Genomic DNA, 71,112 nt, shown 5'->3' on the forward strand with positions numbered 1-71,112 from the left:
CATTAGGCTGGAAGTCTCTAAAGGCACTGTCAAGCTTGTTAAGGTTCGTACCTGTTTGGGAGAAATACGTCGACGAGACCAGGCATGGTGAGCAGATATCTGGGGGCAGAGTTCCTCGAGACGGTGTGTTCCTTAAAAGCCTGATGTGCGGGGGAACAGGAGCAGAAATATCCTGCTCGTCCACGAGCACGTCATCCGCGAGGTCAATTTCCTGTAAGAGGCATAAGATCATTCCGGCTAGAGGTCGAGAAGCGAGGAGACCCGGTCGACGGCAGTTGGCAAGACATGCTCTCCAGCCCGAGAATCTAGGCACGACAGCCACGCTTTCCCTAGAACCGTGGCGTAACACGCAAGATCCCACGTTTTCCCATAACGCAGCAGTCAGAGTCCCGTTACACGCAAGATCTCACAGAATCACGACAACCACGCTTTCCCCAGAACCGTGGCGTAACACGCAAGATCCCACCTTCGCCCATAACGCAGCAGTCAGAGTCCCATACCGTCTGGCAAAAAGCGGAAAACGGGGATTCGGAGAAGCCTATAAAAAGGTAGCCAACGAAGGTAAAAAGGTTAGCATTTTTTAAGATAAAAGAAAAAACCACGAAAAAGCCATAAGACCTGTGGCAAGCGTTCCCCGAACCTTCATATCTGACTTGAGCGTCGGAGGGTTTGCGCCGGGAGAACAGCCGGCGTACTCTGACTTGTCTGTGTGTGCAGGGACATCTGGAGAAGAAGCATTACTAGGAGACCTCCTGGTCGTGGTAAAGTTGATCGAGCAGAGATCCTGGTCGCAAAACGAGGAGTTACGCCACGGTTCTGGGGAAAGCGTGGTTGTCGTGATTCTGTGAGATCTTGCGTGTAATGGGACTCTGACTGCTGCGTTATGGGAAAACGTGGGATCTTGCGTGTTACGCCACGGTTCTGGGGAAAGCGTGGCTGTCGTGCCTAGATTCTCGGGCTGGAGAGCATGTCTTGCCAACTGCCGTCGACCGGGTCTCCTCGCTTCTCGACCTCTAGCCGAAATGATCTTATGCCTCTTACAGGAAATTGACCTCGCGGATGACGTGCTCGTGGACGAGCAGGATATTTCTGCTCATGTTCCCCCGCACATCAGGTTTTTACGGAACACACCGTCTCGAGGAACTCTGCCCCCAGATATCTGCTCACCATGCCTGGTCTCGTCGACGTATTTCTCCCAAACACCGGTCCCTCAGTTTCTGGTGTTGGGTAATGTAGTGGACCAGCGGTAGAAACTCGATAGTACTCGCTCACGTGAGACTGGAAAAGTCTGCCAAGAGTCATGTCGCATTTAATTGCGGACGGGGTGACGTGGCGGAAATCCCCCCCTCCATTTGAATTTCAAACCGACGGTTATGAGGCCCTCGGGATTCGGCGCTGTTAAATGCTGGCAACCCAAGAGTCCGTCCCCATTAGAAAAGCCAAATCCTCTCGAACGGCATACTCATCATCCACTCCGTCTCCGTCTCTGTCTCTCCGGCAAAGAAGTTCCGGCGTGAAAGTCCTCCATCTCTGATTTTCACCGACTGAACCATTACTTCAGGTATTTCTTCTATCTCCTTGGCCTCGGATAGTTGTAGATAATTTCTCTTTTCTTCTGTTTGGGTAGTAGTTGGTGGTGTTGTGGTTAGAGTTTAGGGAATGTCGAAAGGCAAAGAGAAGGTCATTGAGGTTGATGACGACGAGTTGGACTTCCTGCCTAGTCTGCTCACCGATCCCGCCTTTGACCCCGAGGTCCCCTTAGAGCTTATTAGGTCTAGTGTCAGGACTAGTGCTAGGAGCATGTCTCCCCAAACGACCTCTACGAGCGGGAGTAATGGTGAGGATGGATCTTCTGACTCCGAGGATACTTTGAGTGAGGGTCGAGGAGATGATTCTGGTGAGGCGTCCCCATCGGGAGCGCCGCGACCAGAGGGGAGGAGTACAATAGGAGGTAGAGCCCTATCGCGGGATTATGCTATTGATTACATGACGTGCACGACCACGTTTGATGAGCTCGAGGACCTCCGGCTGAGGTATAGCATTCCTGGCGAGATACCTCTCAAGGTCCCGGGAAAGAAAGATGCCAGCCGGCCTCCTAGGGGATATGTTACCCTGTATCTGGACAGCTTTAAGTACGGGCTGAGGTGTCCCTTGCAACCTTACTTTGCCCGGATACTTAACGGGCTAAATCTAGCTCCTGGTCAGCTGAATCCCAATGGGTGGAGAGTGCTCTCTGGTCTGTTCATATTGTGGGACAGATGTTGCCAAAGCGAGCCCACGGTTGATGAGGTGAAGCACCTGTACCAGCTAAAGAGCAGCCCCAAAGATGCCGGCTGGTACTACTTCCAATCTAGCACCAAGAGCAGGAAACCTATAACCGACCTCCCTACTGGTGGTGGTGGGAATTGGAAGAGAAAGTTCTTTTTTGCTGGGGGTCCTTGGGGTCAGGTCGCACAAATGGACGGGAAGGATTATCGGGTCCCACCCCGTTTCACGGTCCCAGGTTGCCTGCTCGCTCCAGATGCCTTGTATCCATAATTGTTCTTGTTTCATTGGCTTGTTTCTAACCAAGTGTCTGTTTAAATTGTAGTTTCTTGGGGCGTTCATTTCCCACTCCGGCCCGGCCAGCTCAAACGGGTTGAAGCTGTGCTAGTCAATTCCTGCTCGAGCCGGGAACTGATATCCACGTACAACTTGCTCGAGTCTCGCTTGATACTTCCTGGCCATAGGATGGAGGACGCTGTGATTGGGGCTCTGACCCGAAAACGTTCTCGACCTCCAACCACGAAGAGGGACGAGAGTAAGGATGCCCCTACCGCAAAGCGGGCCAACATCGTGCAGCAGGCCCCACCCTTGAAGATTTTACCTCCGGATCCTGTAAAAGTCGGGGAAGCTAGTGGAGTAGCCACAGATCCTGCTACCTCTTCTCCTCCTGTTGGGCCTCGATCTCGCTTACCTGACAGCCGAGCAGAACATCTGGTCCCTTACCTCAATGAGTTAACTAAATCCGTGAGCAAGAGGGACCTGGAGGCCTTTGACGGCCGCACCTTGGGTGAGCTGGTGGGGGCCATGCAGCATAGCGCTTTCCACCTCAGCTGCATGACCACCTATTACAAGGCTAAGGTTGGCCGCTACGACCGGAAGATGAAGGAGGATATCCAATCGGCGACGAACAGAGCTGACGTTGCCGAGAAGAAAGCAGGGGAGCTGAATCTCGAGAATCTGAGGCTGATAGAGCAAGAATCACTTGCTCAAGCAAAAGCCATTACCCTCGAGGAGGAGTTTACCAAGGTCAAGGAGGATCTGCAAAGGCAGAAGGCTATGTATGAGGCTCAGCTCGAGTCTCTCCGTGACTCCCACCGAGCTCGGGTCGAGAACTTGGAGAGGGAGGCCGACAACCAGTACGACCAGGGACTTCGGCATTCCTATCGTTGCATCATGGCCGTCCTCGGGAAGCAACACCCTGACCTGAAGATGGATGACCTTGCAGCTGGCGTTGCTCGGCATATGGATGAGGAGGCGGCCAAGGAAGATGCCGAGGGGGTGGAGCCGATCGTGATTGAGGAGGAAAACTCTCCTCCTCGTGCAGTCCCTGCTGAAGTTGGCGAGGCGAGCACCCCCCCGAACGCAACTGGCGATACCCCCCCCGCACCTGAGGAGGTCCAGCCAACCGATGCTGCTCGGCTCACTGATCCGCCGTCTTTTTGATATATTTCTTTTGTTGTAATGGACAATGTTCATGAAGATTATCCCCTCTGTTAATCATTAACCAATTAATAAAGATATTTTTTTGATTACTTTCTTGTGTTGTAATTATGAGTTAATTTTCGTTTGAGAATCTGCTTGTCTTTGTCTAGACGAGCAGGTTCCGGCCTGGCTCATGGTTTTGCCGCATGCCTTTTAAGATCTTTCAATGCCTGGGATTCGGTTTGCCTTTGTGCGGTCGAGCAGATCCTGGCATGCTTGGCTTTGGTCTCGCCATAAGACAGGCTTTGAGACTTGGCGAGCCTTTGCATGCCTTGGATAATCTCTTCAAACGTTTTGGAGTCTGCTCGCCTTCTCGTGGTCGAGCAGATCCTGGCATGCTTGGCTTCTGTCTCGCCATAAGACAGGCTTTGAGACTTGACGAGCCTTTGCGTGCCTTGGATAATTCCTTCAAACGTTTTGGAGTCTGCTCGCCTTCTCGTGGTCGAGCAGATCCTGGCATGCTTGGCTTCTGTCTCGCCATAAGACAGGCTTTGAGACTTGGCGAGCCTTTGCATGCCTTGGATTCTTCAAAGGTTGGGATTCTGCTGCCTTCTCGTGGCCGAGCAGATCGTGGCATGCTTGGCTTCTGTCTCGCCATAAGACAGGCTTTGAGACTTGGCGAGCCTTTGCATGCCTTGGATAATTCCTTCAAACGTTTTGGAGTCTGCTCGCCTTCTCGTGGTCGAGCAGATCCTGGCATGCTTGGCTTCTGTCTCGCCATAAGACAGGCTTTGAGACTTGGCGAGCCTTTGCATGCCTTGGATTCTTCAAAGGTTGGGATTCTGCTGCCTTCTCGTGGCCGAGCAGATCCTGGCATGCTTGGCTTCTGTCTCGCCATAAGACAGGCTTTGAGACTTGGCGAGCCTTTGCATGCCTTGGATTCTTCAAAGGTTGGGATTCTGCTGCCTTCTCGTGGCCGAGCAGATCCTGGCATGCTTGGCTTCTGTCTTGCCATAAGACAGGCTTTGAGACTTGGCGAGCCTTTGCATGCCTTGGATTCTTCAAAGGTTGGGATTCTGCTGCCTTCTCGTGGCCGAGCAGATCCTGGCATGCTTGGCTTCTGTCTCGCCATAAGACAGGCTTTGAGACTTGGCGAGCCTTTGCATGCCTTGGATAATTTCTTGGTTTCAAGCGTAAAATTGCTTCATTAATGGCAGGATTCGACTTACATAAAATTGTTTGGGACATAAAGCGTAAAAGAGAAGCCATAATGAGCATGAGCAGAAATAGCTCTCAAATGTGAACAAATCTTACTGGAAGTATTTTCGGAGGTGTGCTGCGTTCCATGGGCGTTTCACCTCGTGGCCGTCCGCGCGAACCAGCCTGTAAGCTCCGGGTCCCGCTATCTGCTTGACTCTATATGGCCCTTCCCAATTCGGTCCCAGCACTCCTTGAGTCGAATCTTTGGTGCTCTGATTCACTCTTCTCAGTACCCAGTCTCCGACCCTGAATTGCCGTATGCTCACCTTCTGGTTATAGTACCGAGCAACCCTCTGTTGGTAAGTGACTGATCGCTCGGCTGCTTGCTCCCTCCTTTCCGTCAGCAGATCAAGATTCAAACATATCTGCTCGTCGTTCTCCTGCTCATTGAAATGATCTGTCCGGTGTGTGGTCGTTCCTATCTCAGCCGGCACGACCGCTTCGTGTCCGAAAGCCAAAGCGAACGGTGTCTCCCCCGTTGCGGTTTTGTGGGTTGTTCTGTATGCCCATAGCACACCTGACAGCTCGTCAACCCACGCACCCTTTTTTGCACCAAGCCTGGTTTTCAGAAGCCTCTTGATGGTCTTGTTGGCGGCTTCTACTTGTCCATTCGATTGAGGGTGAGCAGGCGAGCAATACTTCAGCTCTATCCTGAGGTTCTGGCAGAAATCCCTGAAGCTGTGATTATCGAACTGCCTGCCATTATCCGTTACCAAGGCATAAGGGATCCCGTATCGACAGACCAGGTTTCTCCACACGAAGTCTGTTGTTTTCTTCTCCGTGATCCTGGTAAGGGCTTCCACCTCTATCCACTTCGTGAAGTAATCTATAGCAACTATTGCATGTGTTGCTGCTCCTCGTCCTTTTGGCAATGGGCCGATCAGATCAATTCCCCATTGAGCAAATGGCCAAGGGGAGGCCATAGAGGTGAGCTTCTCTGGTGGTTGGTTGGAGAAACTTGCAAAACTCTGGCAGCTTGCACAACCCCTGGTCTTCTTTTGCGCATCCTGGTGCATTGTCGGCCAGAAATATCCCTGCCTTAGGACCTTGTGGGCCAGGGACCTCCCGCCAGAATGATTTCCACAAATTCCTTCATGTACTTCTCTCAGCACGTAATCCGCGTCGTCGTCATCCAAACACCGAAGGAACGGTAATGTGTATCCTCGCCGATACAGTACCCCATCGATCATCGTGTATCTCGAGGCCTGAGCTCTAATCTTCCGAGCTCGCAGCTTATCTGGTGGTAATACCCCGTCTCTAAGGTATGAAACTATCGGGTCCCTCCATGAGCATTTTTGTTCTATCCGCAACACCCCCAAATTCTGCTCGATACTTGGGCTGGACTTCACTTCTAGAGGGACCGACTTTGGCATTTTTGGGTCGGCTACTGCTGCCATCCTAGCCAAAATGTCTGCTCGACTATTCTGCTCCCTGGGGATTTGTATCACCTCCACTGCTTCGAACTTCCCCATCATCTGCCTGACTATCTTCAGGTACTGTTCCATCTTCTCCTCTCTTGGTTGGAATCTTTCACTGACATGATTCGCAACCAGCTGGGAATCAGTTCTGATCTTAACTCTGTCTGCTTTCACGGCCCTAGCCAATTCTAGGCCTGCTATCAAGGCTTCGTACTCTGCCTGGTTATTTGTGGCTGCAAATTCCAACTTTACAGCATAAGAGATCTCCTCCCCCTCTGGGCCTTCCAGGACAATCCCTGCTCCTGAACCCCGCTCCCCTGATGACCCATCTACAGACATCTGCCATACTTGAGTTTCGTCATTACCTATAACTGCATCTTGTTGACCTAAGCATGTTTCGGGCTCTGTGAATTCAGCTACGAAATCGGCCATTGCCTGGGCCTTTATCGCTGCGCGGGGTTTATAGTCTATGTCGAACTCGCTCAGCTCCACAGCCCACTTGACGAGCCGCCCAGAGGCATCTGGCTTGTGCAGAGTCTGACGCAATGGCTGATCTGTTATTACCGAGATCGGGAAGGCTTGAAAATATGGCCTCAACTTCCGAGCAGCAACCACAAGGGCAAGCGCCCATTTCTCCAACGGTGGGTATCTGGTCTCAGCGTCGAGCAGGGCTTTGCTGGTGTAGTATATCGGATACTGAACTCCTTCTTCCTCTCTCACCAGAACAGAACTGGCGGCCCGATCCGATACCGCCAAATACAGATACAACTTGTCCCCATTCCTCGGTGTGGACAGCAGCGGAGCTTGCTGCAAGTATTGCTTCAAGTTCCGGAAGGCTTCCTCGCATTCTGGGGTCCATTCTGTTTTCTTTCCCCTCCTTATCACTTGAAAGAATGGCTGACACTTATCTGTAGCTTTGGATATGAATCTGCTCAACGCCGCCAACCTCCCCGTGAGGCCCTGCGTCTCCTTCAGGTTACGAGGAGACGTCATTTGCACAATCGCCTGGATTTTCTCGGGATTTGCTTCAATCCCCCTATGGCTCACCATGAATCCCAGGAATTTCCCCGACTCGACCCCAAAAGCACACTTCTCCGGATTGAGCTTCATCTTATACTTCCTCAAAAGCTCGAATGTCTCCTCGAGGTGTCTGACATGTTCCTTCGGGATCTTGGACTTGGTGATCATGTCATCCACGTACACCTCCATGGTTTTCCCGATCAACGGCTTAAAGACTTTGTTCACCAGCCTTTGATAGGTGGCCCCAGCATTCTTGAGACCGAATGGCATCACCCTGTAACAGAACAAACCTTGGTTAGTGATGAAAGCCGTGCTCTCCTCATCCTGCTCGTACATGGGGATCTGGTTGTATCCCGAGAATGCGTCCATGAAGCTAAGCAGACCATGTCCAGCTGTTGAATCTACTAGCTGATCGATCCTTGGTAAAGGGAAGCTGTCTTTTGGGCACGCCTTGTTGAGGTCTGTGAAATCCACACACATCCTCCACTTGCCGTTTGCCTTCTTTACCAACACCACATTTGATATCCACTCCGGGTAACTGACTTCCCGAATGAACCCTGCTCTCAGGAGCTTCTCCACCTCGTCATTTACAGCCTCATACCTCTCCTGGTTGAAGCACCTCCTCTTCTGCCTTACTGCCCGAGCACCTTTCTTTATTGCCAGCTTATGACACGCTACCTCAGGGTCAATCCCTGGCATGTCTTCATGTGTCCAGGCAAACACATCAGCATGAGCCTGTAAGCATTTCACCAACTCCTGCTTTTGCTCTCCCTTCAGTCTCGACCCGATTCTGATCGTCTTTCCCGGGTTCCCTGGTCCCATGCTTACCGTTTCCAGATCCTCTACAGGTTCTTGCCTGCCAGTCTTGTTTTCCACTCGGGTATCGAGGGATGTTATCTGCATTGCCTCCCTTGCTGCCGAGGAGTAGCAGCTTCTTGCGATCCTCTGGTCTCCTCGTACCACTCCTACTACCCCATTCACCCGGTACTTCAGAGCCAGATAATGGTTGGACAACACCGCTTTGCTCATCCTAAAAAACGACCGACCTAGGATCATCTGGTAAGGACCTTCTTCCTCCACTACGACAAAGTCCAGTATCATTGCTCTTTCTGTCGGGGAGCTCCCAATTGTGATAGGTAGTTCGACCATGCCCAGAGGAACCAGCTTCCCTCCTCCGAACCCCTTCAAGGAGGTGTTGGTGTGTTCCAATTTCCGGTCGGCTATTCCCATCTCTTCCAGGGTTGACTTAAATAACACATCAACTGAGCTCCCTGTATCAACCAGTATCCGGTTAAACTTCTTGCTAGCGACCGTAGCCTTGATGACTAAGGCATCCTCGTGGGGGTATAAGATCCCTTCCTCATCCTCATCCGTCCACATGATTGGCACTTGCCTGACCCTTGCCCGTTTGGCTGCTGGGGTGTTGAGGAGTACCTCTTTACTGGTCATGGCGTACCTAGCATAATTTTTTCTCGATCTGTTTGAATCTCCGGCCAACGTTGGGCCCCCCGCTATCACCCTTACTGCGGGCTGCTCGTGCCTCAAGATTCTATCACTCTGCTCCCCTTCATCTGTTGTGGCCACCATCGGGAAAGTCCCATCCATAAACTCGCCCAGGTACCGATTTCTCACCAGATCTTCGACTTGGGTCTTGAGATCTCTACACTCTGCTGTGGTATGGCCATGGGTGCCATGGAACTTACAATAACGTCCTCTATCCCTCCTGTTGGGTAGCTTTGTTATTGGTGTAGGGAGGTGCAGCAGCCCTCGATCCTTTATGGCCTCGTACACCTCATCCAGGGACATCTTCAAGGAAGTGTACCGCCCATAGTCCGGGTTCTGGTCGATCAGGTGCACTGCTCTTTCTCTGTTTGCCCCGCTCTGAGTTGGGGGCGGTGGAAGTACTTCTGGTCTGCTCGCTCTGCTACCGTGGGGGTGCTGATGAAGATCACCAGATGCCAACTCATGCCTTCTCCAAGGCTCCCTAGCTGGGGAACGAGGAGGTTGCGCCCTGCTGCGCTGATACTGTGGTGGCCTTTGATGAGGCTGGTAAGCGGTGACCCTGCCTCCTACCCCACTACCGGAGGCCTGGTGGTCCCTCCTCCTGATCGGCCCGTTCCCTGGTAATGCTTTCATCTCTCTCCTCCCCAACCCTTCTAACTGGTCTGTCTTGATCCGTGCAGCCTTCTCCTCTTCAATCTCGATGTCTCTTTTAGCCTATTCGTATGCGGCCGCATACGTTTGAATAGCTGGGCTTCTCAAATTGTACCACAGCCTTCCTATCTTCACCCCTTCTTTCAATCCCCTTAACGCCTGAGGGTGGTTGAAGGCTCCCAAGTCGAGGACAGCCCGATGAAACCTCTTGATAAATTCTCGAAGGGTTTCTTGCTCCCCCTGTTTCATGCTTTTCAGCTCCATCATGTCATCTTCCGGTGACATCGCCCCACTGAACTGCTCCGCGAATTCCTGGCACATCTGCTCGAAGGTTTTAATGCTGCCCCGAGGAAGTTTCCTGTACCATTCTCGTGCACGTCCCTCAAGGGATAGCGGGAACACCCTGCACCTTTGGGATTGAGATAATCCTTGTACCCCAGTCATGTCGTTGAAGCGCTCTATGTGCATCAGCGGGTCAGTTCTTCCCGCGTATCTGAGGTCGGGGAGGCGGAAATCTCTCGGAATAACTGCCCTCATGATCTCTGCTGCGAGCGGTGATTCTCCGTCCAGCATTATCCTCCAACCAGGGGCTCTGTTCCTCCCTTGCATATCGTCAATTATCTGCGCTAGTCTGCGCACTTCCTCCTCCAGCTGCCCTGCACGACCAGGGTCACGTGCTGCAACTTGATCCCGCTCTTGCTCTACATCTTGCAAGTGTTGCCTCAACTCGGTTTCCTCTGCATTCACCACCCCGTCGTCCGCGTCACAAGTCTGTCTTGCCGGGGACCGCTCTCTTTCTCTGTGAAATTCTCCCCGTAAAGGTGCGTTACCCCTCTCACCACCAAATCTCCCTGTGGTTTGACTTCTCCCCGCACTATCGGGACCTGGTGCCACTTCGCCGCCTCTCACCCTTCCCTCTTGGGTTACCCTTCGCTCGCTCCGTAGCTCATGCAGAATGATTGTCAAGGTCTCCATCTGCTTTTCCATACGTTCCATCCGGTCGAACATGACTTTTTCCCGTGCTTCACTGACTATCTCCTGTTTGGGAGAAATACGTCGACGAGACCAGGCATGGTGAGCAGATATCTGGGGGCAGAGTTCCTCGAGACAGTGTGTTCCGTAAAAGCCTGATGTGCGGGGGAACAGGAGCAGAAATATCCTGCTCGTCCATGAGCACGTCATCCGCGAGGTCAATTTCCTGTAAGAGGCATAAGATCATTCCGGCTAGAGGTCGAGAAGCGAGGAGACCCGGTCGACGGCAGTTGGCAAGACATGCTCTCCAGCCCGAGAATCTAGGCACGACAGCCACGCTTTCCCCAGAACCGTGGCGTAACACGCAAGATCCCACGTTTTCCCATAACGCAGCAGTCAGAGTCCCGTTACACGCAAGATCTCACAGAATCACGACAACCACGCTTTCCCCAGAACCGTGGCGTAACACGCAAGATCCCACCTTCGCCCATAACGCAGCAGTCAGAGTCCCATACCGTCTGGCAAAAAGCGGAAAACGGGGATTCGGAGAAGCCTATAAAAAGGTAGCCAACGAAGGTAAAAAGGTTAGCATTTTTTAAGATAAAAGAAAAAACCACGAAAAAGCCATAAGACCTGTGGCAAGCGTTCCCCGAACCTTCATATCTGACTTGAGCGTCGGAGGATTTGCGCCGGGAGAACAGCCGGCGTACTCTGACTTGTCTGTGTGTGCAGGGACATCCGGAGAAGAAGCATTACTAGGAGACCTCTTGGTCGTGGTAAAGTTGATCGAGCAGAGATCCTGGTCGCAAAACGAGGAGAACCGGAATCTCGCATCAACATTTTGGCGCCGTCTGTGGGGATTGGAGCAAAAAGCTTCTGCTGATAGCAAGAAGAGAGGTGGAGTAAGCGAAAAGCAATGGAGACAGGAGGAAGTAGTGCACAAGGGGGTGATATGAGGCTTAACGATTCCGTGACGCTGAGGGAGATAGTCAGTGAAGCACGGGAAAAAGTCATGTTCGACCGGATGGAACGTATGGAAAAGCAGATGGAGACCTTGACAATCATTCTGCATGAGCTACGGAGCGAGCGAAGGGTAACCCAAGAGGGAAGGGTGAGAGGCGGCGAAGTGGCACCAGGTCCCGATAGTGCGGGGAGAAGTCAAACCACAGGGAGATTTGGTGGTGAGAGGGGTAACGCACCTCTACGGGGAGAATTTCACAGAGAAAGAGAGCGGTCCCCGGCAAGACAGACTTGTGACGCGGACGACGGGGTGGTGAATGCAGAGGAAACCGAGTTGAGGCAACACTTGCAAGATGTAGAGCAAGAGCGGGATCAAGTTGCAGCACGTGACCCTGGTCGTGCAGGGCAGCTGGAGGAGGAAGTGCGCAGACTAGCGCAGATAATTGACGATATGCAAGGGAGGAACAGAGCCCCTGGTTGGAGGATAATGCTGGACGGAGAATCACCGCTCGCAGCAGAGATCATGAGGGCAGTTATTCCGAGAGATTTCCGCCTCCCCGACCTCAGATACGCGGGAAGAACTGACCCGCTGATGCACATAGAGCGCTTCAACGACATGACTGGGGTACAAGGATTATCTCAATCCCAAAGGTGCAGGGTGTTCCCGCTATCCCTTGAGGGACGTGCACGAGAATGGTACAGGAAACTTCCTCGGGGCAGCATTAAAACCTTCGAGCAGATGTGCCAGGAATTCGCGGAGCAGTTCAGTGGGGCGATGTCACCGGAAGATGACATGATGGAGCTGAAAAGCATGAAACAGGGGGAGCAAGAAACCCTTCGAGAATTTATCAAGAGGTTTCATCGGGCTGTCCTCGACTTGGGAGCCTTCAACCACCCTCAGGCGTTAAGGGGATTGAAAGAAGGGGTGAAGATAGGAAGGCTGTGGTACAATTTGAGAAGCCCAGCTATTCAAACGTATGCGGCCGCATACGAACAGGCTAAAAGAGACATCGAGATTGAAGAGGAGAAGGCTGCACGGATCAAGACAGACCAGTTAGAAGGGTTGGGGAGGAGAGAGATGAAAGCATTACCAGGGAACGGGCCGATCAGGAGGAGGGACCACCAGGCCTCCGGTAGTGGGGCAGGAGGCAGGGTCACCGCTTACCAGCCTCATCAAAGGCCACCACAGTATCAGCGCAGCAGGGCGCAACCTCCTCGTTCCCCAGCTAGGGAGCCTTGGAGAAGGCATGAGTTGGCATCTGGTGATCTTCATCAGCACCCCCACGGTAGCAGAGCGAGCAGACCAGAAGTACTTCCACCGCCCCCAACTCAGAGCGGGGCAAACAGAGAAAGAGCAGTGCACCTGATCGACCAGAACCCGGACTATGGGCGGTACACTTCCTTGAAGATGTCCCTGGATGAGGTGTACGAGGCCATAAAGGATCGAGGGCTGCTGCACCTCCCTACACCAATAACAAAGCTACCCAACAGGAGGGATAGAGGACGTTATTGTAAGTTCCATGGCACCCATGGCCATACCACAGCAGAGTGTAGAGATCTCAAGACCCAAGTCGAAGATCTGGTGAGAAATCGGTACCTGGACGAGTTTATGGATGGGACTTTCCCGATGGTGGCCACAACAGATGAAGGGGAGCAGAGTGATAGAATCTTGAGGCACGAGCAGCCCGCAGTAAGGGTGATAGCGGGGGGCCCAACGTTGGCCGGAGATTCAAACAGATCGAGAAAAAATTATGCTAGGTACGCCATGACCAGTAAAGAGGTACTCCTCAACACCCCAGCAGCCAAACGGGCAAGGGTCAGGCAAGTGCCAATCATGTGGACGGATGAGGATGAGGAAGGGATCTTATACCCCTACGAGGATGCCTTAGTCATCAAGGCTACGGTCGCTAGCAAAAAGTTTGACCGGATACTGGTTGATACAGGGAGCTCAGTTGATGTGTTATTTAAGTCAACCCTGGAAGAGATGGGAATAGCCGACCGGAAGTTGGAACACACCAACACCTCCTTGAAGGGGTTCGGAGGAGGGAAGCTGGTTCCTCTGGGCATGGTCGAACTACCTATCACAATTGGGAGCTCCCCGACAGAAAGAACAATGATACTGGACTTTGTCGTAGTGGAGGAAGAAGGTCCTTACCAGATGATCCTAGGTCGGCCGTTTTTGAGGATGAGCAAAGCGGTGTTGTCCAACCATTATCTGGCTCTGAAGTACCGGGTGAATGGGGTAGTAGGAGTGGTACGAGGAGACCAGAGGATCGCAAGAAGCTGCTACTCCTCGGCAGCAAGGGAGGCAATGCAGATAACATCCCTCGATACCCGAGTGGAAAACAAGACTGGCAGGCAAGAACCTGTAGAGGATCTGGAAACGGTAAGCATGGGACCAGGGAACCCGGGAAAGACGATCAGAATCGGGTCGAGACTGAAGGGATAGCAAAAGCAGGAGTTGGTGAAATGCTTACAGGCTCATGCTGATGTGTTTGCCTGGACACATGAAGACATGCCAGGGATTGACCCTGAGGTAGCGTGTCATAAGCTGGCAATAAAGAAAGGTGCTCGGGCAGTAAGGCAGAAGAGGAGGTGCTTCAACCAGGAGAGGTATGAGGCTGTAAATGACGAGGTGGAGAAGCTCCTGAGAGCAAGGTTCATTCGGGAAGTCAGTTACCCGGAGTGGATATCAAATGTGATGTTGGTAAAGAAGGCAAACGGCAAGTGGAGGATGTGTGTGGATTTCACAGACCTCAACCAGGCGTGCCCAAAAGACAGCTTCCCTTTACCAAGGATCGATCAGCTAGTAGATTCAACAGCTGGACATGGTCTGCTTAGCTTCATGGACGCATTCTCGGGATACAACCAGATCCCCATGTACGAGCAGGATGAGGAGAGCACGGCTTTCATCACTAACCAAGGTTTGTTCTGTTACAGGGTGATGCCATTCGGTCTCAAGAATGCTGGGGCCACCTATCAAAGGCTGGTGAACAAAGTCTTTAAGCCGTTGATCGGGAAAACCATGGAGGTGTACGTGGATGACATGATCACCAAGTCCAAGATCCCGAAGGAACATGTCAGACACCTCGAGGAGACATTCGAGCTTTTGAGGAAGTATAAGATGAAGCTCAATCCGGAGAAGTGTGCTTTTGGGGTCGAGTCGGGGAAATTCCTAGGATTCATGGTGAGCCATAGGGGGATTGAAGCAAATCCCGAGAAAATCCAGGCGATTGTGCAAATGACGTCTCCTCGTAACCTGAAGGAGACGCAGGGCCTCACGGGGAGGTTGGCGGCGTTGAGCAGATTCATATCCAAAGCTACAGATAAGTGTCAGCCATTCTTTCAAGTGATAAGGAGGGGAAAGAAAACAGAATGGACCCCAGAATGCGAGGAAGCCTTCCGGAACTTGAAGCAATACTTGCAGCAAGCTCCGCTGCTGTCCACACCGAGGAATGGGGACAAGTTGTATCTGTATTTGGCGGTATCGGATCGGGCCGCCAGTTCTGTTCTGGTGAGAGAGGAAGAAGGAGTTCAGTATCCGATATACTACACCAGCAAAGCCCTGCTCGACGCTGAGACCAGATACCCACCGTTGGAGAAATGGGCGCTTGCCCTTGTGGTTGCTGCTCGGAAGTTGAGGCCATATTTTCAAGCCTTCCCGATCTCGGTAATAACAGATCAGCCATTGCGTCAGACTCTGCACAAGCCAGATGCCTCTGGGCGGCTCGTCAAGTGGGCTGTGGAGCTGAGCGAGTTCGACATAGACTATAAACCCCGCGCAGCGATAAAGGCCCAGGCAATGGCCGATTTCGTAGCTGAATTCACAGAGCCCGAAACATGCTTAGGTCAACAAGATGCAGTTATAGGTAATGACGAAACTCAAGTATGGCAGATGTCTGTAGATGGGTCATCAGGGGAGCGGGGTTCAGGAGCAGGGATTGTCCTGGAAGGCCCAGAGGGGGAGGAGATCTCTTATGCTGTAAAGTTGGAATTTGCAGCCACAAATAACCAGGCAGAGTACGAAGCCTTGATAGCAGGCCTAGAATTGGCTAGGGCCGTGAAAGCAGACAGAGTTAAGATCAGAACTGATTCCCAGCTGGTTGCGAATCATGTCAGTGAAAGATTCCAACCAAGAGAGGAGAAGATGGAACAGTACCTGAAGATAGTCAGGCAGATGATGGGGAAGTTCGAAGCAGTGGAGGTGATACAAATCCCCAGGGAGCAGAATAGTCGAGCAGACATTTTGGCTAGGATGGCAGCAGTAGCCGACCCAAAAATGCCAAAGTCGGTCCCTCTAGAAGTGAAGTCCAGCCCAAGTATCGAGCAGAATTTGGGGGTGTTGCGGATAGAACAAAAATGCTCATGGAGGGACCCGATAGTTTCATACCTTAGAGACGGGGTATTACCACCAGATAAGCTGCGAGCTCGGAAGATTAGAGCTCAGGCCTCGAGATACACGATGATCGATGGGGTACTGTATCGGCGAGGATACACATTACCGTTCCTTCGGTGTTTGGATGACGACGACGCGGATTACGTGCTGAGAGAAGTACATGAAGGAATTTGTGGAAATCATTCTGGCGGGAGGTCCCTGGCCCACAAGGTCCTAAGGCAGGGATATTTCTGGCCGACAATGCACCAGGATGCGCAAAAGAAGACCAGGGGTTGTGCAAGCTGCCAGAGTTTTGCAAGTTTCTCCAACCAACCACCAGAGAAGCTCACCTCTATGGCCTCCCCTTGGCCATTTGCTCAATGGGGAATTGATCTGATCGGCCCATTGCCAAAAGGACGAGGAGCAGCAACACATGCAATAGTTGCTATAGATTACTTCACGAAGTGGATAGAGGTGGAAGCCCTTACCAGGATCACGGAGAAGAAAACAACAGACTTCGTGTGGAGAAACCTGGTCTGTCGATACGGGATCCCTTATGCCTTGGTAACGGATAATGGCAGGCAGTTCGATAATCACAGCTTCAGGGATTTCTGCCAGAACCTCAGGATAGAGCTGAAGTATTGCTCGCCTGCTCACCCTCAATCGAATGGACAAGTAGAAGCCGCCAACAAGACCATCAAGAGGCTTCTGAAAACCAGGCTTGGTGCAAAAAAGGGTGCGTGGGTTGACGAGCTGTCAGGTGTGCTATGGGCATACAGAACAACCCACAAAACCGCAACGGGGGAGACACCGTTCGCTTTGGCTTTCGGACACGAAGCGGTCGTGCCGGCTGAGATAGGAACGACCACACACCGGACAGATCATTTCAATGAGCAGGAGAACGACGAGCAGATATGTTTGAATCTTGATCTGCTGACGGAAAGGAGGGAGCAAGCAGCCGAGCGATCAGTCACTTACCAACAGAGGGTTGCTCGGTACTATAACCAGAAGGTGAGCATACGGCAATTCAGGGTCGGAGACTGGGTACTGAGAAGAGTGAATCAGAGCACCAAAGATTCGACTCAAGGAGTGCTGGGACCGAATTGGGAAGGGCCATATAGAGTCAAGCAGATAGCGGGACCCGGAGCTTACAGGCTGGTTCGCGCGGACGGCCACGAGGTGAAACGCCCATGGAACGCAGCACACCTCCGAAAATACTTCCAGTAAGATTTGTTCACATTTGAGAGCTATTTCTGCTCATGCTCATTATGGCTTCTCTTTTACGCTTTATGTCCCAAACAATTTTATGTAAGTCGAATCCTGCCATTAATGAAGCAATTTTACGCTTGAAACCAAGAAATTATCCAAGGCATGCAAAGGCTCGCCAAGTCTCAAAGCCTGTCTTATGGCGAGACAGAAGCCAAGCATGCCAGGATCTGCTCGGCCACGAGAAGGCAGCAGAATCCCAACCTTTGAAGAATCCAAGGCATGCAAAGGCTCGCCAAGTCTCAAAGCCTGTCTTATGGCGAGACAGAAGCCAAGCATGCCAGGATCTGCTCGGCCACGAGAAGGCAGCAGAATCCCAACCTTTGAAGAATCCAAGGCATGCAAAGGCTCGCCAAGTCTCAAAGCCTGTCTTATGGCGAGACAGAAGCCAAGCATGCCAGGATCTGCTCGACCACGAGAAGGCGAGCAGACTCCAAAACGTTTGAAGGAATTATCCAAGGCATGCAAAGGCTCGCCAAGTCTCAAAGCCTGTCTTATGGCGAGACAGAAGCCAAGCATGCCAGGATCTGCTCGGCCACGAGAAGGCAGCAGAATCCCAACCTTTGAAGAATCCAAGGCATGCAAAGGCTCGCCAAGTCTCAAAGCCTGTCTTATGGCGAGACAGAAGCCAAGCATGCCAGGATCTGCTCGACCACGAGAAGGCGAGCAGACTCCAAAACGTTTGAAGGAATTATCCAAGGCACGCAAAGGCTCGTCAAGTCTCAAAGCCTGTCTTATGGCGAGACAGAAGCCAAGCATGCCAGGATCTGCTCGACCACGAGAAGGCGAGCAGACTCCAAAACGTTTGAAGAGATTATCCAAGGCATGCAAAGGCTCGCCAAGTCTCAAAGCCTGTCTTATGGCGAGACCAAAGCCAAGCATGCCAGGATCTGCTCGACCGCACAAAGGCAAACCGAATCCCAGGCATTGAAAGATCTTAAAAGGCATGCGGCAAAACCATGAGCCAGGCCGGAACCTGCTCGTCTAGACAAAGACAAGCAGATTCTCAAACGAAAATTAACTCATAATTACAACACAAGAAAGTAATCAAAAAAATATCTTTATTAATTGGTTAATGATTAACAGAGGGGATAATCTTCATGAACATTGTCCATTACAACAAAAGAAATATATCAAAAAGACGGCGGATCAGTGAGCCGAGCAGCATCGGTTGGCTGGACCTCCTCAGGTGCGGGGGGGGTATCGCCAGTTGCGTTCGGGGGGGTGCTCGCCTCGCCAACTTCAGCAAGGATTGCACGAGGAGGAGAGTTTTCCTCCTCAATCACGATCGGCTCCACCCCCTCGGCATCTTCCTTGGCCGCCTCCTCATCCATATGCCGAGCAACGCCAGCTGCAAGGTCATCCATCTTCAGGTCAGGGTGTTGCTTCCCGAGGACGGCCATGATGCAACGATAGGAATGCCGAAGTCCCTGGTCGTACTGGTTGTCGGCCTCCCTCTCCAAGTTCTCGACCCGAGCTCGGTGGGAGTCACGGAGAGACTCGAGCTGAGCCTCATACATAGCCTTCTGCCTTTGCAGATCCTCCTTGACCTTGGTAAACTCCTCCTCGAGGGTAATGGCTTTTGCTTGAGCAAGTGATTCTTGCTCTATCAGCCTCAGATTCTCGAGATTCAGCTCCCCTGCTTTCTTCTCGGCAACGTCAGCTCTGTTCGTCGCCGATTGGATATCCTCCTTCATCTTCCGGTCGTAGCGGCCAACCTTAGCCTTGTAATAGGTGGTCATGCAGCTGAGGTGGAAAGCGCTATGCTGCATGGCCCCCACCAGCTCACCCAAGGTGCGGCCGTCAAAGGCCTCCAGGTCCCTCTTGCTCACGGATTTAGTTAACTCATTGAGGTAAGGGACCAGATGTTCCGCTCGGCTGTCAGGTAAGCGAGATCGAGGCCCAACAGGAGGAGAAGAGGTAGCAGGATCTGTGGCTACTCCACTAGCTTCCCCGACTTTTACAGGATCCGGAGGTAAAATCTTCAAGGGTGGGGCCTGCTGCACGATGTTGGCCCGTTTTGCGGTAGGGGCATCCTTACTCTCGTCCCTCTTCGTGGTTGGAGGTCGAGCACGTTTTCGGGTCAGAGCCCCAATCACAGCGTCCTCCATCCTATGGCCAGGAAGTATCAAGCGAGACTCGAGCAAGTTGTACGTGGATATCAGTTCCCGGCTCGAGCAGGAATTGACTAGCACAGCTTCAACCCGTTTGAGCTGGCCGGGCCGGAGTGGGAAATGAACGCCCCAAGAAACTACAATTTAAACAGACACTTGGTTAGAAACAAGCCAATGAAACAAGAACAATTATGGATACAAGGCATCTGGAGCGAGCAGGCAACCTGGGACCTTGAAACGGGGTGGGACCCGATAATCCTTCCCGTCCATTTGTGCGACCTGACCCCAAGGACCCCCAGCAAAAAAGAACTTTCTCTTCCAATTCCCACCACCACCAGTAGGGAGGTCGGTTATAGGTTTCCTGCTCTTGGTGCTAGATTGGAAGTAGTACCAGCCGGCATCTTTGGGGCTGCTCTTTAGCTGGTACAGGTGCTTCACCTCATCAACCGTGGGCTCGCTTTGGCAACATCTGTCCCACAATATGAACAGACCAGAGAGCACTCTCCACCCATTGGGATTCAGCTGACCAGGAGCTAGATTTAGCCCGTTAAGTATCCGGGCAAAGTAAGGTTGCAAGGGACACCTCAGCCCGTACTTAAAGCTGTCCAGATACAGGGTAACATATCCCCTAGGAGGCCGGCTGGGAGCATCTTTCTTTCCCGGGACCTTGAGAGGTATCTCGCCAGGAATGCTATACCTCAGCCGGAGGTCCTCGAGCTCATCAAACGTGGTCGTGCACGTCATGTAATCAATAGCATAATCCCGCGATAGGGCTCTACCTCCTATTGTACTCCTCCCCTCTGGTCGCGGCGCTCCCGATGGGGACGCCTCACCAAAATCATCTCCTCGACCCTCACTCAAAGTATCCTCAGAGTCAGAAGATCCATCCTCACCATTACTCCCGCTCGTAGAGGTCGTTTGGGGAGACATGCTCCTAGCACTAGTCCTGACACTAGACCTAATAGGCTCTAAGGGGACCTCAGGGTCAAAGGCGGGATCGGTGAGCAGACTAGGCAGGAAGTCCAACTCGTCGTCATCAACCTCAATGACCTTCTCTTTGCCTTTCGACATTCCCTAAACTCTAACCACAACACCACCAACTACTACCCAAACAGAAGAAAAGAGAAATTATCTACAACTATCCGAGGCCAAGGAGATAGAAGAAATACCTGAAGTAATGGTTCAGTCGGTGAAAATCAGAGATGGAGGACTTTCACGCCGGAACTTCTTTGCCGGAGAGACAGAGACGGAGACGGAGTGGATGATGAGTATGCCGTTCGAGAGGATTTGGCTTTTCTAATAGGGACGGACTCTTGGGTTGCCAGCATTTAACAGCGCCGAATCCCGAGGGCCTCATAACCGTCGGTTTGAAATTCAAATGGAGGGGGGGATTTCCGCCACGTCACCCCGTCCGCAATTAAATGCGACATGACTCTTGGCAGCCTTTTCCAGTCCCACGTGAGCGAGTACTATCGAGTTTCTACCGCTGGTCCACTACATTACCCAACACCAGAAACTGGGGGACCGGTGTTTGGGAGAAATACGTCGACGAGACCAGGCATGGTGAGCAGATATCTGGGGGCAGAGTTCCTCGAGACGGTGTGTTCCGTAAAAGCCTGATGTGCGGGGGAACAGGAGCAGAAATATCCTGCTCGTCCACGAGCACGTCATCCGCGAGGTCAATTTCCTGTAAGAGGCATAAGATCATTCCGGCTAGAGGTCGAGAAGCGAGGAGACCCGGTCGACGGCAGTTGGCAAGACATGCTCTCCAGCCCGAGAATCTAGGCACGACAGCCACGCTTTCCCCAGAACCGTGGCGTAACACGCAAGATCCCACGTTTTCCCATAACGCAGCAGTCAGAGTCCCGTTACACGCAAGATCTCACAGAATCACGACAACCACGCTTTCCCCAGAACCGTGGCGTAACACGCAAGATCCCACCTTCGCCCATAACGCAGCAGTCAGAGTCCCATACCGTCTGGCAAAAAGCGAAAAACGGGGATTCGGAGAAGCCTATAAAAAGGTAGCCAACGAAGGTAAAAAGGTTAGCATTTTTTAAGATAAAAGAAAAAACCACGAAAAAGCCATAAGACCTGTGGCAAGCGTTCCCCGAACCTTCATATCTGACTTGAGCATCGGAGGATTTGCGCCGGGAGAACAGCCGGCGTACTCTGACTTGTCTGTGTGTGCAGGGACATCTGGAGAAGAAGCATTACTAGGAGACCTCCTGGTCGTGGTAAAGTTGATCGAGCAGAGATCCTGGTCGCAAAACGAGGAGAACCGGAATCTCGCATCAACAGTACCAGTGATAACATTGCTGATATATTGACAAAACCAGTTCTCATTGCTAAGTTTGAGCATTGCTTAGACTTAGCTAGTACCTGTAAAGGGTGAAGATACAGATGCATGAGATGCAGAGATTCAGGTTTAAGGTGGAGATTGTTGAATTATGAACCTGAATTGTGGACTGTAGGAAAACGACTTTGTCAATTGAAAATGGAGTCGTAAAACGACAAGTTGACAGAAAGTTCTTGTTGATCATACGACATTAGTCTGCTGTCACACAAACAGCATAAGTAATGCACGTGATCGGCACGTGTGCTTACTTATTTATGATAAAACTAAACGGCAGCTACAAGTGTCATTTTACTTAATAAATGTTGTTATGGCAGTTACTTTTGGCGGGAGATTTCTGGGTTTGTTTAAATAAACCCAGAACCTGAGCTGGTGAGCAGCACCTCTTTCTGAAATCTTCCTAAGTTGTATATAAGGTTTTCTAAGGCTTAGTGTAAGGGTATTCAATTCATGATAACTCTCTAACCAAGCTTGTAATCTGTTGAGTATCAATAAAATCTATGGCTTCTGTTTCTCAAGAGAATGGAGGCTTCTTCTTCTCCATCTCTGTTAAATCTCATTTAGTTTGTTTCTGATTTGATTTACAATACATTCTTGACATAACAAGATCAGTGTGTGGTAGTTTCTTAGGGTTTCGAGTTGGGGTTAATCAATTCTAAGTCGAATACGTATTTATTTCAGCTAGATACATAAATTCCATAATGAAATTTTTATAATGTGGGAGGAAGGAATTTTAATGCCTGTGCTTGTACCTTAAAATGCCATAAGTTATTGAGAAGTAGCAAGTTGTATGCTTCATGGATGGAACTTGTCTGCTTCAAATCTTAAAGCAAGGGTGTTGGAACTCAAGGAATGAGAAGTATCATAGAAGGTCGTTCATCTAACAAGAAATTTCCTTGAATGGATCAAGCCATAGCAATATTGCCAGATCCAGATTCTCTCATAATCTAATTTTTCCTAAGATTTATAGAGGAATTTAGTGCATGATAATTAAATAATTCTATAACAAAAATTAGATCTATCCCTAACTTTCCTTAATAAACACAAAAATCACTGTTCGGATAGATAATATTCTAAAACTAACTATACTAACAACAGCCGTTAACTCTTTTTTCCATTTCCTTTAGTCATTCTTTTTTTTTTTTCACTTACCTTTTCTTACATAACAAATTCAAAACCTCCTCGTCAATTTTCATATTGTTTCAATCACCCAATCATGCATTCTGAAGCAATGTCATGAATCTTGTGTCCATCCTAACAACCAAAATTTTAAAAAGAAAAAATTCCACTGAAGAGTAAAATAAATATTGAAAACAAAACCAATCTATACAATATTACCATACCAAATATCAAGACGAAAGGATTCACGATCCCCATGTAACAGGCCAATGTTTATGATGTAATAAGCAGTAAACAAAAACATGAACAAGATAATGCTTGTATCCTTATGTATTGCCCTTATTATTATCATATTCTATTAGATAAAAAGCTTAAAGAGAATAGACAAACAACACAAGGTATGAAGAATGCTTCCTTGATTCCAGCGGGCAAGCTTCCATTACATTCTACATTCTTTATTTATACATCACATTTTGTACTGCCATGACAGCTATTACATCATTTGATAAACGCTTCAGATTTATTCCCTAACGAGACAATGGCTCAGACTTTGAAGCCCTTGCTTAATGCTAGCTCTTCGTTTTCCAGCAGCTGCTTTATCTTTAAATATTCTGAGAAATAAGGCCAACACAAGAAAGCATAATTAATTCAATATAGCTGCACATATCATCCCATGCTTACTCCTACCCTCCAAGTCCAATGATTCCAGCCTATCCAGGATTGAACACAACAAGATGGATTTTATCCTTCTCCATTTTGACATTGCATTCTTGAGACGCTTGTGATTATATTTATTCTGTGTTCAGAAATGTAATCCTGAAGCCTTGTTTTGCCAAGCACTGTTAAAGCTCCATTAGAGGAATATAGTTACATGGCTAGTTACGACCATAACATGTGGATTGGCCATTCTAACCTTGGTTTTTAGCTATGCAATTTCAAGTAACTACACCTTCATGGGAAGTCTGCTTGGAGTAAGCCAAATCTTCAATAAGAGAGTGATTAATAATATAAATATTCTGGGATCAATTTATCTAAAATTAAATTTTAGAGGATGCATGATTATCTTATTGAAAAATAAATGAGAAAAAATGACAAAACAAAAGATATGAAACTGTTTATTGGGTAACAAAACAAAAGACAATATAATGCTTACTAGTAACCAAAATTCTGGAGAAAATTGACATTTATTTAAGACAAAAAAGAAAAAGAAACATCCATCAACATGCAGTAACTGATAAATCATTGAAGCATCATTTTTGGGCAATTTTATTAAGAGCATCCAAAGATGAGTCTGATTGCAATTGCGCAATGAATGCGGTCTTCTTGTTAACATTGAGTTGTAAGACTTCAACTTCTCTTAACAAATTCAAATACTCACTTGTCTTTTCTTTGTCCATTAATTTCATCATTTCCTTCATAGCATCCTCTTCCATGATCCCCATATTTTGTGCATTAAATTTGGCTATTTCTTCCCAAAGCAGATCAGTCAGAGCCTTAGCAGAAACAGAAGCAGAATCAAAATCTTGTTGTTCAGCCATTAATTAATATATAAAGATTTGGTGGTTTGAAGGATATCAGAAAAAGAGCTATCTAGCTAATTGTGATGAGAAGTTGAAAAATTTCTATTAATAACAAATTGGGAAGAGAAACGACTGCTATATATTAATTTACTCATTAATATAATTATTATAGAATTTTCTATAATTCTAATTATTTAAGTACTTTGGGAAAGCATATGGTGATTAATTAGTCAATGGTCATTAAATTATGCTGAAAAATCATGGTTGTAATTAATTAAAATTCAAAACCATTCCTCTGAAGAGACACAGACCACTCAACTTAGGTAGCTAGCCGCAATCCATTTATTTGCACATTATTTGATAATACACACGCACACATGCATCCCAATATGTGATAAATCTTTCACATTGCTCGACATGTCTCATAGTTTAATATACTGAAAATATTCATTTCCATTATATATGGTGATGACAAATATTGAATAATGTTACACAATATTTTATAATTGACATGCAGCTAATGTAAATGGTGAAGAATTAATTAAGATTTTTATAGTAACACAATATTCTACGTTAAAATACTTTTCTCCCTCGTGAGTCCTGATTACTTGAGCAAATTAACTACACTTCCTTTAAAAGAAAAGCAAAGAGCAAAAATTCATTTTTTAAACTTCAAAGGATGTTGCTCTTCAATGTTTTGGTAAGTAGAAAAATGATGTATTTTCTAAACTTCGATTAGAAAATATGATAAATTATTAACTTTCAAGTTATTTTAATTTGCACTTTTGTCAATCTTCTAGTGAAAATTGGTCGACTTTCTAGTTTGATAAGACTACAAGATCCTTCTAGAAATAACGATTTTCTGTTAGTAACAAATTAATTGAGAAGAACAACCTACACTGTTCCACATTAATTATTATAAAATTTTCAATAATTTTGATTAACTTATAAGTACGTTGGGAAACCACATCGTGATTATCGAGTCAATGGTCATTAAACTAATGCTTGAAATTAATTGTGGTTGTAATTAAAATTCAAAACTATTCCTTCTAACTTTGATTTAAGATAACGGTCAACTCACTTAGGTACCTAGCAATCTACTTATTTACACATTATTTGATAAAAAAGATTTTTTTTTGTCCCCAATATGCATGATGACATAAATTAATTAAATCTTTGACATTGCCCAACAATATATAGTTTAGGATACTCAAAATATTCATTTCCAATGTGTATGGTGATAACAAGTATTGAATGTTATACAACATTTTATAATTGACAGCTCATGGAAAATGGTGACTAATTAACTACAATTTTGGAGAAGGTAACATTTATGGAAGACATCAATTCAATTCAGAGAAGAAATTATAAAAGAAAAATGAATTATTTAAATTATCAATCAATGTCATTATATAAACCAACCTCATATTTCATTTTATCATCTAAATTATATTTCTAGACCATGGATCTTGAAAATTTAATAGTTGCAGATTCTGAAGATCAAGATGGCCAGAAAGTTGACAAAAGATCTGTACAGCCTCAGGTTTGGACTGAGGAACAAGAGATTTGTATTTTAAATGGTCTGATAAAATTCTCAACGAAAAAAGGAATCGATCCTTTAAAACACAAGAAAAGATTCTTTAGTTATATTAGAGGATCACTTGCAGTGGAAGAGGAATTTACCTTAAGTCAACTCAATGACAAGTTGAAGAGTTTGCAAAAGAAATTCAAGAACAATTTGAACAAAGGTAAGGGTATTTCTACTCCCCATGAAAATAGACTTTTTGAGTTGTCAAAAAAGATATGGGGTGATGATATAAAATGTGTCCCAGCTACAACTGAGGCAAATATTGAGAAATTTGGTGAGTTGGGAGAAAATAAAATTGAGCAAGTGCTGGAACAATTAGGAGAAGCTAAGAGAATTGAGTTCAAGAAAGAGTGGGACGAGCTTCAGATTTTAGAATTGAAACTCACTGTGAAGAGGGCAGAATTGGTTCAATTTCAATCTGAAATTATGCTAGATGCAATGATGAAGAAGTTTGCAACAAATTAGTGAACTTGAAATTAAGAATGCTTGAAGAAACTTTAGTCGTTTATTATTTGTGTATGTTGTTTTACTTGCTTTAGTTTGAATATGATGTAAGTCAAGAAGCCTTCAAGGGCTCTCATTAATGAAGATGCTAAACAAGATTTTTGTTTTTTAATATTTGTATTGAATTGTTGTAAACAGCCTTTGAAATTCAATTTTTTTTTCCAGATTTTCATTGAACTTTATGACTCCGATGTACACTTTTTGTTTTTTAAATGGCATGTGGAAATATTTGACAATTAAACACAACACTTAGAAATATTATTGAAAGATCTTTGATGAATTCTCGGATTTATTTCAGTCATTTACTAACAATAAGCCTAGCTAACTAGGATTAATCAAATTAATTTGGTTCATTTTGGTGGCATAGTGATGCGGTAATTTTTTTTTTTTTTTCAGTGCACTGTATATGCATGTCATTGGACTTTTTTGATCTCTAATTGGTTGAACTCACTTATCTTAACATTCAAATCTTCTCCTTTTTAGCCAGAGACAAAACTAACTTTCTTTAAAAGTGTATCAACTTTCCCAGGATGAGCTCAATAATTATTTATTTATTTATTTATTTGCTTGTATTAGGCTTCTTCCCGAGGGATTTTTTATGGGAAATATTTGTGCAACCACCTTTTACTCCACCTATGTAAATTATGGTTTATTGGGTTAATTCTAACATTGATTAATTATATAAACTCATCCAACTCCTCTTGATCGTTACGCATACTAAGCAACTTTATACCAGGAGCCTCTTCCCTCTTTAATTTCAGTAACCTGTGAGCTACCATGAACCAAAACAACATGAAGCAATCTTTGTGTGTGAAAGAGATGTTGCAATTTCGAAACAGTTACATGCAAGGTTTGAATGAGGATGTGATTGAAGAATTGATTGGAGAATCAAACAAAGCTGAATTAGAGAAGAAACGGACTCAAATTAAAATACTGGAACTGGAGCTCAACTTGAGGAAATCAAGGGTACTTCTATCCCAAATTAATGTCATCTTAAATGCTTACAATTAACATCGTGTCTTCTTCTTCTTCTTCTGAAAGTTAATACCAGTAGTAATTCATTAGAAAAATGCTCAGTTTATTTATGAAAATTATGTTGCATTTTTGTACTCGTTTCTATTATTAATCTAATATGACTGTTTGATTAGCTTGTATTGACAATTTAGAGAAAGGAAATTTTGTAATCTTAAAAAATTGACAAAAATCAAGAAATGCATAATGGCCGATAATAATTAGGGATGCAGCTGTTTTATCCAGCACCAAATAGTTGATAACAAAATCTCTATTTCTCATAATTTTGGATTATTACACATAAAATGGCATCCTCTAAATTGTACTGATTTAAGAAAAAGCTGATGCTAAACAATTCAACAAGGCAATTGAAAACAATTCATGCATTTAGTAAATTACTAATTCCCTATTCCCAAATTAAGGACATGAGACTGCTCTGCATACAGTGATTTAATGATATGCTAATATAGTTTGAAAAAAAGGAGTAAGAACTTTCGTATTTTTAAATTTTCAAACAGTTCATTAGCTTAAAAAAGCAACCAACGCACCAAGAAAGTTGTTTACAATGAAAAGCCATAACAGTGACACGAGCAACCAAAACAACGCACGCACTGTGTCGTTTTGATTTCGGTCCAAAATATGAGAGTTCAAGTTCTAGTAAAATTGAAACTGTGGCGCTTCCCAGCAATATTTATATAAAATGTTACCAAAATCTCACACATTAGAACAATATAACAAATTTTACATCTTTCTTTTGTAGGCTTGACCTATTAAAAGGAAGAGAAACCTTTCAGTTACGAAGCTTGCCAGTCATTCTGTGAGTTTTTCTAATCCTTGCACGACATAGTCTATTGCATGAAGACACATTTTCTTTACCTGTTTCACATAATACAAAAAAAAAAAATGTTCAGGGAAGGGCGTGCGTTCTGCTGATTAATGCAAAGGCAATATTTTTTTCCTAATATTCTTTGCTCTTATATAGTGAAACACTGTTACATTTGGTAAAAGTTCCTATCATCAGCAATAACGAACACAAAAATTAGCATGCTATGTTCGAAGGATATGAAATAATGCACCTGCAGTTTGTCTTTCTTAGCCCTGTGATTCCTAGGCAGAGTGCGAAACTCATCAGTCAAACGGATGCACTCGTTAATATTTTCAGGAGAGACAAAATCAAGAGCAATTTTTGTGCAGGACTGCAAATATAAAGAAAAAAACCAATGATAAGAGCATAATTATGTACAGATGCAAGTAACATGTAGATACCTCATATGGAACATAGTACACATATGTAAGGCAAAAACAACTGCACTTGAAATAATTAACACTGATAAACAAGAAGCAAGTAAACAACTATGAATAGTCCAGAAGACGAGCTGACAGGTTGCTGTTCTTTTGATTCCTGATATGCGAACAAATTACAGCAGCTAGAAAAAACACCATCACAAAGGATCTACATACCATTAGATTTCTCACTTGATGGGGACAACCAGCAGGTATAAGGACTGCCTCACCAAGCTGTTGCACAAAACTCCAAGGTTCTACTCCTGCAAAAGAACAGCAAAGTTACAGATAAATACATGTCAAAGCCATATGATAATTAAGCAACACCAAAATGAAGAATAAGGACTAACCAAACTCCTCTTTGAGCTTTTTCTTATGATACATATTCAAGTAAAAAGTTTGATCATGAATTGGGTGCACCACCTGTAGTGTTCAGCCAAATAAATGTAAGCATTAGCAGAAACTCAAGGACCAAGATATCATGTAAGAAACTTCAAATTGTTTTCAAAATCCGAAAGATCAATGACAAGTAGGAAACACTCTAGAACCCACACCAAAAGCTTTTTGGTACCCCCACGATAAAAGGCAAGTCAAGAACATCCTTATGAAATAGCTTTACAAGGACTTCAACTAGAACCCAAGACAACACCACTCAAGAATCCCACCTGTTAAGTTTAAGAACATATTCAATTTTGATAATGCAACGCCAGTCTAGCAAACATATATCCCCATTCCCCTAAAAAGAAATAGTTTACCACCACATGCAACACAGTATTACTTTACCAATTGTTTCTCTGGCCATACAAAGAATTTATCTATTTTTATATTCTTTTGCCAAAATTTGCCCATCATCATTTGTGCGTGTGTTTGTATTGTTGGTTCATTGAACTGGAATTCAATACAAAATAGATTATCCACTTGAAAAGAGCCGTCAACTTGAATCCGAACCATTACCCAAAAAAAATGTGTTCTAATCAAACATTTACATCAAAAGATTTCAAGTTTATGCAGAGAAAATTTGTAACCCTCCTTTTAGAAAATCCACGAAATAACTTATGATTTGACAAATGCAATGATTATAAAACCGTAATTATCAAAATTAATACCTGTTCTACTGGAGAACAATAGACATGTCTGAATTCCTTATGGTGATTTCTTAGATATTCCCCAAGTTTGGGTACATCTTCTCTACGAAAAATATCCCAAAGGGCACCTCCATCTTTTCCATTCAATGACAAGGTATTAGATTGCATTGATGATATTGGTCTTAGCTTTTCTTCAGATTTTGAGTGGTTCATATCAAATGTTTCATCTCTCGCATACAGAGGATTAAAAAATTCTCTTCTGTCTTGGATAGCATGCTTTCTTTTCAACTTTTCTATTTCAGCAACCTGCTTAGAGCTGTAGTCCACCTTTGCTGTATGCATCAGAACATTCACCTAAGATATGCATAAACAACTAGATAGTGAATCCCAAGATTATGCAAACTACATGTCATGTCATGCTCAAAGTCTTATAGACATTTGTAAAGACTAAGGTATATTCTTTCTTGCGGTGCTCTTTGATTGAAAAAGTCAGCAAGTATAATGTTTGATTCACTGAGCAATGAACTGAAAATTTTATTGAAACACATGAAAAATACTAATTATTAAGAAAATGAAAACCAGAAAAGAAGTCAGGGGTACAACTTTTCTATTAAATTTCACCATCCATAATAAACAACTGTGGTTAATTTATAGTGATTAGCCAATTACTATAAGGTTCTCGATTGCTCTATATCCATCAGTTGGCCGATAGATGTATGTGTTAGAAGATCAACATCCATTACATCATAGCTCACATCATATGAAAAAAATTTAAGACAGGATTATCATATTTTAAAATTCTGTGGCTATGCCACTTATTTTAAGCATCTAAACTAACTGTAAACTAATGCCTTTCAACATGAACCAAGAAGCAACTAAAAATTTAATAAACATTGCATACCGCATCTGACATGTCACAGTGAAGCTTGGTCACAGAATCTCCGCGCCCAAGCTCTTCTGCAACTCCATATGCTATATAAGCTTTTGGCCCTAGATCAGGCTTCAGGAAATCAGGTGGCAGCTTTGTTGCAATATTTAGAATTCCTGAGTATGGATGTGTGTAGTCCTTATAAGGCAAAATATTCATAAACTCTGCACCATGGCATGGTAACCGCTCCTCAAATAAACAAGATGGTGGCCAATCTTTGAGTTTAAGTATCACTGGCCAAGAGTTACTGTGAGTTCGGCCCTCCATATAGGCTTTGAAAAATTGGTATGTATTTATTTTAACCTGCACATGCATCAGTTTTAAACACATCAACACCAGAATACACAAATAATATGTAAAATCAAAAGAAGACGATCTCCCTAATGAATACTAGAAGATAACTAGTGAATATAAAAATGGTACCCAATTGATTCAATTTCTAAGATTTGAGGGCAAGATTACGCACAAAGGAAAAAATAATGAGTTCTATTCATAGTAGTACAGCATTATTTGGCAGCAACAGTATTAAGTTTAGGGAGAATATTATAATTTTGATACGTTATTTGTTTTCTGTGGTGATAATTAATCCCTTTCTATAATTAGCATAATCTAGCTAGGCCTTCATTACTAAATTTCTAGGTGTCCACTTTAAACAAAGCATCATAACTGTATGAACTGATTCTGGTTATCACTAGCAAAAGAGTTAAGCTTTTACACATATATTGATAGATAGATAACTAGAGAGAGAGAAAGAGAGAGCATTGCCTCACACAAGTCAAGACAATCAACCGTTTTGACCACCAATTTTTGAGAGCCTTTGGAATACGAGGTATCACGAACTGCACGAGACATCACCATTGGCTCCCAGCTCAAGCCAGATGAATAGTCCAACACATTTGTAATGATTACAGGCTCTCCCTTAATCCAGTGACTCTTAAAATGCTCCAGACTCTCATGTTGCACATCAGTGGCTGAAGGACAGTATAAATAGTTATCGGAAACACCTTCCCGAGACGCAGCCTTCCTTAAGCTCTTGCTACAACAATCAATCTGACCATTCAATTTGAAACAAGAACAGGACTGCCCAGAATGATGGGGCCTGTCCACCAAGTTATGGACTTTCACTAATTTTTTTGCTTTCACCTTCAACTCTGAAAGCCAACCATTTGCAAATATACACTTTAGCTCTAAATACTCATGTCCACAACCACCCAATTTGTTCACGGGACAAGGAATGTCACCATTCTCTCTAGCTTTCCACTGAGATATTTTCCTCATACGTTTCTTCGAGCTGAATCTAATCCCAGATTTTTTACCTGAAGGCAATGGTAGAGATTCTCCTCCATGTAAGTAAGCTTTCCCTCTGTCAAAATGACTCGTGTACATGTTAACTCCACCTTGCAAGCAACCATCACGAATTTCCCGACAACAAGTAAGGCAAAGATCATAGGAACATCTAGGGCAGCTTCTATAGTAATCAACTATTGAGGTTTTACAGTTGTTACTGCCACAAAACACAGCATGAGCATGTTATCCATATTTTCAGAAAGCTAAAATGAAGATATTGGTATTTTCGTAGATGTTGATCTTACCAAAACAAACGCTCATTACTCCTCAATACAACTTGCGGTACCTCTATCTCTGACAATTCTAATCCTGTCCACAATGGAACAAAGGAGTCTATAATAAGCTTTAGGAAGAATTAACCAGTTAAGTCAAACTAATAGCTAATACCTTTAATTTTGGCCTCTATCTTCTTTTCTTTCACCTGATCATGATGAAACTTTCTCAAAAAGGGATACAATAGGCGTAACAAATATTTGAAGTGCCCAATATTCTCCACAGTCTTTGCAGGCGCTCCTAAATCTCTGGTCACCTACAATGAATCACAAGAAATGCTCTCCTTTGAATTTATATGATAAGAAATCTAATAAGATGACAGACTAAATAATCATGCAGTGAGTTAAACAAACCTTAACTATTTCACTATTATGCAAACATGCATTACAGTTGCAATTTCGACAACAAAATGGGCAAGACTTTGCTATCGCTTCCTCTGACATTGTAGGATACCTATATTTTGTAACAAAAAACTAATATTAGAAATTAGATTGATCAAAAAACATAAAATTAAGAAACTTGTAACTAAAGACACGCTTTTAATTAAAAAAATTACTGCAACATACCTACATAGGTTAAACAATAGCTTCATCTACATAGAAAGTTTCAAATGAGTTCTCTGGTAAAACTTGTAACTAGATTTGTCAATGTGAATCAAGTATCATTGCATTCTGATGCTCATTTAGACAAAGTATTTCAATAATAGGACCATAAAGCCATTACCGAGTTTTCAGCATGCTTGATCTTAAAGGTGGAGAAGCGTCAGTCACTTATGCGATCATACATGAAGTTCAGGATTAATAAAAACTTCATTTATATTTCATTCTCTACAGATGAATTCTATCATTGAAGCATGGAGTAATAGCCATTGAACAATTGTGAAAACTGTTCATAGAGCCAAAGATCCTTATATATTGTGGGAAAACTGTTCATAAACCTATAGAAAATGGAATTATCATGCAAGTAGAGACCAAAATCTTGCTAACTCAAATATCATTCTCTTTTTAAACTTCTATGTAATTGTTATGAATATTATGCTTGTATCATTATAATCATTAGAAAATTAGAAAGCATAAAATTAGAAAAAATTCTCCAACATATGTTGGTGAAGCAAGCATCAGTCAATTAAAATTTATAAGTTCTGATTTATACTTATTAAGGATTATGAAAAATGGATAACAGAAAAGAAAAAAGGTAAGGTGGAATTGGCATTTGCAAGATGGTATTGAGCCATAAAATTGGAAATTGGGGGTCATATTCTTCTAGAATATTTTAAGAACATCTCTAAGTTATATAACAGCCCAAAAAAACAAACTACAAATCTAGTAAGAAATTCAACTTTAAGAAAAAGTTCACTTCCAACACATTCAAAAGAAATAAATTTAAAGTGTTTTTAGAGAATTCTCTGGAAACTCGTGAACCTTTTTACACTTTCTATCAAGCTTTTCAAATCACATAAAGCACTAAAAATACATCTTCAAAGTCCACAATTTTACTAAAATTTACACCGAATTGTTACTGAAATTTTGATTCTTCAATAATATCCATAAATTAGGTAAGAAGGATAAACCCTGTATACATCATTTCCAAGCAGGAAATACAGCTTGGAAGTATTATACAGGCTAATATTTTCTTCTTCCTAAAATAAAGCAAAATTTAAAAGCGAGCAAATTTGAAGAATTGGGCGTAAACACAAATTACTAAAACTTTTTAAATTCCAGATCTAAAATTTGTTCCAGGCGCTTTAAAGCTTTACCGTGAACTATTGTTCAGTCGTTCTTTCCTTTCATTTGAACTAATATTTTCAAGAAAGTTTAAGTAGAATATTATATAAAAAGAAGAAGAAGCACCATAAAGACCACATACTGTGTGTGGACAATTAATTATTAATCTAGTTATCAATGAAGGTCTTTAAACCCATTACCTTTAACTGCACCAAGAATAAAACAATAAAAGTAATTTGTTTAGATTAACTGAATTTAAAGTAGAGTAAAAAAAATATACCATCTCTGAATGCAAGTAGCACAATAGTGTTTCCGCTCGCATTTCTGACAACTTATCACCCTTTTGTGATTCTGGTGACATTGATGACAATAATGAAACTTATCTTCCCTCCCCTGTATTTTTGTTAGTAATAAGTCGAATTGAAATGTGGGTGCCCATTCAATCAAACAAAATATAATGAGATATCAACTCACATTGCTCACGTTTTCTTGTTGATTGTTAGATTTTTGCAATTGCAGCTTTCTGCTGCTTGTCCTCCTCGTGGCTGATGGTTCCACTTCTATTTGCCCACCATCACCATTCTCTTTTTTCACCAAAATGTCACCAGCCTCATTGGCTGCCAATTCTTCTTCTTCAATTTCACTTCCTCTCTTCATTGTATTCAACAATTAGAAAAGAGATTATTAGTAATCAGTCCAAACAAAATTCAGGTTTGCATATAAATTTGAAGAAACAAACAAAACATAAATAGTACATAAAGGTGAACTTACATTGCCAACTATATCCTTATTTTGTGGATTGGATTTCACTTGACTGTCTACGGCTCTATTGCGTGTGCTCGTGGTAGAATTTTTATACAAATGTATCGCCACTTCTTTGTTCGTTTTGTGCAATTGCAATGAACTCTTACTTCTTGTCCTCCTAGACAACGGTTCCAGTTCCATTCCCCCAATTGTTACACTTCCATTATCATTTTCTTTATTCACCGAAACATCATCAAACTCATTACATGCCCTTTCTTCTTCTTTAAATTTGTGTCCTCCCTTCTTTTTATTAACCAGTTAGAAAAAAAAAATATTAGTAATTGTCTAGACTGAACTCAAGTTTGCATATAAATTTCAAGAAACAAACGAAATGTAAATGGTATACAAAGGTGAACTCACGTTGCCAACAATTTTCTTTTCTTCTTTGTTAGTTTTTTGCAATTGCAATGAACTGTTTCTTCTCGTCCTCTTGGCCAAAGGTTCCACTTCCACCTGTCCAATTGTCCCACTTCCCTTGTTTTTCTCTTTATTCACAAACACGAGATCAGCATTATTGCATGTCTTTCCTTCTTCTTCTTCTTCAAGTTCACCTTCTCTCTTCTTTTTTTTATTTTTCACCAACAAAAAGAAAAAAAATGACTAAATTTAAAACTGAATTAAGACATGCATGTAAATTTTAAAAAATTAATAAATAAAATAAACTCACAATGCCAACTTTTTCTTCTACTGCTTTTTTGTTGGCGGTGCATAATTGCAACTGTCTCTTCCTCTTATCATTTCTTCTCAGGGAGTACAGATAATGCTCCTCACAGGTTGGCTGTCCATGGATTCTCCAATGTTTGCAACGCCATCCGCTACCGCTATTTCTTTGGCAGCGGAGCTCTTCTGGCGGCTCCATAATTCCACACTCTAGATCTCCTCACTCTCTTTCCCTGCTAAGAAAGAAGCACAAACAAAACAAAATTCAAATCGACAGTCCAAAATAAATGCTTTGCTTTCGCTACCTAGTAGAAAGGTCAAAGCACTGAATGGCCAAAATTCAACTCACTGCGTGCATATTGCGCACATTTGGCAATAATACCCCATTTTAATTAAGGTAATTTTAGAAAATTTGAATTGCATGTATATTCCATATGTTTGGAAATAATGGTAACTTGCGAAAACGTTTGCTCTCTCTTTTTTTTTTTTTCTTTTTGTGCTTAGCTTATTATTGCTTCATTGTATCTCCATTTTCAAATAAACTAAATTAAATAAGCAATTTTTTTTTCTAGCAAAAGATTCACAGCAATGAAACAGAGAAAACAGAGTAAGAAGCCAGAAACTGGACTAATAAACTGTGGACGAGAAAAAAATAATAATAATAATAATAATGAGTGCAAATGTTGATTAACTTACTTTAGAGCGAAGCAAATGATCGACGTTGGCTGGAATACCCTCAAGTGAAGAACGATACTCTTGGTTTCCCTCCCAAAATGAAATAGGAGGGCTCAGTAACTTTTCAACTTCAGTTTTTAACTTAAATTCGGGACACGTGTTGCCTTTTTAATGGAATCAGAAATCTTTTATCTTTTTAAGATAATCCTAATTATTATTATTATTATTATTATTATTATTAAGGTTTCCTAACTAACATTTGTTGTAACTTATAATCTGATTAAAATATGTGAAAATAAATAACATGGGAAGTAAATCAATGCGTGATTTTTATATTATTTTAATTGAAGTATAAATTAGTAAGAACTTTATTATTATTAGTAGTAGTATTTTTATTAGAAAAAAAAAAACAACAATCTAAGGGCTAGGGAGCTCTGCGGACCGGCCAAAAATTAAAATCAAGCTCATTACTTTTTCCTTTTTCCGAGGAAGCCTCGGATTTTTCACTTTTTTTTTAATATATAAATTTTTCAAAATTTATCTAATTGGATTTCAGAATTAAGAGTTCAGATTGAGTTTACCTCTTTAACCCTCATTTTCTATTTTATAAATTTCTCACCATAGTTCTTGTCTCTCATCTCAAAAGTCAAATATTTAAATTAGTTAAGTGATTTTAAGATATTTTTATTTGGTTAACTACATGAATTTAAATCCTAGAAAGTTAGGAGATAAAAATTTAATTTGGGATTTTCAAACACAATTTTATAATAAACAGGCGAATTAATCATTTTAATGTGATGATACAGTTACAAACTCTTGTACAAACTGATGTGGTATTAATTTATTGGTTAAATGAAAGTATAAAATGATAGAAATATATCATGTGGGCCAAGAGATATTTAATCCAACCAATTTTATCATGTTACATCAGTTTATACAAAATAAACGTGTATTTATTATATTAGGGAAGTAATGGGGGAGAGATTTAATTTTAATTTTAAAAAATAAGTATAAAAATCATTTTTAAGGGGTGCTGGATGAGCTGGTTAGAAATGGGCCTTAAAATATTTAGGCCCAATCCCTAGCCCTTATGTACTGGGCTTTACTTAAGCGCTGGTGAGTTTGGCTAGAAAGGTCTGGATCAGCCCAGAGTTTGAGTTGAGCTTTTAACACTTTTTAAAATCTTTATAACATTTCACGCGGTGAAGCAAATATCTACTGGAATTGTGAGATCACTAGCTAGAAAATTTAGAGGAGACTGATCTGCTGCCTTACAAAAGGAAATTGAGGGGATTTCCTCCAAAAATATACATTTAATAAAGAGTCATATACATATAATAATTCAGAATCTAGATTGATTGGAGACAAAAACGTGAAAACCTTAACTCCTTGATCAATTCTACATTCTACCAATGGAATCTTAGTAGTGGCAACATGTTTTAACCATTATACATTGAGATAAAAATTGATACTTGCTAAGGATATGAACCTTGAGATAAGACACCAAGAAGCACAAGAAAGATAATGTTTTCCAGCGTGCGTGAGTCATTCTACATTTATTAGTGCCATTAATATACATGATGCATCGGTGCAGCGACTCTCTAAACCTAGGATCAAAGGCTGAGACTGATTTACACAACAATTCATAACTTTGGTAACAAAATGTTGGTAACAGTTTGTCTCGTTTTTCTATGAGTATCGATCTTTAAGGGTCCTAGAACACTCTTGCCCAAGAACGAAAACTAATGACACTACATCATCACCAATTGATCCATCCTCAACTTGATGATCAGTTGCGATGCTCCCAAAGCCTTATAGAATTCAAATGGTTCAAAAAATACTTCATTGAGATGTTCTGTCAAACACATTTGTGTCTTAATACATTATGTACCACCTATTAAGGAGTTTCCTAGTATAGATAATAAGAAAACACGAGCTTTAGACTAAGCTTTTCTCTAACTCTTTGGTTATAAACACAAACTAATAGAAGGGATTGGAGACATTAGAAAAGAATTTACCAGTTAGTCATTTGAGATATCCTAACTCATCAAGATCAACACTACATGATGCCAGCGCCATAAGAATAGGATTATAGTTATCCTGAAATTATCACATTAGCCACCATTCACCACAATAAAACACATTGAAAAAACACCAATCCAAAATGGAAATCAAATTATGTTGCACAGTTATATTTACAAGTTTCATATGTACGTAATGTCGTTGAAAAATAGATGACACATCACGTCTAAAGTGAAATTTTAAAATAGTAAATTTTTTATTAAAAAATAGAAAAGCAATGTTAACGTCGTTTTTTTAATAATTTTTTAAATAGTGCCATTTTTTTTTAAATTGCAATTCGAGAGAAAGGATCTCTTACTTTAATTGAAATCAAGTGGAATTCAAATTTTCAAATGAGGTGCTTTTTCATTAGAAAACATGTGTGCGCTGTCATTTTGTAAATTGTAAATGTCATGTCATTTTTACCGATAATGCAACGACATATCTTTGTCGTTTGTGAAAGTGCAACGGATGTCATGCCATTTACAATATTCAAAGTCAGACGACTTGTCATCCTTGTGTTATATGGAAAACAACTTGTCATCTCTCTCATGCTTGCAAACTAAAATTCAAAATATTGGATGTAATGTCATTTAAAAATCGATGGCTTGTCATTTCTACAATGGAGAATGTGAGTCTTAGGCTTCATGATGGGACAACTTGGGAGCTTAGAGAGGTCAGATATATTCCTGACTTAAAGAGGAACATGATCTCACTCTAGTAGGTTGTTGATTATGAAGGGTTCTAAGATAGTTATGAAATGTTAAAAAAGGAATGGAGTATATGTCATAGATGGTGAGGCAATTACAAGTATGACTGATGTGATTGTTGGCTCTGGTGGGGAAAACACTAGGCTGTGGCATATGAGATTGGGACATATGAGTGTTAAGGGGTTAAAAGAGCTTGAGAAACAAGGAGTTCTGGGAAAAGATAAGATAGAAGAGTTGGATTTTTATGAGGATTGTATCTTGAGAAAATCAACAAGAAACAGTTTTCAAAGATCAACAAGTAAAACTCTTGGCATCCTAGACTATATACACTCTTATCTCTGGGGACCTGCACATACCAGTTCATTAGGTGGAAATAATTATTTTTTGTCAGTGATTGATGATTATTCAAGGAGGGTTTGGGTCTATGTACTGAAACACAAAGATTAAGTCTTTGGCAAGTTTAAATAATGGAAAATCTTAGTTGAAAATCAGACTAGAAAAAAAGTAAAGAAACTGAGAGCAGACAATGGACTTGAGTTCTGCAATAAGCAATTTGACTGCTATTGTGCAAATGAAGGGATAGCAAGGCACAAAACAGTGAGGTTAACATCTCAGAAAAATGGATTGGCAGAAAGAATGAATAGAACCTTGATGGATAAAGTAAGGTGCATACTAGTCCAAGCACAACTTCCTAAAAGTCTATGGGTAGAAACCTTACTGACAGCATGTTATCTGGTGAATTTAAGTCCCTCTACTGCTTTGGACTTTAAGATTCCATTTGAGATGTGGCATGGGAGACCAGCAAGCTATGACAATCTTACAGTGTTTGTCAATCGAGGGAAGTTGGCGCCAAGGGCTCTCAAAGGTAAGTTCTTAGGCTATCCTGATGGAGTTAAAGGATATAAACTATGGTGTATTGATTTAGAACCTCCAAGGTGTATAATAAGCAGAGATGTGGTGTTTAATGAAAAAGTTATTTTGGAGATCAGAAAGGATGTTGGGATTAAAACTCAAGAACTCTAAAACATGATAAAATTCAGTTTAAGGTGGAGCAATCTGGGTTAAAGAGATATGAGGAAAATGGACATTCAGATCAAGACAGTGAAGATCATGAAGAGTACAATGATTCTCAACCACAATCTCAAAGGCAGACTCAAGTACAAGATTATCAGCTGACAAAAGACAGAGAAAAGTGACAAAAAAAACCGCCACAGAGATATGGATATACTGATATGATAGCATATGCACTAGCTGCATCCCATGATATTGATGCAAATGAACCAAAGAGTTATGCTGAAGCAATTCAAAGCTCCCACAAATCAGAATGGCAGGAAGCTATGAATGATGAGATAGCCTCTTTTAAGAAGAATAATACCTAGATATTAGTTAAGAAGCCTGGTAACAGAAGAACAGTGGGTTGCAAGTGAATTTTCATAATAAAAAAGGCCTTACAGCTAGTGAACCGAGGAGGTATTAACTGCAGTCCATGATACACTTAGAAGGAATAAGTTGATTTTAAAGAGGTGTTCTCTCTTGTGGTTAGACATGCTTCCATAAGAGTGCTACTAGCATTAACTGCGGTCCATGACTTAGAGCTTGATCAACTTGATGTCAAGATTGCATTCCTACATAAAAGGCTACAAGAAGAAATCCTTATGACTCAACCTGAGGGCTATGTGGATTCTGAGAAACCAGATCATGTTTGCTTGTTAAAAAGGTCACTGTATGGGCTAAAGCAATCTCCAAGACAATGGTATCTCAGGTTTGATGAGTTCATGTTGTCACATGGATACCTGAGATGTAGTTTTGATTGCTTTATGTACTACAAGCTGATAAATTCAAGTCTCTACATATATTTATTACTATATGTAGATGACATATTAGTAGCTTGCAAATCAAGGCAATGGTATCTCAAGTTTGATGAGTTCGTGTTGTCACATGGATACCTGAGATGTAGTTTTGATTGCTATATGTACTACAAGCTGATAAACTCAAGTCTCTACATATATCTATTACTATATGTAGATGACATGTTAGTAGCTTGCAAATTAAGGGAGGAAATCAAAGCTTTGAAGAATATGCTGAGTTCTGAATTTGATATGAAAGATTTGGGGCCAGCAAAGAATATATTGGGCATGGAAATCAAGATGGACAGAAGCAAAGGTATTATGTTACTTTGGAAACCTTTGGAATGACCTATTGTAAACCTGTGATGACTCCACTGGCTGCACATTTTAAGCTCTTCAGTCAACTATGTCCAAAACCAGATGAAGAGAAGTTGGAAATGGCTAAGACCCCTTATACTAATGTTGTTGGTTGTACGATGTATGCCATGGTTCTAACTAGACCAGATATCTCTTATGCTCTCAGTGTAGTAGTTAATAGATATATGGTTTCACCTGGAAAAGAACATTTGAGGGTTGTAAAATGGGTGATGACATACCTAAGTGGAACCCTGGACTATGGGCTGGTGTATAGAAGATCAGGAAGCAAGTCTAAAGGGATATGTGGATTTGTTGACTCTGATTTTGCCAGGGACTTAGATAGAAGAAGGTTTCTCACAGGGTATATGTACATGCTGGATGGCTGCTTAATCAATTAGAGGCAAGTCTTCAACATGTTGTTGCATTATCAACAACAGAAGCTGAATAAACAACAGCCTCTAAAGTAGTAAATGAAGCCTTGTGGTTGAAAGGCTTGATTTTAGAACTTAGAATGAATCAGAAGACTGTAGAGGTATTCTGTGACAGCTCAAGTGCCATCTACTTGAGTAAAAACCCAGCTCATCATGAAAAAACAAATCACATTGACATTAAGCTGCATTTTATAAGAACTGTAGTTTCCATTGGTGTGGTTAGAATGATGAAGATACATACAGATAGAAACCTTGCTGACACGTTAACAAAAGTAGTCACTACAACTAAGTTCAAGGTTTGCTTGGACATAGCTGGAGTTGGCTGCTACTGATTCACTTAGGAAGGGAAGGAAATGATCAAGGGTGATTTTTTTCAAGGTGGAGAATTGTTGTGTATGAAAGCAAATCCAGAAATTCAAAACGACAGAGGATCTTGTGTTTTGAAGTTGGAACTGTTAGGATTATATGCTCTTTTAAAGCATATTAATTTATTTTCTGATTAATAAAATATTTGAGATATTTTCAATTGCATAAATATATATTGAATAAAGTCTGTTTAATCATATTATATGTATTTATGTGATCATCATATGGATTCACAGAAGACATAAATACAAATTATCTTATGATTAAATAAATTTAGTTCGCAGTTGATAAATAAAGTTGGACGCTCTATTTATGTTTAGACTGTAGTAAATTTATTAAATAATTTGTCTTAATCATATATGAATTTACTGATGTAGTTTGACTACATTGAGCTGGATCACATATGAGATTTAATTAACCTTGAACTGACTGTTAGACTTATTAAATCTCATAGGCATTGATTTTACTGTAATATTAATAGTGAGTTAGTTATGATTTCATGATTGTAATTGTTATTCCATTTGAATTACCAATGGGCACGACACACAATTGTGCTCAAGATTACCCGGTATCTTGGTGGGAGCAATTATGAGTATTGGAGTTATAGATTAACAATATAGAATTTGTACGACGCATCTCTTGATGGATTTTCGGCACTTGATCATAGAATTCTCTGGTTAGAGTGTGTCAACATATTTAGTATGTTGAAAATGATCATTAAAGAAAACTAGTAAGTATCAAGGATTAAGATCTAATTAAATTGATTGGACAGTTGAGATATCGATTTAATTAACGATGTGATACAAATGATTAAGCAGTAAAGAAATCAGTGTGGCTTAAGACGAATTATTATTCGAACATACAATTATGGAGGTCAGTTCCAATCTTATAGTGGAGTAGAGTTGGAATTAAATGATTAGGCTTGTTTAATTACAGACTTAATTGTTGTAGCCATTATTGTATATTCCCAAATGATTCCCGGGTTAGCTCATTTAATTGACTGCACCACTATTGGATTAATAAGCAGATAACTAGCTATTTGGGTTCAAAGCCTAAATATATTATTTAGTGAGAGGCTTCATGTAATGTACTTGTGTCTAAGGAGTCTTGTATTATTTTACAAGGTGGGCCCCTATGACAAGAAAGAAGTAACGTTACTTTTGGTGTATTATTTTTAATTTAAATCAAACTTGATTTAATAGAATTAAATAATATAAAAAATAGAACCTAGGGTTTTCACTAAAGGGAGAAATATAAAAGGGCTTATTTTCTTCCAAAAGAAAAGAGCAGTCACTTTATACATATAAGAGAAAAATATTTTTTTTCTCTATTGTTGAGAAAAAAAATTTCTCGTGCTAGTTGTTTTAGTGGTGATAAAGGCGCCCACACGTCAAGTGCTGATCAAACTTGAGTCATAGCCTGGAAGATTATTTGGTGGCGGATCGTGATCTAACAGGAGTGGTGGTGACAGTTCGTGATTTAACAGGAGTGGTGATGACGGATCGTGATCTGGGAGCCTAAATCACTTTAACGGAAAAAACCAAATTGAATTTTCAAGGTACGATTTCTAGATTACGTATTCTTATATATTGTATGAGATTGGTCCTAAAAAGTTTTATAAAAATATAAAAAACTGTTTTTTCTCCAACAATTGGTATTAGAGCCATCTCATATTAATATATAAGAATATTGTATGAAAATCAATCTTGAAATTTATGTATTAGAGTGGCACAATTTATTCAGATATATATTATTTGTTTAATATATGAATAAAGCATATTTTGGTTTGTCTTAATTCATGGTTAGATTCTCTGCTATATTTTTCCTTTGGATCTGTAATAAGAGGGGTAGCTTATTATCATCATATTTCCCTCTTGATTTATTTTACTGTTATAGAAATTTTGTAAGCTAAAATTGGCTTAGGAAATTTGTAAATCGCTGAAGATTAATCACACGACGACAGATCAAAGGGACATGAAAGAAACGAAGGCTGGATTTTTCAGCGGCGACCACCAACCAGTAACGCAAGCACTCACACAGCAGCCAGCGCGTGCGAGAAGAGTGGCATGTGCGTGCAGCGCACGCTGGCACACGCTGCTCGCACAGTAAGCAGCGCGCGCTGTTGGCCACGAGCAGCAAGTTAGGCGCGCGAGTTTGGTGCGTTTCCGGCAACGCGGCGGCGGGTGGCTCGGCGTCGGAAGTCGGCTGGCGTCTGAATAGTGGCGGAGGTTTTTGGAGATGGCGGCTGGGGAAGAAGGAAAAGAATATGAATTTTAGGGTTTCATGGTTTTTATCATTGAGGTCCCTATAGTTCCATAATCGTTTCCTTTGGGCAGTTAAGTTTTAATTTTTTGCATTTAAATTTAAAAACAATTTTGGGCTTAAAAAATCCTAGTTTTAGGCCCAATTGAAATTTGGGCTTAATGGATTAAAATGCATAGATAAAATTGAACACATTAAATTTATTTTTGGTCTAAAATTTTTATTTTAATAAAAAAATTTAATTATTTATTTATTTCCTTCCAAAAATAAATTAAAATTGGACCAATAATAAATTTAAAAGCTCAATTTCCCCTAGTCTATTAATAAAGATAAGCCTATGGAATATGGACATTGGCAAGAAGCCCAATGAAGATTAGGCTTAGGGTTAATGTATTTTTTTTTTAGAAAAGCCATGAATTAAGATTATTTAATTGTTTTTCTATATGTTATGTTTTGGATGATAATATACCATGATAACATGTCATATAGAATAGGTAGTGCCACTCTATGCATAATGTTACATGTCATTCATTAATTATGAATCTTATTATATTGTTTGTAATTTGCAAATGCTTAAATAATATTGGATATCATCTAGATAATATTATAGGAAGCATGCAATTAACAATATGTATGTTTTGAAAAAGGAAAAATCAATTTTAAAATATTGAGTGGGAGAGGGAAAATTCAAGATAATTTTTCCCACAGGCTCTATTGTTAGTTCAATAATAAAATTATATATATACCTCGATTTCACGATACGGTGATGTTCCCTACGAAAGGTATATATATTAGATATTTTATTTGATGAATTTCTTCAAAGATAAAATTGAAATATTTTTCAATCAATTATTCACCCCAATGGTGACTATTGATATAAAAAGTACGTAGACTGAAACAATGGTTATACACTCAACTAAAATTTGTTATAAACCTTCCCAACGAAGCTCTATTAACAAATTTAGGCCCAAAGGGATAACAATAATTATTTATCATGTCTTTACATGAAAGTAAATAATTCAATGGATAATTGGGTCTAGTAAGTGTAGACATGACTTTCCCAACAGATAGCTTGTTAAAGTGGTACTAGATTATCGTTACAATAAATTAAAATGCATTTATAATTTTTTGCATTTTGTCATTTATTGTGAATATTGTTTCAAAGTATTTATGCATGTCTATTTTGTTTTTTCAGAAAATGTCTTCCATCAACCCATTATTAATTCCAAATAAACTACTGAAGGGGTATGATAAATATGTTAACTACTTGGCTAAAAGTCTTTATCAAGTTACTTAAGGACTTAAATTTCCATACCGTCCAATTTCAGTAAAGAGAAGCTAATTAGAATGGCATGTAATCTAAAAACTCGATTTATTATAAAAACTGAAGATATTTATATAGAGGGCAGCACAAAACATACTCTCAATAACATAGAAACTCTAGAAGAAATAAAGTCTTGCAACAACCATGGTCCCAAAGGTGTGGTAGACAAGGAGAAAACTCTTCCTATATTCTTTTAGATTGTAAAGCTGCACAGAAGACATGGAGGATTATAGACTTCTCGAAAGACATCTCTATAGACATGAAGCCTTTTGCAAATCAAGTACTGTTAAATGTTGTTTAAGCTCTAGTAGCAAAGAAGAGTAAGGCTGAGATAGAACTCTTTATAGCTCTACATTGGGCAAGTCGGCATTCAAGGAATCTTTCTATCTTTGAAGTAAAAAAAGAAGATTTTTAATATCATTGGCCAAAGCAGAAGCAATTGTGAAATTTTAGAAGAAAAAATTCCCTTGCTATGACTTTATATGAGTCAGAAACACTCAGCAAATTAGGAATAGAAAACTCCTCCAACAGCATGCTTCAAGGTGAATGTGGATGCGATTACAAACTTAAGAAATCAGATGGCAGGTTTGGTGTAGTGATTAGAGATTCTGAAGGAAAGTTTGTTGCAGTAGCCTAAAAGCAAACTAAGTTTTATGGAGATGTCACTACAATAGAAGCAAAAATAATAAAGCTGGGAATTAAAACTACAACTTTTGCTAGTTATAAGCTTTTGATACTCATATCTAACTATCAAAAAGTTGTGAAATTGGTGGCTGGAAGATAATTTAGCAAAACAAAAGTACACTGGATCATCTCAAATGTTCAAGAAAGCTTAATAAGTTTGAACAATGTGACATTGCAACATATTTCAAGAGCTTGTAATGGCATTGCTCATTCCCTTGCTAAAATAGCTTTAAGCATTGTTGCGCCAACTTTATAGCTTGATGAGTGCCCTGCTCATCTCTTATACCTCTTCTCTAATTTGGATACATGAAAGCTAAGATTTTATCTAAAAAAATTTCATAAAATCAAAATTGTGCAAGTGTACTTTTCTCCAATTGCGAGAGAATAAGTAGCAAAGCCAAATTTTGAGCCTTTGAGTTCATTTTTATATTATTTAGAGGGGCAACGAAGACTAATTCCAAAACTTTTGGATCATTATTTATATTAATCTATAAATAGATTAGGGGGCTCAATGAAATTATTCATTCTCTTTTAATTTCTACTAATACTAAACAGAACAGGAGACAATTCCTAAAATCAAAATGCCTAACCTTAACCTTAACCGTAACCCTAACACACACTTTTCAAATATTTATCTTATCACAAAATCCCGAAGATGGGAGAAGGTTTCTTTCAAGCAAGTTTCTGTTACACAATTTAAATTATTGCTCTATCATCATTCGTATGCAAAGCTTTATTTTTTCATTTTTTAAAATTATTTATTTTAACTACAAATGGATTGTTATTATTGTTACATCATTCTCATGATTGCCATCATTGTTATTGATGCATGTTTGATTCTTAAGTTTTCATAATTACAATTACACTTAAATGAGAGTGTTAATCTAAAGTGATGAGTAGGTTATCCATTCGGACACGGTTGATAGACATACATAAGAAATTACCCATAGTGAAATTAGTCAAAGAATTTGAAGATGGCAATAATGATACAACTCCTCTTACTAGTGTTGACGCAACTAATCATACTACTTCTACTACCAACATCACATTTACCTCACGCAACTCACACCTCTTCCGTCGACCTTGACAGTCAAAAGGTACCTTCTAGCATTTTAAAAAATTTAAAACCATATGTTTATTTTCTAATTTCAATGTTAATTACCATATATTTATAAGGTGCATCAAGTCCCTAGTAAGAAAACAGCTTCTGAAATAGCCACGCCTGAATTTGAAGTTGTTGATACATATGAATGAGACTATTCGCAGACATTTAGCCAAACTACTTCTTATTTACGCGTGAGAGGAGGTCTGTTGATGTTGATATAATGTTAAAACTATCTATTCATATTATTAGATAAGCATCACATCTGTCTTGCCTAACTTTGTTTGTTAAAATATTAATAATTGTCATTAGCAGCTCGGGCTGAGCTTGGGAATTTTGCTGAGTATGGCTTAGACAATGAGGATGAGGATTGGCTCTATGACTTCAATAAAGATTGAAAACTTCTTACCCCTGAAAAAGTAGTACACCATATCTATCTATTATAGGTTTCTTGATAATTATTCTTTTTTTTTTTAAATGTGGTGAATGAATTAGATTTTAACTTGTGTAAATTGGTGTCTGCATGCTAAAAGATAAAGAAAATTTATTTATCTAGACTTGGCCATTTAATTCCATGCATGATTATGTCTTCTTATTTTTGTTGTATAAAACGAAGATTTGAGACTCTTCTGATTAATTTGAAGGTGTTGGATCATAAAGCTCGAGAAAACGAAGGACTTATAACACCTAATCTTCGGTTCACCTATTCATATACTTTTGCAACTAGATGTTGCTATTGAGGTGCTACTTGAATTTGATGGTTTGGATGCTTTCTAATTTGATTGCTGGTTCTCACTCTTTTTATTGCATTCACTGGCTATATTGATCTGAATTTCATATGGACTTAGTTGATGGGTTTCTTGTGATTAGAATTTTTACAAAAAGTTGGTTGATACGAACATTATTTGCTATTCTGTCTGCAATCATAGGCATTGTAAGCTCACATCATCTGAGTCTTCCCATCTGTTTATAACTATTAGAAAGACAAAGTATGATTTAAATGTTACATCAAGTGGGTTGATGAAATTATAATCCTTTGGAGATGAATCTTTTGGTGGAAAATTTTTAAATTTTTAAAAAAATTTTATGGTTGGTGGTTCAACTGTTAATATTTATTGTGGTAGTACAAGAGGTCTGTAGTTAAAACCCCACTGGTATGAGTGAGGAGAGGATTTAGACATTGTTGATGTAATCCTTTAAAAATTAAAAAGAAAGAAAAAGAGTGTGCATTTCTTTGGAAGGAGGTATTATCAGAATTGTTTTGGCGAGAGCCTTGAAATTTGACATTAAATCTGCCAAGAATTGTTGTGAATCTAGGCTTCCATTACTTGATATTTGAACAATCTTGCAAAATGACCATCAATATTATATTAATTAGTAATTTATTTATTTATTTGGTTTTCAGTTCCATAGGTTTTGTCTAGTTAATCAAGGACACAATTTGGTGCACCAATTAATAAATTTGTAAACCAATTTAGGAGTATGTTTATGTTGTGCTGTGAATCCTTACTTGCTTTACATTTTATGAATTTTCTATTCATGGCCAACGTGAATGATGGCAAAAACCTATATTGCAGCATTTGCAGGTTAGTCTTATCACTCGCCTAAGTATAGATAGCATTTTTGTTGATAAATTATTGTGTATAATTGTAGTTAAACCATTCATACAACAATTTGACATATATATAATCATCAAATTGCTTATCCATATTTTGAGTTTATCAAAATAGTAAACTTCATAATCAATTGACAAAGTTGGTTCCCTTTTAAATTATACCACTTCTTTCTCATGCCTACACAAGTTTGAGTGATTTACTTGAAGCATCAATGTAGCAAAGCTATCATTTCTTAATCCAACTATTGTTTTTCTTATAGTAATCATGTTTTTAAATTACGTTGATAGATTTTTTTTCATTTTATTAGGGATTTTAATAAACAACAAACATAAATAGAAAGGCAAAGAAATTGAATATTGTTTCCTTTATACAAATAATGATTTGGCAGGCTAGGTGATTGTATAAATTCAAACTTTATGCCTGTGTTTTTGTGCATTTTCTATGCATGAGTATATATGTTGCAATTTCTTTTCATTTTGCATTATGGATCAGAGAATGATAGCTTTTTAACTATCTTTTATTAGTACAACCTCCACCACGAGTTAATGATCCCAATCTTTACAATGTATTTAAGTCGAGGGAGAAAGCTCACAGACTCCACGTGAGAAGGGCATGGGGCTAAGATGGCTTGGATTTGAAACTTAATGGATGAAAACTTTTTGATTTATTTATTTGTTTTACCAAAGTTTAGCAAGAGTTCCTATTGGTATTATAAGAATTATCCTAATGCTGGTTGATGTTTTGTTTAGGTGAAAAGACAAGAAAATAATGTACAATAATTTAAAAAGCTTCATTGGGTTAGCTTCACTCTATTTTTTTATTGTGTATTGTATGCCTCATTGTGGAGTGCTGACTATGTGAGCATTATTATGTTCTTTTATATATGTGTGTGTGTGTGCGCGCGCATTTTATGCCTCACTATGGAGTGTGGACTTTGTTTTACTCAGAAGAGCACTTAGGATCCCCAATGAAAAAATTTGTTACCACAAGCTTGATTTCCTCTTTTGTGGTCCTCTGCTTGATATCTTGTACTCTTTCATTCTCATGAAATTTTTACAAAATTTGAGAGAGGATAATTTCATACTAGGTTATTTCATTCAAGACTAACTTTTGAATAGTCTATGCTATATAATTATTTTTTTATTTGTTTTTGGCTATCGTATTTTATTATTTTTAATTTTATTTAGGGATAAACGGTTTGTTGTTTATTGATGTGATGTGTGTTCTCATTGAACATTGTTTTGGTGCTTGTGGCGGCAAACAGAATGATGTCATTTTTCATCGATTTCTCTTTTCGACATACTCTTCTTAGGTCAAATGCAACCTTGACCAAGCGAAGACTATACTCAGTGCTTTGATGAAGGTGTCCTTTTTAATTGAAGTTGCATTTTATTTTTATTTTTTAATGTAAGTTGCATTCTATTTTGATTTCTCTGATTATGCCAATTTCTTTATTTGCTTGGAGTAAGGATGGTAAAATGTTGGGTCGGGCTCGGGCTTGGCCAAGCCCTACCCGACCCGATCAAAAAAAATTTAAAGCCCGACCCTAAAAAAGCCCGAACACCATTTAGTTAGGATCAGGCCGAGCCCGGCCCGAATCGGGCCAACATCGGGTCGGACCCAACCTGACCCTACCGAAATAATTAACCCCAAAATTTAATTCTCATTTTCCACCACCATTTCAACCAATTCGGCAATTACTCAACCATTTCAAACACAATCTAATCCACTTTCCACAACTATTTCAACTAATTCCACAACTATTTCAACCCCACACACAAATCAATTCCAAAATCCAACATGAAAAACACACAATGTAATAAAATTAAAAATACACAATGTAATTTCACAACTATTTTACCCATACACAATTTAATTCAAGAACCCAACATAAAAAATAAAAAATAAAAAACTCATGTCTTATATAAATAAAAATACAATGCAATTAAATTAAAAACACACAATATAATTTCACAACCATTTTAGTCATACACAATTCAATTCAACAACACAACATAAAAAAAAAAAAAAACTCATGTCTTATACAAATAAAAATACAATGCAATTAAATTAAAAACACACAATGTGTGATGTTGTGTGCGTGTGTTAACTTGTGTTAGTTTTTTTTTTTTTTAAATAGGGTCGGGTCGGGTCGGGCCGGCATTAAGCCCTACCTTAACCCTAAATTTGTTCGGGCCTTAAAATCTTGACCCTAACCCGACCCTAAACTTGAAAATTCGGGCCAAAGCCCTAAACATTAGGGTCGGATCAATCGGGCCAAAAATCGGGTCGGGCTAAATTGCCAAGCCTAGCTTGGAGTGCTCATAACTTTAGTACGTAGGCTTTTGCAAAGAGAAGAAAAGCAGGGAGATGTTATGGATAATGAAGTTAGCCTACAAAGGATCTAAATGGAGTATGAAGTATGTTTATGCTATTGATTGCATCATATTTTATTTTTTATCTGAATGCTATTAATAGTTTTCATTCTTTCTAAAGATAGGAACTTGTGTAGTAATTATTTTATACTAACAATAGAAGACGAGAAATTTTCTTTATGGTGAATACTATGGGTGCATCATTGGTGGGGGATATTTTAATCCCTACTATCTACCAAAATTTTTAATCATATGGTGTCTTCATTTGGACCTAGTTGTTGATGTGGTCTATTGATATTAAGCGAGTGACACTTCTTGCTCTTTTTGTTTTTTGTCGTTTTCTTTTAAAAATTTCCTATTATGTTTGGTCGACAATCTTGTTATTTTTTTGCTTAGAAACAAAAGATTATATTAAGAACTATTTGAGATATGTACAAGGATTGATGGGACTATGAATCCACTAAAACGAGGAAAGATTGATGGGGCAATAAATCCACAAAAACAAGGTCAAGAAGTCTCATTCTAAATAAAACACTCAAAATATCTTAGGATAATTCTATTTAGTTCAATTGTTTACATGAAGTTGAGCTCATTGAAGATAGCTTGGCACTTCCTGGGTTCATATATTTATCTTGGAAGTTGGGTTCAGGTGAGGATGAATTTATGGACTCTGATAACCTTGCCAATAGTCGACCACATATGCGACCTACTTCAATTCAGAATTAGCCATTCAAAGAATCCAACCTAGTTACAATTCCTCCAACAAGCACTAAACAAGAGTTCACTTGCTGACATGTGCCACATGGATGGCTCCATAAATTAGTACATCTAGCTTTCTACATACTAATCAGAATACCTTGCCTCTCTTACCCCACATGTGAACCCTATTTATTACTTTTGATATTTAGCTGCTACTATATCATTTGTATAGTGGATTGATGACTTGTCTACACATGAAAATAATAATGAACTCTTATTATGCTTTGTCATTGCTTTGTTGAGATATTAGTGATGCATCATTTTGAACACGAAACTACTGAGTTGTAGGATCCTTTTGAGCCAATTTTGTTGTTTACAAAACCTCTGGTTCTAGAAAAGTTGGCTGCTGCGAGCATTTTTCCACCATTAGATTCTTCTAGAAAGAATAGTGCATCTGCACCACCAATTTCATTAAAGAATTTGCCGAGGCAGGCGGATCATATGTGATAGATGGAATCCTCTCATGCACACTCTAGTCAATTATGGAACTTCATTTTGCTAACTACCAAAATCCCGCTCATTCATGTACAATTAAATCAAATGCTTGAATTGTTCGGCTTCTAGCCATAACGGGGGAACTCGTTGTGATGAATTATGGTTTCTTGATGTAAAGAGGGTAAATAAAATGTTGTACTTTACCTTTATATTATATATAGATACATTGTCATTCAATTCACTAATGTTTGTTGAAAATAATGCCCTTACCGTAATTTCTCTAGCTCAATTCTATTACTGTAGAGTGTAATGTTTATTGTAATAATCATAATATTCTGGGTTTTATGAGCATTGAAATTGTATAGTGCAACCACATCATCATCACAATTATGGAAGGTAACAATTTTGATTTTTACCATTGTTTTATGAAACTATTTTATATTTTCTTTTTATTCAACGAGATCATTGTTTCTTTTGACAAAGCTTACTTCTTTATTTGTTTCAAACAAAATCTACTAGATTAATAAGAGGAAATGAATCAGAAAAAATAAAAATAAAAAGTTGAGTTCAAAGAGAAAACAAGATAGGATAAGAGAGACTCTTGGATGTTTGCTTTGAATGTGTCTTGCACTTGTCCAAAATTAAATTGTCACTGGAGTACAAGTAACAATCGAGGAGTGCAAACGGGTATTATGTACAAAATCACAATAGCGCACACATCTGAATAACAAAAAAAAAGAACCAGCAAAATTAAAATAAGGTTACCAGTAAGGTTACAGATTATTGTTTAAAGTTAAAAAAAACAATCATTCTCTCTATATTTATAGTCCTTCTTTAATGAAGACATCCTTTCTTTTGTTAAAGGAGGATGTCACTAAATTTGGATTAATCTAATGGTGATTTACCTGTATTGAACTTCTTATTTTATGTCATACACGAATTTAAGATTTAATTACATATTATTTCTTATTAAATAACTACTAATCATATCATTATAAAACAAAAGTTCAATGTAGCATTTATTCTAAATCTCATGATTTTCATTTACATTCCAATCAAACTAGTACATACTAATTTCACACGTTCTTAACACCTTCCCCACGAACCAATTTAGCCATGTGGAAAATTTTTTCACATAACATTAATTATACACCACTATCAAAATATATATAATATATATAAATATACCAATCTAGAATCTAGATTTCGTTAAAGTTTGAAAAAACTATTAAGTCGTATGATTTAATAGAGTAATGGCCGAGAAAATTATTAAGCCATATAGTTTAATAGTGCAATGACATTATACTATATAGCTTAATAACTCTTTAAATTTTACTAAAGTCTAAGATTTTTAACCAAATCAGTACTATATAGAACCACACACAGGCGGTGAACAATTACCCTACCTAAAAAAATGAAATGAAAATGACACACCAGTAGATTACTAAGATAAACCAAAACGAGTTTTGCAGTTTGTATGTGGTGAAAATAAACATATGGGATAATTGACATAAACCTCCCCAATTTTTGTCATAATAGCAAAATAGAGAGTGATTGTTTTATTTTTAATACATGCCTCCCTTTCTCGGTTTAACTTAACAGGCTAACGGCGTGTCACGAGATGAGTATTTTGGCGCAGCAACCCGTGCGGCACTTAGACAACTTCTAGCACAAAAGTTACTAAGTAAGCTTTTTGATCTTCTCAAGCTAGCTAAGTACAGATGCTTACAGAAATGTTAGAGAGAAGAGAGACCGATATGGCCAAAGAGCATTTTATTACTCACAAAGAGAAAATAAAAGAGAGTTTTTTACAAGAACTTGAGTTGTGTGTGTTGAATGTGTGTACTGGTATGGTGTTGTATGTTGTGCAAAATGGTAGGTGCTAGGCTCTATTTATAGAGTTGGATGCCTAGCTCATGAAGCTTTAAGGTAAGTGGGTGCAAGTTACCTAAATATCTCCTACGGACTTGAATGCAAAAGTACAGAAATTCTTAGGTGATTTCCAATTGTAGAGAAATCTAAATTTTGGGTTAGTCTTTGTTCACTTGCTGAGCACACCACGGCTGGCTAGTTGTGTGAAGCAACCTATTATTGAGCGCACTCTATTTTTGAGTGCATTCGCGCACCCATGCGTGCCAATTTAGCCTCCGTTTTCAACAAATTTGAGTTGCCCGTGACAAGCCGCTAGCTTTTGAAAGGAAATCAAAACCCATAATTTTCTTGTCTCTTTTTTTTCTTTTTCAACATTTAGCTCAACTTAGCTTCAGTCATTAAGCCGGCAAAACTTCAATTACGAGGTATAATTGTTATTTCATTTGCCTTAAAATCGCTTAATTTTGTGTCGATGATTACGAACGAGAATTCTCTTCAATGTATTTTAGTGGGAATTTGTTTGACGCATTGCAATTATTGAAATGTCTCATTGAATTATAATAATTTTTGTTTCTTAATTTGAAACCTTTTTTATTTATTTAAGATAAAGGCTCATCACATTGCTTATGTAAATATAAAAAAGAAATTATGTTATATGGTGCTCACAACATTTTACAAAATTTGGATTTTAACCAGAATTAGAGTTGCACGGGGTTATAAAATTATTGTACAACTCTAATTCTTAGTTCAAATCCAAAATTTACAAAATCTAGACGTCTGTACCTGAGGGGAAGCCTAACTCTATATGGTCTTAATTATTTCTAAAATCATAGTTGTTCCATTGTGTTTCTGAAACAACCATTTTGTGCAATAGAGAAGCTAACAACCAATGGAGATTGTTGACAATGAGTAAGTCTTAAGGGCTTGATTCATTCCACTGGTAAATGTTCGTTGGATGAATCATACTATGGAGGAGGCTACTTGAGACCAAGAGGTTGAGATAAGGGAGAAGCACCCTCAACTTTTCGCTGATTGAGGTAATGTTCTAAATTTCGAGGACGAAGTTGTAACACCCGTTCCTTATTTGTTTGAATTTAATTATGCTTATCTATTTAATTGTTTATCTTTTATTTGTGTGAATTTATTTTAATTAGCATTATTTGAGATAAGGTATAATTCTTTTTATTTTTTTAAAAATGAATTATAAGGGATTATCAGCTTTATCGTATAATGTATTTTTTATAAAAGCAAGTGTTTTTATAAAACTTAAACTCTTCCTATCTCCCTACGATTTAAAACTCTTAAATCAAATAAATATATAAAAGCAAAGAATTCTAGGGTTTTCTTTTATGCACATTTGAAAGAAATTTTGAGGTACTTATCCTTCTTTAATAAATGCTCTCTAATATGATCTTATGTGTTTGATAATGAATGCATGCGTTGTTCTCTTTATCATGAATGACTAACTAGGCATTATGAGGCATGAGCAGTGTGCTTTGATTACTATTTTTCCTTTATTTTTGATTTGATTTCTGCATGAAAGTTTCCAATAAATTAAAGTAAAAATTCTAAGGTTTTCAATGATGTATTTTGTACAAAGAGATTTCAAGTAACCAATTTATTGTGAATTTTATAATTTGGAACATTGGTGCTGGAAAATTCCAATTTTCAGCAGCATGTTTGACTTTGCCGATTTTCTGAGTATCCAAATGATTTGTGAAATTATATTCAAATTTTTTTAATCATCATTATGTCTATTTACTGTATGTTTAATTTCATAATTTTTGGTTGAGTATAAAAATTAATAAAAATTGTTATGTTGGGCTGCTGTAATTCTAAAGACTGTTTTCCAGAATTGCGATGGCTAATGGTAAAATTATTTTAGACTGTTAAAAGGCTTTAGAATGACCTAAAAAACTATAATCATATAATATTTGATTCCTCTATGATTTAAAGTTTATTTGACTAATTTTCATTGAGTTAACATTAGGTTATGAATTTTTGAAATGTAAAACACAAATCTGAAAGTTTCTAGACAGGTTTGATTGTCTCTTAATATAAATTTATTTAAAATTGTTTTACATCTTAAAAAATTCTAGAAATTTGATATATTGTTTCTTGATGTTTCTACTGTTGTAAAATCAAGTGGTCTAATTTTTATGAGTTTTATTAAATATTTTATGAATTTTCTAATTCAACTACCTCTATTTTTATCACTGTTGGACAGTATGGATATTTGCATGTAAATTTATTTTTGCAATATGTTTATGACTTTTATTCATTTTTTTGATTTTTGGTATGAAATGCTACCCATGTTTATGGTTTCTTTTCCTTAATTTTTACAATTTTCTGACATATGATTAGCTTGGTAGAAATCAATTTGTATAGGACGGTCATATTTAGACTAGTTTTGATGGTTTAGTGTTTATGGTAGAAATCAATTTGTATAGGCTTGATTATGTTGGATTTATATTAAGGTCAGAATGAGTAGTAATATTGATAAGGATGTGTATTGTTGTTTTAGGATGAGAGTAAGCTCGTGGCTGAAATTACTGTTCTTTTTATTGCTAGAATTAAGATAAGTAGATTCATGCATGGTATATGTATTTTACTATTAAATTACTTTTAATTTGAGGTATGTATTATGTTGAATAAAAAGTATATGAAACTGATTTGTTTAAATCTATTATAATATTTTGTTAAGTAAAAATCTTTTTTTAAAAAATTATTTGCAACAAAACTTTATTTATTAAATACTTGTTTATAAATTGTCTTAAAAATGAAAACCTTTATTAAATTATTTTAAGTCAAATATTTTGAAATAATTATCAATTATTTAAATGTAATTTATAAAAGCTTACGAATGATTAAAAGTTCAAGGATAGTTTCAAATGATTTGGCTCATTGTACATAGTGATGTTATGTTATGTTATGAAAGGATAGCCGGATTTTGTGCACCTATGATATTAATGTTAATGATTCCCGCGGGGTACAGTACCCTGAATGATGTTATGTGGCCGGGTCACCAGGTCTACAAGTGATACTATGTGGCATGAGCTAATTATGTTTTAAGTGTATTCAAATGTTCTAATTATGTTTAAATGATTTAAATGACTTTATGATGTTTTGACTTATTTATATTGCTAAATGATGATTTACAAAGATAATTTCTCTTATTACTATGAATATTTATGAAATTCAATCAATTATATTTTAATGATTTTTAATAATGTGCGTGAATTTACTTACTGAGTTGACGGCTCACCCTCGTTACCACATTTTGCAGATAGAGTTAGATGATTTGAGCTTATGGTCATAGGAGGAAGAATAAGAACTCGGTTTCTTTTGGGGAATAACATTATATCAACAAGTTTTTAGTGTTAGCCTATATGATTATAAAATATTGATTTTGATGATAACAAACCATATGTATTAGATAAACAACGAATTACACATAATGTTTTTGAAACAAGAAAGTGATTTTATGAAATTGGTTATTTTCAAGGTTATGGTTTAAATTGAAAAGTTTTGTGAACTTTGAAATCAACAAATATTGTTTTAAAATTCTGCAATAAAAACTGCTAACCGAAAAATGAAAAGTGGCAAACCGGATGTTCAAAAATTCAAATATTTGAATATAATGGTAACATCAAGCGGCAATCCGGTTAACACAAAGCGGCAAGCCGATTACCGCTAGAAAGTCAATAACGGCTAGTTTTTTGCTCTAACTATAAAATGACTTAAAATAAAATTCAATTAAAGAGATACAACCATTGTTATCATTGAGCATTCCTCTGCAATCTAAGCATAAAATTTGTGTATTCATTTCATTCATTCACACATTGACCTTTCATTTGTAATCAAACACATTGTATGAGAGAAGTTTATTTGCAATCCTTTTTGTAAAATCAAGTTGAGTGGTTATGAGTGTTGGGATACATTTAGGATAAGAGATTGAGGATAATCTCTTGTTGTAAAGGTTTATTGACACTTTAGAAGTCAATTGTAAAAGTTTTGAATTCTTGGAGGCTCGTTTAATGAAATCCTTAAGTCCGATGAGCTTGGAGGCGTGGACATAGGCACGGTTGGCCGAATTATGCAAAAATCACTTGTTTGCTCTCTCTTACCCTATCTCTTTATTTTTCATTGCACATTAATTTGTTTATTTCAAATTGTTGCTTTGTTTAAATTGTACTAAGTTTTAATTTCTTAAATTTTTAGAAACCTAATTCACTCCCTCTTGGGTTTCCTAGTGTCATGGCCCGCTTGTATCCCACGTTGTGCCATGCGGCCTTAGGTGCCAAATTCACACTCTCTTGGCCTTAAGTCAGCCTTGCACTCAAATCCGTTGCTAGATTCAAAAATCGGAATGTATATTCACTCAAACTCACACAAGATGCAGGAAAGGACTTGTATTGCTTGATGAAATGTTTACAAGCTATGCGTGCTCTGTTGCTTGTTATGTTACTTGCGTTGTGTTATGTGTTGGCCAAATAAGTCCCCCCCCCCCATATCTCTTTATTTTTCATTGCACATTAATTTGTTTATTTCAAATTGCTGCTTTGTTTAAATTGTACTAAGTTTAAATTTCTTAAATTTTTAGAAACCTAATTCACTTCCTCTTGGGTTTCCTAGTGTCATGGCCCGCTTGTATCCCACGCTGTGCCATGCGGCCTTAGGTGCCAAATTCACACTCTCTTGCCCCTAAGTCAGCCTTGCACTCAAATCCGTTGCTGGATTCAAAAATCGGAATGTATATTCACTCAAACTCACACAAGATGGAGGAAAGGACTTGTATTGCTTGATGAAATGTTTACAAGCTATGCGTGCTCTGTTGCTTGTTATGTTACTTGCGTTGTGTTATGTGTTGGCCAAATAAGTCCCCCCCCCCATATCTCTTTATTTTTCATTGCACATTAATTTGTTTATTTCAAATTGCTGCTTTGTTTAAATTGTACTAAGTTTTAATTTATTAAATTTTTAGAAACCTAATTCACTTCCTCTTGGGTTTCCTCGTGTCATGGCCCGCTTGTATCCCACGCTGTGCCATGCGGCCTTAGGTGCCAAATTCACACTCTCTTGGCCCTAAGTCAACCTTGCACTCAAATCTGTTGCTGGATTCAAAAATCGGAATGTATATTCACTCAAACTCACACAAGATGGAGGAAAGGACTTGTATTGCTTGATGAAATGTTTACAAGCTATGCGTGCTCTGTTGCTTGTTATGTTACTTGTGTTGTGTTATGTGTTGGCCAAATAAGTTCCCCCCCCCCACCCCCCCATATAGAGTACAAAAGAGTGGTGTTAAGCCTCAACTACTACCCATAATAAATACATAAGAAATATCTACACTACATGAGCCTAGAATCATCCATGGGTCAGGTCATGCTACTTGGAGGCTTGGGCCATGACACTAGTTAGTATTTCAATTAATATTTTAGCATTCTTTCGGATGATATTCATTTAGGAATATGTTATCTTATTATTTATTTTCTTTTGAATGTTTAGAACATTTGTTATTGGATATTATTTTGAAGGTTTTAAAAATAAGAATGATGAAATATAATTTCACTTCAATTTTACCATAGCACTGTCTTAGTGGAAATGGAGTGTTACAATTGTTATTTTATTTGTCTGAAAATTGCTTAATTTTGTGTCGATGATTACAAACGAGAATTCTCTTCAGGGGGTGTTTGATACCCCTCATTACATGGAATTGCATTGCATTAGGAATGTAGCCCCATGTTTGGAGCACTAAACTACTGCATTATGGTGCATTATAATGCACCCTAATGCAGTAATTGAGCTCATTAGCTAACCCAACATTTATTATTTAATATTATAGTTGCCGCACTAGCTTAGTTTTTTTTTCACTTTATAATAATAATAAATGAATATAATTTTTAATTTAATGTTATATTATATAATATTGTATTTTACTTTTTTAAATTATAATTTTAATATAAATTAACAAATTTATTATTTAATAATATTATATTATATTTTAATTTTTATTATATTAAATATATAACTAAATAATGTATTATTTAATTATATTAATTAATATATAAATTGATTAATCTTTAATAAGTTAATATAACTAATAATAAATATTTAAATATGAATAATATTAATTGAAAATTAATAATGTAAATAATTACTGGATTATTTAACACAATTCATTTTCTTAGTGAATGAATTATATCACTTTATTACTCTTTAATTATTTTGTGATGTGTATAAACTTTTATTCTATCATCCTAAGATGATTTTTGAATTAATTTTGAAGATTTTAACTATTTATTTATGTTATTAAATTATTTAGAGATTATTTGAATAAATTATTTATTTCGATCTTTATTTCACAGGTTATTTAGAAAATATTGAAAAATACACCTTCAAAATTTTAAGACTATGAACTTCGGAAAAATTATGACTTTTTTAAATAAATTTAATAAAAATGTTAACATTTTAAAATTTAAGACCTTTATATTTATTATTTTTAAGTAATAATAAATATTATTTTCTAACTATATAAATTAATTAATTACAAAAAAATTAATATAGTACAATGCAGCTTTAAATATAATATAATTAAAAATTAATACAGTACTGTATAATACTAAATATTATATAAAATTATTATAATATAATATTAATATAATATAATATAATTGTATTAAGATAATACAATATAATAAAATACTATATAATGTGCTAAACACACCGGCAAGTTATTGTAGTGGGAATTTGTTTGATCGTATTGCAATTGTTTGATGAAATGTCTCATTGAATTATAATTTTTTGTTTCTTAATTTGAAACCTTTTTTATTTGTTCAAGATAAAGGCTCGTTACATTGCTTATGTAAATATAAAACGGAAATTATGTTTTATGGTGCTCACAGCATTTTACAAAAACCAGAATTAGAGTTGCACGGGGGTATAAAATTACTGTACAACTCTGATTCTTAGTTCAAATCCAGAATTTACAAAATCCAGACGTCAGTTCCTGAGGGGGAGCCTGACTCTATATGGTCTCAATTATTTCTAAAATCACAGTTGTTCCTTTGCGTTCCTGAGGGGGAGCCATTTTGTGCAATGGAGAAGCTGAAATCACTGGTTCCAAACAATCTTAAGCAAATGGTGGCACATAGCACTCCTGATGATCTTCCTTTAACATCTTCCTCTCTACTCGACTTCTTCCTCAACTTGCAGCAGTTTCACCAAGTAATGTCACTTTTCTTTTTCTTTTTCTTTTTATTTTCATGTTGGACAAATCTTTATTTATGTTTTATTTATTCTTAGATTGTTAGAGACTTGGCGGGTCAAGAGAGTGGTCTCTGTGCCAAGAACATTGACTCTGCTTTGGAACTGAAGCAAAAGGGAAATCAATATTATTTGAGCGGAGATTACAGTCATGCATTGAGCTGCTATACAAAGGTCTAAATCATGATTCTTTCTTTACCCCTAATCAGTTTTCCTTTCTAACTTGTTACCTGTGCAGATACTACGAAAATGAATTTACCTCATGCTTAATTCAGTCATAAATGTGAATGAATGAATGTGGGGTTTTTTTTTTTTTTTTTGAAACCTTAGTAAATTTCATTTTAAGTGAGTGGAAATAGCTTAGGCTGCAGGGATCAACAAGAATATTTGAATTTAAAGAGGAGCTAATTACAAATCTGTTTTGAACAAAGAATAAGTGATTGAGAATGACCTAAGAAATTGAGCTGGGAAAATGAGGGATGGCTTTGTCGATTTTGTAACATTATACTTGCAATAATGGAGTATAGAACTCACATTGATCATCCACTTGGTTTTCATATCCAAGATTGCTTATATTCCAAAGTAAAAAGCAGAAATCATGTATTTAGCTCTCTGGGGATGTACAGTTACATATCAGTTGATCCTTTTATTTATTCTTTTTTCTGTTCTGATAATTTGTGGAACAGGCTCTGCGTGTTGCTCCAATGGATGCCAATGACAAGGACAGGAATTTGGTTGCAACATTGTATGTGAATAGGGCTTCAGTATTGCAAGTGAGTCCGGTTTCTCTCACCATCTCAGTATGTAGGTCAGTGTGTGGCTTGCATAAAATTGAATTACCTCATAATTCAGTTGAAATAAAAAACCATGAAAGTTTATAGGACTGCCATCTGGTCCCCTTGTGTATCTGTTATCAAAGTATGTTATTAATGGTCGCACTCTTTAGCTTCACTGAACTTTAATTATTATGTGCAACGGCTGAGAGATTTGGACTGGTGCATCAGAGATTGATGCATCTAGGATTACTGTTGTTGAGCCCTGTGTAATGCCCATACTGATGGTGCAAGAATAATATCTTTTACCACATTAACTTATATCTTCATCGTTTTAAAAGAGCCAAGTTTAACTACTTTCCACTTGGCTTGTTTATAGTTTAGACTGAAATCAATTTTGAACCTGTTGAATAATGTAAATCATCTGAATGAACCAAAGCAGGCTTTTATTTACTATTTGAGCTGACTTATGCCATATATGGTAGGCTATTTATTTTTCTTGGTTATTGATCCTACTACTTGTTCAAGTGAATCTATAGTAGACTGGTTTACGAACTTATCATAGCAAGAAGTTAGGGCAAGTAGACATTGTTATAAAAAAAAATAATAATAATGACAAACAATAAATAGTGAGAGGTGTACGCATTATTTACAAAGATATAAAATATATATCATTGGGAGAATGTTCACTTTTCAATCTTTATATTGATTTAAATCTTCTATCTTCCTAAGCTCATTTATTGATTTATTACAGTGTTGAAAACCTTTTTTAGAAACGGGATCATCTAGTGGAGTGCCTACAAGATTGCAATCGAGCTGTTCAAATTTGTCCAAGCTATGCAAAGGTATTATACTTTTCGGATTTATTACATAATTCTGATAGTGTATGTTTTTAAAATAACTCAGATTGATCGAACATAAAATTTTAATATGTCCCTAATGGGATATCCCAGTAGTTGTTTAGACCATTTGCCGTAGAAGGAATATCAATCCTTCTCTTACCAACCTTGGAGGGGAAATTATTTATACTTTCTGTTCGTATTATGGTTGGACTGGGAACCTGAAAAAATACATATCAGATTTTACTATGACTAATTATGTTGCAGTGCACTTCATCAGTTGGCTTGAGTTCTTGAGTTGAAAATGTCTAACATGGTATCAAAGGCAAATCTAGTTTTGTACACCAATAAGAAATGTAATCTATCTTTTATATCTTTTATTCATCTTTCTGATGTCTAATCTCTTAAATATAAGCTCAAAATGAGAAGTCACATGTGTTAATTTTGTCACTAGCATCATTGTGAACGTGATAATTGCATAATTTTCAAGGAAATTTTGTGGTGTTAATATCAATGTTTTGGTTTGAAAATATTATCCACCTACACCGTGATTGTGTGTACATCAAGTTCAGGAACTTATTTTGAAAATTGATTAAAAGCCTACAATATGTAATTTTTGTCCCTTTTTTAAATGATATTGTCTCTTTTCTGTTACTTTGTACTAAATAATGTACACTTTTAAACCAGATGTATGAACCTAATACTAAGGAGACATAATGTAGGGAGATGAAATATTTTCCCTTTCTTTATCGTCTAAGAAAAATTAGATTTATTAGCTTCAGATCTGGCTTGTGATACATATTACAGATATGCTATGTATATTGGAAGGATCCAATCTTTGGTGAAGGTGGAGGTTCACTATGATACTAGCTTCCACAGATCACAGCTTCCAGATTTTGGTTTTCTATGTTGAAGGAGGGCAAAGACAAAATTATCAATCAAGGTTTCTTAAATTAAATAATATAATGTAATGTAAGTATGATGTAATGAAGTATCTATATGCTATTCTGAATACGTGGAGATACATTGAGTCTGAACATATTCACATTTCAGTCCAATCCTTGATACTGGAATTAAATTAAACTCTCAAGAAATTGAGTTTGGCTCTGAAAGGTTGGACCTCTATGATTACTACTTTGACTTTCCTTTTTGGTACTTTGGCCCTTTTTCTTTTATCTTCTGTTAGCAAAACAGGAAATAGTGTTCCTTGTGGAAAACGTAAGCTTGTGTTTAACATGTGCTTCCCACTTTATTTTGCGTTCACATGTATTTCATTTGTAGTCGCATCTCCATGCGTCCACTCATAATCCAAAAGAACTTTCAGGGGAAATTTGTTCAGATTTGGTATTATTATGTATGCTTATCATACATAAGGATATAAAATGTTACAATCTCTATTCTAACGCCCTTTTGGATTATATGATGGCATACTCTTATTCATATGACAGCTTCTGTCTATCACCAAAAATGACATTTTCCTCTCACAGGCATGGTACAGGAGAGGTAAGGTGAATGTTTCTTTGGAAAATCATGACGATGCAGTTCATGACTTAACTATTGCTAAAAATAGAGAGTCTTCATTGGCTGGAAAGAAGCAGATAGAAAGTGAACTGAAGATAATTTTGGACCAGTCTAATAGAACAAGCAATAAAGTGGTTCAGCACACCAAGAACAATCTCAGAGTTTCAGGTAAGTGGCTTTTACCATTGGGCAGTTTTAGTGTATGTTTTGACTTTATCATTATCATTAATTTATATTGCACCTAGTCTTATGTAAATCGTTAAACATATATTAACCATTTTGCTTCTGTATCTGGGAGAAACTATATTTGATTCCTAAAATTGTGAATTTGATGACACTGTCTGCCCTTTATTTCCCTATAAATCACATCATAGCAAGCACACACCAGTGTAATGTCAATTCTATGTTTATTAACTATTTTTGGCTCTTTATTCATATTTTCTTTTTGCACTTTGGTTACATTTACAATCTTATTTTTATTTCAATTTTATGATCAGCCAAGCTTTCTTCTCAAAATCAATTTTTCCCCTAAGGTGTGGTAATGCATTTGGCAAGCCTTCAAGAAATGAGAGCTATAAATTTTGTATATTTGTTCTTCACCTACCTAAATTTTTTCCGTCTTGTCTTGTGTATAATTACGTAACTTCGTCATCATGACAGCACCATGACTAGTAAAACAGTCCATCATCTCTACTGATAAGTCATAGGTATGCCTAGTGAAGTTCATTTCTGTCCAAATTGTACTTATCGAGATCTTTTGTTCATCAATAGCAAAGCTAGGAAAGAAAGAACCTTTTTTCTTCCTTCAACCCCATCAGATTATGAAGATGTGAATGCACCTTTCTATAAGAATGCTTTGGGTTTCAAGGAACTTCAGTGTAACATTTGCATGCTCTGATTCCTTGGTTAATTTTATTGTATTTTGTTATTCCTAATATATCAACTTGTAATGAATGGTGTTCTTATTTTGATTGCATGACTAACATGGTACCTGCATTTGTTACAGATGAGTCAGTCCAAGTCCAACTACAGTGTGTTACTACTCCTGATAAAGGAAGGGGCATAACTTCACAGTATGACATTCCTGAAGGTTCCTTGGTGCACAGTGAAGAACCATATGCTGTGGTATTAACTTTAGTACATTTTGTCTCTCCTATAATGCTTACTTTAGTTGAATTCTGATCTATATGCTTAATGGAAGCCCAATTGTCTCTTGGAATAAGCATAGTGTGATGTCCAACTAAAGCTATCATCTTATTCAAGCACGGTAAATGACAGATGTACTAAAGTTATGACAAAAACAAAAGTTTTCACAGTCAAGAAGATGGAAGATGACTTCAAAAGAACTTTCTACAGTAGATAATATAAAACACATGCTAATTTTCTCACACAATCTAATTTACATTCAACTGATTCAAGCACTGTGAATCCATGTGCTAATGTACTCACACAACTTAATTGTTTCGTTTCTTTTCCCCATTGACATTGGAGAAGTACTTGATGTTTCCATGAGAGTCAAAAACATGTCTTTTGATCCTCGTCTAAACCACAACAATTATTCCCTATTCAGTGTCCAACAGTATATTATAAGGCTAGATCAAGAGTACTTATAGTTTACATAATTTTATTACATGATTTTTTTCACAATTGGATTAGTATACTGTAAACTATTAATATTGTGTCTCACATGTGCATTGATTATGGAGCATTAATTACGCACATCAGATTCGATCTCAACCATTAAAAGTGCAATAATCCAATGGTAATATAGTACCACTGTGCATGTAATGGAGGAAAATAATAATAACATTAACGAAAGGAGATGGAGATTGAAAACTTGGAGGGTTTTCAATAGGTTGGATTGTGTCCTTGCAAGTATGGGCTCTCCATATAGAGGACCATGAAGTAGATCTTTTGTCATCTTTCAAGTCTTGTTTTTCACTGGAATAGAGTGGGTGCCTTGTCATGTGGATATTGTTGTTGAACCATTGTCCTAATTTGGCCCTTTCTGTGCCCTTTCTGGGTTTTATTGATTGGACCCTTCACATGTGTTGTGTAAGGTCTTAACCTTTGTTTCTGCTGAATAGAAATATAATCTTTAATTGGCACCATAATCTGCAGACTATCTCGAAGCACTGTCGGGAAACTCATTGCCATTACTGCTTAAATGAACTACCAGCAGATGCAATCCCTTGTACATCATGTTCAATACCATTGTATTGCTCCCGTCGTTGCCGAGGACAAGCAGGAGGACAAGTGTTCAAGAACTGTCCAATGGAACGTAACATTAATGATAGCGTCTTTGACAATCTTGAAGAGTATATTTCACAGATTACGTTAGACAATGATTTTTATCCGGAAGATGAGCACATTTTCGAACATAAACATGAATGTAAAGGTGTGCACTGGCCTGTAATATTGCCTTCTGATGTAGTTTTGGCTGGACGTGTCCTGGTCAAATCTGTACAGAAAAATGGAGTTTCTATGGATGTCCCTAACCTCTTAGGAAAATTGGTACATCTCTTGACTGAAATTTGTGCATTATATTGAGTTGCAGTCTAGTTCAGTGAAACTATCTTTTTATCTATTTTAGTTGTCTGCCTACGGTCTTTATATTTTCTTGTAGGAACTTTCGCACAACTACTCGCAGGTTTCTTCAGAAAGCAAATTAGAATCACATATATATGCGATAGTATTGTTATATTGTCTCCAACACTCTTATGGCTTTGAACTTCCAATAAATGGAGCCTCGGTATCCCAGGTTGGTTCTTTCTCTCTTCTCTCTAAATAGTCTTTAATAGTAATTCAGTTGAAGTTGTTTGGTCAAAGAAAGGGACAGAAAGAAGATTCCTTTATTCTTTTTGAAAACTAAGAATAAAGTTATCTCCTCTCTCACTACTATCCACTTTGATTGATTTTATTCGTTGGTTACTGAACTGAGCATGTATTATTCATGTCTTTAATATTGTTTCTGTGCTCTTGGTGTGCAATATATCCATTATTTCTGTGTGTGTTTGTTATATGTAGTATTCTTCATGAATTGAGGGTCAATCTGCATTCCCTAGTAGTTCTGTTTAAATTTTTACATGTCTTGCTTTCAAATATGTTTACATTCTTGATTTATTTAATAAAATTGTTGATATATTTTGCTCGTAATCTTCAGATTCCAAATTCATCAATTTCTTCCTTGGATGAATTTTAATCCTTAGCATGTTTTGTGCCATTTTCATGTTGTTACAGGTTGTCATACTTATATCTCAAATAAGGGTGAATTCTTTGGCAATTGTCCGCATGGATTCCAATAATTATGGACAATCGGATCATGTATCAAGTGGAAGCACTTGTACTGTGGAACAGGTTTGTGTTAATTCTTAAACCTCTATCCATCCTCATTCCTTCTCCCAACACTTGTATTGCTTTTTTCTCCATTTTCTGACAACTATTTAGAAATGCCAATCGGAGGTATAATCCTTATGTACATTGCAAACATGGGAGCACTAAATATAAAAACATAAACATTCATTCCTACAGCCACATTGATGAACTCCACAAATCAAACATGAAAATTAAGTGGAAAAAACAAGAAAACAAACTCTGTGACAACCTAAGTTTATTCCTGTAGATCCAACTGCGATTCTTCATCTAAGGCTAAATGCCTTTTCCCTTCAGAGGCTGTGAAACACATTTTCAAGCCAAAATCAGATATCCAAGCCTTACACTGTCTGTTCCTAGTATGTCTTAACAGAATCATATAGGTATACTGGACGGTATTGTTCTGAGTTGTCATTGAAAATTCCCTAGTATGATAATCAACAATCTTTTACTGTAGTAAGACTTGTCTCATAAAACCATGTAATTGTGATTGCTGACAATCAACTTCAATCAATACATGATGTTCATCCTCAAACTATATTATCTAATGATATTTGTTACTTGTACAGGTCAGAGTAGGTCTGGCTATTTATACAGCTGGCAGTTTGTTCAACCATTCTTGCCTGCCAAACATTCATGCATATTTTCTTTCTCGCACACTCATGATACGAACAACAGAGTTTGTGCCCTCAGGTTATCCCCTGGAGTTGTCCTATGGCCCTCAGGTATTTATAGTTTCGACCTCTTAGATTATCAAATTCAGTCCATCACTGTATGACTGTGATGTTTCCTGTGTGCTCTTGACTTATTGCATTAAAGCAGATATATTGAAGTTGGTAAACTTGTTTCCCTTTTTAAATTTCAGATCACCAAATGGTGCGAACAATAAAATGATGTCTAGTTCACTTTATTTTACAGGTTGGGCAGTGGGACTGTAAAGACCGCCTTAAGTTTTTGGAGGATGAGTACTCTTTCCGTTGTCAGTGCAGTGGTTGTTCAGAATTGAATACATCTGATCTGGTTATAAATGCTTTCTGTTGTGTCGATCCAAATTGTCCTGGTGTGGTTTTGGATAACTCCATCCTGAATTGTGAAAAGCAGAAACGTAAGCACTTACCTGCAGTTCCTCAATGTAGTAGCTCAGTACCTCACTTGCAGGTACTTCAATTGCTCTGTCATTTAAGTTTAGCAGGTCCTTGATGCTTTTATTAGATTTTAATTGAACATATTCTCTCAATAACTAAAAGCCCCGGATATTTCTTGAGCATTTAAGAGTGCATTTGGTATTTTTTATGAAATTCCAAGATTTGAGTATGCGTCTGGTATTATTCTTCCTACTCTGTATTTTAAACACAAAAGCTGTAATACACATTCGGTAGATGTAATTGAAAATAATAAAAACGGTGAATATGTATTAGGTAGTGCTATTTTAAAAAACAGTTGTTATGCAAGTTATATTTGTGGTTTAAAAAGAAAGTTATTTAAAGACTATTTTAACATATGGAAGACTTTTACTTCTACAAGGAAACATTTAGTTTTCAAATTTTGCCTTAGAAATTATGAATTTATCTTCTATGGACCAAACTTGAATTCTTGTACTCTACCACCAACAGCGGGCCCCTGATTGTATTCAAGACATTCCCTAAAGACATGGGCTATTTGATCGTTATTTCTTCAAGTCCTTTTAATAGGTTGGTTAAATCTATATTCTTAGTGCAGTAGTGCATTCAGCTAAGGCCTTCTCCACTCTACCTATTTTTTGACCAAAGAAGAATCCCATTTGTCACACACCACCTAAAATTCCAAGCCAAAGTGGAATCTGGACCCAAAAATTTGTTTTGATTTATATTTAATTTTCCTTCACCAATTGATCCGCCATGATTAACTCTCTGTTATCAGATAAAGCATTGGAGAGCTAGACTAACACTTCCTATTCCATATTTCTCTCAAGACCCACACTCATTAGGAAATTTTCTTGGATAGAATATGGATGAAGAAATACACTGCAAGAAGCCAAGAAATTAACAATATTGGTCTTCTTCCACATTAGTTCTCTTTCGGAGTCAGGGAGAAAGGCAGACTCTTTTGTAGAAGGGGAGCCCCAAAAAAAAAAATTCTAAGAATTAAAAAAAACCAAAAAAAGAGGGGGAGAAAAGTTATGGTAGAGATTGTGTATTTGTGTTTAATTTGGTTGGAAAGGAAACCAGGTAGGTTGCGGAGAAGTACACAGATTCGCGTCGCATGTTTTAATTTGTTTCAAGGAATATTTTATAATTTGTTTTGCAAAATGCAGAGAACGCCTAAAAGTTGTTTCCTATATCTGTGCCACTTGTGTTTTGCATTTTCTGAATCTCTTTTTATAATATAGTCACCAAGCATGTACTTCACCCAGATTTTGGAAACAAAAATGAAAGTGGGCTCCATAAAAGAGTACGGAACAGGCCCTAATTTTATGATCTTTCAGGTTGGCAAGCTTAGTAGTGATTACATTGGTTTAGTGGCTTACCTTTTACTTGAGGAAAACAATAGAACCTCTCGTTATGGTCCTGGATACTGTTTGAAATGTGGTTCTGATCGTGATCTGGAATCTTCATATGCAACTGTGGATGAAGCTTGGATTTATATCAGAAGGTATAATTTACTATTTTTTTATCTGCACTACGTTGGTTTCATTCTTCTTACCGTTTTCACAGAAGAATATTCAATTCTTGATAGGTTGCAGGATGCAATAATTTCAAAAGAAATCTCAAGAGCTGTACTTTTAGATGCTTCAAGATTTCTTGGTCTGCTGAGATCAATATTGCATGCTTACAACAAGAGAATAGCCGAAGTGAGTTCTAAAGTCCCTAGTTTAATACATGTTTCGTTATTTACTTATTTGCAGTTGCTTTTATCTGCAGTGTCACTATATGAATTGAGTGACTATACTATAGCTCCATTCATCTGGTCAACAGAGAAGTACTTAAATGATTATGATTTTAATAAGAACAACAGGTAAATAACAGTGTGCATGACTTCTTTGCAGGCAGAGGACAA

At 38.6% G+C, this 71,112-nt stretch overlaps 5 protein-coding genes, 1 long non-coding RNA gene and 1 pseudogene across 13 annotated transcripts in view; 4 read left to right on the forward strand and 3 right to left on the reverse strand.

The window, feature by feature from the left end:
• Positions 1–18,245: 18,245 nt before the first annotated feature.
• Positions 18,246–20,297, reverse strand: LOC102619712 (uncharacterized). Its single transcript, XM_052443260.1, has 3 exons — positions 19,718–20,297; positions 18,605–19,363; positions 18,246–18,463 (listed from the first exon to the last, which is right to left on the reverse strand). Exons 1-3 carry the CDS (start codon positions 20,295–20,297, stop codon positions 18,246–18,248), a joined length of 1,557 nt encoding a protein of 518 aa, XP_052299220.1.
• A 463-nt stretch (positions 20,298–20,760) lies between these two features.
• LOC127902975 (uncharacterized) lies at positions 20,761–21,556 on the forward strand. Its single transcript, XM_052443261.1, has 2 exons — positions 20,761–21,263; positions 21,420–21,556. The coding sequence occupies exons 1-2, from the start codon at positions 20,846–20,848 to the stop codon at positions 21,554–21,556; spliced, it is 555 nt and encodes a 184-aa protein (XP_052299221.1). The 5' UTR covers positions 20,761–20,845.
• Positions 21,557–22,945: 1,389 nt separating this feature from the next.
• On the reverse strand, positions 22,946–24,317 carry LOC127903034 (uncharacterized). Its single transcript, XR_008055791.1, has 2 exons — positions 24,080–24,317; positions 22,946–23,312 (listed from the first exon to the last, which is right to left on the reverse strand). It is a non-coding gene; the product is annotated as an uncharacterized LOC127903034 (long non-coding RNA).
• Positions 24,318–25,683: 1,366 nt separating this feature from the next.
• Positions 25,684–26,274, forward strand: LOC107177296 (transcription factor STKL2-like). Its single transcript, XM_015530949.1, has one exon. The coding sequence runs from the start codon at positions 25,684–25,686 to the stop codon at positions 26,272–26,274; it is 591 nt and encodes a 196-aa protein (XP_015386435.1).
• A 1,708-nt stretch (positions 26,275–27,982) lies between these two features.
• LOC112498587 (lysine-specific demethylase JMJ29-like) lies at positions 27,983–36,244 on the reverse strand. 7 transcript variants are annotated; one of them, XM_052443014.1, is made up of 16 exons: positions 36,126–36,244; positions 35,437–35,665; positions 35,130–35,330; positions 34,737–35,012; positions 34,440–34,616; positions 34,246–34,358; positions 32,595–32,694; positions 32,356–32,497; positions 32,214–32,277; positions 31,387–32,125; positions 30,595–30,924; positions 29,715–30,047; positions 28,959–29,031; positions 28,786–28,871; positions 28,401–28,520; positions 27,983–28,200 (listed from the first exon to the last, which is right to left on the reverse strand). In XM_052443014.1, exons 2-16 carry the CDS (start codon positions 35,626–35,628, stop codon positions 28,135–28,137), a joined length of 3,012 nt encoding a protein of 1,003 aa, XP_052298974.1. In that variant the 5' UTR covers positions 35,629–35,665; positions 36,126–36,244; the 3' UTR covers positions 27,983–28,134. The 7 variants fall into 7 exon arrangements, with proteins under 7 accessions (XP_052298974.1, XP_052298973.1, XP_052298976.1 ...); XM_052443013.1 differs by having other exon boundaries at positions 35,437–35,662; positions 36,126–36,209; XM_052443016.1 differs by lacking the exon at positions 36,126–36,244 and adding an exon at positions 35,779–36,074 and having other exon boundaries at positions 35,437–35,662.
• Positions 36,245–47,038: 10,794 nt separating this feature from the next.
• Positions 47,039–48,025, forward strand: LOC112498588 (uncharacterized; annotated as a pseudogene).
• Positions 48,026–61,045: 13,020 nt separating this feature from the next.
• Positions 61,046–71,112, forward strand: part of LOC102613285 (uncharacterized) — an 11,563-nt gene continuing 1,496 nt past the window's right edge. The window contains exons 1-14 of one of the 2 annotated variants that reach the window (XR_008055694.1): positions 61,046–61,532; positions 61,611–61,745; positions 62,258–62,344; positions 63,118–63,189; positions 64,671–64,872; positions 65,711–65,829; positions 66,826–67,218; positions 67,331–67,465; positions 67,945–68,061; positions 68,646–68,801; positions 68,995–69,234; positions 70,541–70,707; positions 70,799–70,906; positions 71,102–71,112. The exon at positions 71,102–71,112 is cut by the window's right edge and continues 7 nt beyond it. Coding sequence is in view for 1 of the 2 variants with exons in the window: in XM_006480249.4 (XP_006480312.1) it covers positions 61,404–61,532; positions 61,611–61,745; positions 62,258–62,344; positions 63,118–63,189; positions 64,671–64,872; positions 65,711–65,829; positions 66,826–67,218; positions 67,331–67,465; positions 67,945–68,061; positions 68,646–68,801; positions 68,995–69,234; positions 70,541–70,707; positions 70,792–70,906; positions 71,102–71,112 (2,078 nt within the window). In the remaining variant the exon portion in view is untranslated. Of the gene's footprint in view, positions 61,533–61,610; positions 61,746–62,257; positions 62,345–63,117; positions 63,190–64,670; positions 64,873–65,710; positions 65,830–66,825; positions 67,219–67,330; positions 67,466–67,944; positions 68,062–68,645; positions 68,802–68,994; positions 69,235–70,540; positions 70,708–70,791; positions 70,907–71,101 lie in introns of both variants that reach the window. The other variant, XM_006480249.4, reaches the window with a different exon arrangement.

Source organism: Citrus sinensis, chromosome 6, assembly GCF_022201045.2.
Source record: "Citrus sinensis cultivar Valencia sweet orange chromosome 6, DVS_A1.0, whole genome shotgun sequence".
NCBI lineage: Eukaryota > Viridiplantae > Streptophyta > Magnoliopsida > Sapindales > Rutaceae > Citrus > Citrus sinensis.

What these genes read in the sequence shown, in the direction of transcription:
- LOC102619712 (XM_052443260.1), bottom strand. Translation starts at nt 20,297, where the DNA reads ATGTCGAAAGGCAAAGAGAAGGTCATTGAGGTTGATGACGACGAGTTG. An exon ending in TGGGTGGAGAGTGCTCTCTG is followed by an intron (nt 19,364 to 19,717) that starts GTCTGTTCATAT and finishes TTTAAATTGTAG; the next exon opens with TTTCTTGGGGCGTTCATTTC. An exon ending in GGCTCAGCTCGAGTCTCTCC is followed by an intron (nt 18,464 to 18,604) that starts GTGACTCCCACC and finishes ATGACCTTGCAG; the next exon opens with CTGGCGTTGCTCGGCATATG.
- LOC127902975 (XM_052443261.1), top strand. Translation starts at nt 20,846, where the DNA reads ATGTGCGGGGGAACAGGAGCAGAAATATCCTGCTCGTCCACGAGCACG. An exon ending in TAAAAAGGTAGCCAACGAAG is followed by an intron (nt 21,264 to 21,419) that starts GTAAAAAGGTTA and finishes CTGTGTGTGCAG; the next exon opens with GGACATCTGGAGAAGAAGCA.
- LOC107177296 (XM_015530949.1), top strand. Translation starts at nt 25,684, where the DNA reads ATGGATCTTGAAAATTTAATAGTTGCAGATTCTGAAGATCAAGATGGC.
- LOC112498587 (XM_052443014.1), bottom strand. Translation starts at nt 35,628, where the DNA reads ATGGAGCCGCCAGAAGAGCTCCGCTGCCAAAGAAATAGCGGTAGCGGA. An exon ending in TAGAAGAAAAAGTTGGCATT is followed by an intron (nt 35,331 to 35,436) that starts GTGAGTTTATTT and finishes AATAAAAAAAAG; the next exon opens with AAGAGAGAAGGTGAACTTGA. An exon ending in ATTGTTCTCCAGTAGAACAG is followed by an intron (nt 29,032 to 29,714) that starts GTATTAATTTTG and finishes TGAACACTACAG; the next exon opens with GTGGTGCACCCAATTCATGA.